At 59.8% G+C, this 68,892-nt stretch overlaps 3 protein-coding genes across 4 annotated transcripts; 1 reads left to right on the top strand and 2 right to left on the bottom strand.

The window, feature by feature from the left end:
* Positions 1-10,224: 10,224 nt before the first annotated feature.
* On the top strand, positions 10,225-29,663 carry LOC120390097 (guanylate-binding protein 1-like). The gene is made up of 12 exons (XM_039512409.1): positions 10,225-10,257; positions 11,822-11,901; positions 12,572-12,784; positions 14,232-14,359; positions 14,570-14,679; positions 20,135-20,340; positions 20,789-21,022; positions 22,603-22,883; positions 24,276-24,488; positions 26,815-26,917; positions 27,941-28,071; positions 29,352-29,663. The coding sequence occupies exons 2-12, from the start codon at positions 11,871-11,873 to the stop codon at positions 29,661-29,663; spliced, it is 1,962 nt and encodes a 653-aa protein (XP_039368343.1). The 5' UTR covers positions 10,225-10,257; positions 11,822-11,870.
* A 10,121-nt stretch (positions 29,664-39,784) lies between these two features.
* On the bottom strand, positions 39,785-45,925 carry LOC120390003 (protein BTG3-like). Its single transcript, XM_039512193.1, has 5 exons — positions 45,870-45,925; positions 41,797-41,977; positions 41,332-41,469; positions 40,722-40,932; positions 39,785-40,267 (listed from the first exon to the last, which is right to left on the bottom strand). The coding sequence occupies exons 2-5, from the start codon at positions 41,967-41,969 to the stop codon at positions 40,079-40,081; spliced, it is 711 nt and encodes a 236-aa protein (XP_039368127.1). The 5' UTR covers positions 41,970-41,977; positions 45,870-45,925; the 3' UTR covers positions 39,785-40,078.
* A 577-nt stretch (positions 45,926-46,502) lies between these two features.
* On the bottom strand, positions 46,503-52,464 carry SPACA6 (sperm acrosome associated 6). Of its 2 annotated transcripts, none has more exons than XM_039512928.1 (9): positions 52,233-52,464; positions 50,688-50,864; positions 50,458-50,526; positions 50,127-50,150; positions 49,218-49,295; positions 48,373-48,476; positions 47,943-48,099; positions 47,069-47,273; positions 46,503-46,630 (listed from the first exon to the last, which is right to left on the bottom strand). In XM_039512928.1, the coding sequence occupies exons 1-9, from the start codon at positions 52,435-52,437 to the stop codon at positions 46,597-46,599; spliced, it is 1,053 nt and encodes a 350-aa protein (XP_039368862.1). In that variant the 5' UTR covers positions 52,438-52,464; the 3' UTR covers positions 46,503-46,596. The 2 variants fall into 2 exon arrangements, with proteins under 2 accessions (XP_039368862.1, XP_039368863.1); XM_039512929.1 differs by having other exon boundaries at positions 50,688-50,765.
* Between the last annotated feature and the right edge of the window lie 16,428 nt (positions 52,465-68,892).

The following is a 68,892-nucleotide window of genomic DNA, read 5'->3' as shown; positions in this document are numbered from 1 at the left end:
CACGAGAATATAGTATTGCCATTTTTTTATGGAAGGGGCCCCCAAAATTGCTTTGCCCCAGGCCCACTGAATCCTCTGGGCGGCCCTGGCAAGCACCTGAGTCCTTGAAGCAGGAGTTGAGGCAGATGGTAAGAGTCCACTGTGCGTGGTGGAGGGGGCAGGAGGGAGACACAGATGGACCAGGGCGCAAGCTCCACACCACACCCCAGTGTCCCCACAAACACAATCAAAGATCCCCACCACAAGAGCACAGCTCGAAAGTTACTCAGTCCTTGAAGGCCCCCTCCACAGTGGTCTGCACAGGCTCTGCGTGCTCCCCCAGCAAGAGATGGTCCCCTTCATCCTCCTCCGCAAGGCTCCAGCAGCTCCCAGGCAGCAGCAGCAGCAGCTCCAGGCGGCAGGCTGGTGGTCAGGCCAGAAGGACCCTTGCAGGTGGTGGTGATGGTGGTGTTCACAGCAGCAGTAGCAACAGCTGGGTCTGGGTCCCTCACTCCTTTTCTCTGGGGAACGGGCCAGAAGGAGCAGCAATAACCAGGGGTGGGGGGGCAGTCTAGCAGCCAGGCAGCAGAGAAGGGGGGGGGCGTTGTCTGGCCCAGCCAGGGGGACTAGCTGAAGCAGGAGCAGCAGCGAGAGCCCAGGGCCAAGCAGCAGCCTCCTGCCTCCATTGGGGCCAGAGGGCTGTGGGAGAGGAGTCAAGGGCCAAGTTACTGCCACTGGAGAAGCAGCAGGTTTCTGTTCCCTGAGTGACCAGAGCAGGGGCTGCTCCAGGCTAGGGTGGACACAGGACTCCAATTAACCTGCTAAGCATCAGGTGAGGCCGTTAAGCTAATGTGACCACCTGACTCTAATTAAGGCCCCTCTGATACTATAAAAGGGCTCACTCCAGTCAGGCAGGGGAGTCAGGGAGCCAGAGGAGGGAAGTGCGGCTGAAGGGCTGAGTAATGAAGACACCCTCAAACCATTGGAAGGGAGCCCTAGGGTACGGGTGAAGAAGGCGTTGAGAGAGAGAAGCAGGAGAGCTGTGGGGAAGTGGCCCAGGGTAATGTAGCAACTCTGTCAGGGAAAGGTCGGCTGCCAACAGCTGCTGCCATTAGGGTCCCTGGGCCAGAACCCGGAGTAGAGGGCGGGCCTGGGTTCCCCCCCCAACCCACCATTACAGGAACAGCTCCTGGGAGGGGAAGACAGACCCCTGTCGAGACAGGAGGCTGAACTGTTCTTGAACAAGCCCCAGGGACAACAGAGACTGTGGGAGTTCTCTCCCCAACCTCCTTGCAGCCTATGATGAAAAGGGCTCAGCAGACTGTGACCCTGGCCCTAGAGAGGGAAGGGCTACGTGGAGGGTCACAGTGAGCCACTGAGGCTAGTGAAACCGCCTAGAAGCGCAGGACCCACTGAGACAGGGTCAGAGCTCTGCCACACAAGGCAGAACAAAACAGCGCAATCTCCAATATGACTAAGTATGGAACTTTCATGTATAAACTTACATTACAACAATTTCATCAAGTAACCTTATCGTAAAAGAGAAATCAATGTTACCATACGAGTGGATGGACCATCAATAACTCCCCTGTTCTGTTCATTCCCTCTGACGCTCCTGGCACCAGCCACTCTCAGACACAGGACGCTGGGCTGGATGGACCATTGCTCTGACCCAGTCGGATGTTCTTATGGCTAGCGGCTGAGTCCTGGGCATGGCGGACCCCAGCTTGCTTCAAAGGGCCAGCCAGCCTCTGACCCCCCCCACCCCAACATTCGCTGCCCCCCTTGAGCTCAGCCCCAGCACCAACCCCCGGGTAATTCTGGGCGCCCGCGTCTGAGAGAGGAATCGTGAGCGGAGAGCAGAGATGAGGCCACGGGGGGAGGGGCGGGGGCAATCGTGTGAGAGGAGACTCAGAAGGGTGTCGCAGGCTCGCGGGAGCGATTGCACCCCAGAAATACATTGGGGGCACTACTAGGGAGGGGAAATCAGACGCTCAGGGACAAGGTTGGTGTGAGAGCAAACTGGCCAAGAATAAGATGAGCCCAGGACTGTGGAGGTTGGGGACCATCCAGAGAGAGAGTGGCAGAGGGAAGGGAGGTGGGGGAAAGAACCTATTTAGGCTGGAGGTGCAGCGGCGGGAGAAAAGAGACCTTAGCAGGAGTCTGAAATATCCAGAGACCTCTTGCTTGGAGCTGAGATGGGGCTGCCTCTGGGTTGGGGCACAGGGGCTAGTTATACGGGGGCCCCTTGCCTGATGCTGGGATGCGCCACCTCTGGAGCATCCACTGTGACCTGTTCCCAGGGCAGGGACACAGCTCGGGAGGATGGGATATGGGGCCTCTCTCTAGGGGGCACCAGCTCTGCTCTGGCCCCAAGGGGTGGCTTGTGGGGGGACAGGCTCCAGGCCCCTCTGGCTCAGCCCTTCAGCCGCCCTGCGCGTGGGTTGAGTTTGCTGGGTCTCAGCCCCGTTCCCAGCAGGGACAAGGACCCCCCCCCCCCCCGCACAAAACACACACACTCTTCATGCACCAGTTGACAGCTTGTGCGCTCTGCTCTTTCCCTGTCCAGCATTTTCTCTTCTTGATCTTTGAGATGTGAAACTGATCAAGATCTCTCTGGTCTGGGAAGCACCTAAAAGCCAGGTCGGCATCACTAGTGCGTTTGGGGATGTGAAAAATTCACATCGCTCAGTGCTGTAGCCAGGCCGACCTAGCCCCTGACTGATGGAAAAATGCTCCCATCACCTTAGCTACCGCCATACGGGGGAGGTGGGTTAGTGACAGCGATGAAAAAAAACTCCGGTAATGTAGCTGTGTGACTGGTCTTACTGGGGGCTGGGGACAGATCCTAAGTATCTAGCAGCAAAAGGCCATGCTGCCAAATACCTGACACTCTGTCTCCTAGCAACTGATGGCCGGGCCCCTCCCTGCAAAGGTGCATCTAAAGCTGTTGGAGACAAAGGGGTCAGGTGACCTTCTGGCCCGGGAAAGAGGCGGAGGAGAGAGGAGGGGCCGGAGGGGGTTAGGCAGACTGGGGGTGGGCTGGAAAAGGAAGGGAAGCAGGGAGAAAGGGCTCTGATCCCGGGGGGGCGGGCTGTGAGGGCCCCAAAATGGACCTAACCGGGGGAATCCGGTTATCTGTGCCTGCAAGACCTGTGTTGGACTGTGTTCCTGTTGTCTAAATAAACCTTCTGCTTTACTGGCTGGCTGAGAGTCCTGGTGAATCGGCAGGGAGCCTGGGGGTGCAGGGCCTGACTCCCCTACACTCCGTGACAACTGGTGGCAGCGGTGGGATCGACTGCACCCCGTGGACGGCGCTTCTTGCAGTAAGTGACTGGGGAGCACTAAAATGACGGGGCAATTAACCCCTGGGAGAGTGTGACCAGCGAGAAGGACTTTGCAGTAACAGGGTCCCCCGGGGGATCGCAGCGAGCGGTCCCAGGGGCGGAGGAGTCTGCAGCTCGACCCTGGCAAAGAGGTGGTGACCTCAAGGACTGGCACACTAGGGGTCCCCCTGGAACCCGTGGGGAGCGGCGAGCGGCCAGCAGGAAGATTTATGCCAAGCAGCGCAAGTGCGACCTGGTGGAGCAGTGCAAGCAGAGGGGGCTGCACTGTGGGAAGCTCACCAAGGCCCAGCTGATTGCCCGGCTGGAGGAGGGAGATCGCAGGAATGAACTGATCCCTGTCTCTGAGGGAAGCAGCCGGGCAGATGCAGCGCAGGCACCAGTGTCTGTCCCCGCTGGGAGTGGTCAGCCGGCCGCTGAGGGCTCCCCGAGACCTCCCACCCCTAGGCATACGGGGAGGGGGAGGAGGAGCCCAGCTACCGAGGGCACCGTGACCCCCCTGGCCAGCAGGGGATCGGCCCAGCGAAGCTCCCCCCACAGCCGGGGATCGTCCCGGCGACGCTCGGCCTCCGTGGAGCGCAGGCGGCTGGACTTGGAGAGAGAGATAAAACTGAGAGAGATGGAGGAGCGTAAGGAACAGAGGGAATTTGAGGAGAGACAAAGCCAGCATGAGCTGGAGGAGAAGCAGAAGCAACGCGAATACGAGGAGAGGGAGAAGTAGCAGCAGCGCAGACATGAGCTGGCCATGGCCCAGCTGAAAAGCAGGGAGGCCCCGGCTGCGGCGAGTGAGGGGGGGCCCAAGCCTACAAAGAGCTTCGATAAGAACTTCCTGGCCCAGCGTAAGGAGGGGGAGGACATAGACACCTTCCTGACGGCCTTTGAGAACGCCTGCGAGCTGCACCGGGTTGACCCTGCAGACAGGATCAAGTTTCTCACCCCCTTACTGGACTCCACCGCCGTGGAGGTGTACAGCCGAATGAAAGGGGCGGAGGCGGGGGACTACAACCTGTTCAAAGAGGCCCTGCTCCGCGAGTTTGGGCTGACCCCGGAGATGTACCGGAAGAGGTTCCGGAGCCAACATAAGACCCGGGAGGTCACATACCTACAACTGGTCAACCGGGCGCAGGGGTACGCCCGCAAGTGGACAGCTGGGGCCCAAACTAGAGAGGACCTGCTTGACCTATTCGTACTGGAGCACCTGTATGAGCAGTGCCCATCGGACCTGAGGCGGTGGTTGATGGACCAGAAGCTGGAGAACCCGCAGCATGCAGGCCGGCTGGCCGACGAGTTTGTGGACCGTCGGGCAGGGGATGGCAGGGAGGAGTCTCGAAGTAGCAGGTCTGCCTCAACGCAGAGAGAGAGTCACCATGGGACCTCCCAGAAGGGGCCGAGGGAGGGCCCCCACCAAAGGGAAACATCTGGCATCAGGTCCAGCCATCCCACTCGAGGGGACCCACGAGACATGGGCTGCTATCACTGTGGCCAACAAGGCCACATACGGGCCCAGTGCCCCAAGCTCCGGGACAAACTGAGCAGACCAACCCCACACCAGGTCAACTTGGTAGAGACCCAGCCGGATGAGGGGCAGCGTTCGCAGGAAAGTGGGGCTGGCCGCGTAACACCTGCGAAGGAGGGAGGGGGGCCCCGGGTCGGCCCCTCCGAGGGGCTGGATGCTCCCCGCCCTGAGTTTTGGGTTTACAGGGTGGGCACGGGGCTGCCCCTCCGGAGCGAGTGCCTTGTTCCCCTGGAGGTAGACGGGAAGGAGGCCACTGGGTACTGGGATACGGGCGCAGAGGTGACGCTGGCCCAGCCGGAGGTGGTGGGCCCAGATCGGATGGTGCCCAACACCTACCTGACCCTAAGGGGTGTGATCGGGACCCCACTCAGGGTGCCTGTGGCGAGGGTGCACCTAAAGTGGGGGGACAAGGAGGGCCCCAAGGATGTGGGGGTGCACCCACACTTGCCCACGGAGGTGTTAATGGGGGGGATCTCGAGGACTGGCCAAGTAACACCCGGGGTGCCCTGGTCGTGAACCATAGTCAGAGTCGACGCAGGGCTCTGCACCCTGACACTGGGGAAGGCACTCTGCCTGGGTCACCGGACCCTGACCCGGTGGGGAGGGAACGCCCAGGGACAGGGCTCAGAGAGGCTGTGGCCTCAGACCCAGCCGGGGAGAGAGAGCAGATCCCCGCCCCTGCCCCAGCGGCTGAGTACCAGGCCGCGGTGCGGGAAGACCCCTCCTTGCGGAGGATAGGGGACCTGGCCAGCCTCGGGGGGGGACAGACCATGGGACGAGGTGGCCGGAAAAGGTTCCTGTGGGAGAAGGGGTTCCTGTACCGAGAATGGGCTCCCCCAGGGAAGATGGAGTCAGGGGGGATCAGGAGGCAGCTGGTGGTACCCCAGGAGTATCGCCACCAGCTGCTGTGCTGGGCCCATGACATTCCCCCCTCAGGGCACCCGGGAGCCTGGCGTACCCAGCAGCGGCTGCTGCAGAACTATTACTGGCCTGGGGTCTTTGCCCATGTCCGGCAGCACTGCCGCTCCTGTGACCCCTGCCAGAGGGGGAGGAAGGCCCGGGACAGGGGGGAGATGGCTGTAAGACCCTTACCCCGGCCCGAGGAGCCTGCCCAGAGGGGGGCCAGGGTCAAAAAGGGGGCTCTGAACCAAGAGAGCCAGAATCACAGCCCCCCAGACTGGAACGTGGGGAGAAGGCCCCAGCCCCGCGTGCACCCCAGGGGTACTGGGGTGGGGAAAGGGCGCGGGTGGCATAAGGCTTCCCCCCTGCAACCTGCAAGTGCCCTCGAGTCCCCCCGACCTACAGGGGGGCAGGAAACTGGAATGACCTGGGGTAACTCTCCCCCCAGAACGGGGGGGACCCTGGGGCAGCCATGGGAATGTAGGTGGGTTCGAACTTCCCAGGTTACTGGCTGGAGTGACCCCGCTCAGTTCGGTCTCGAAGGGGGGAGAGATATGAGGAAGTGGGACTGTTTGCACTGGGGGCTGGGCACAGATCCTAAGTATCTAGCAGCAAAAGGCCACGCAGCCAAATACCTGACACTCTGTCTCCTAGCAACGGATGGCCCGGCCCCTCCCTGCAAAGGTGCATCTAAAGCTGTTGGAGACAAAGGGGTCAGGTGACCTTCTGGCCCGGGAAAGAGGCGGAGGAGAGAGGAGGGGCCGGAGGGGGTGGGGCAGACTGGAGTGGGCTGGAGAACAGAGGGGAGGCAGGGAGAAAGGGCTCTGATCCCCGAGGGGGGCTGTGAGGCCCCCAAAATGGACCTAACCGGGGGGATCCTGTTATCTGTGCCTGCAAGACCTGTGTTGGACTGTGTTCCTGTCGTCTAAATAAACCTTCTGCTTTACTGGCTGGCTGAGAGTCCTGGTGAATTGCAGGGAGCCCGGGGGTGCAGGGCCTGACTCCCCTACACTCTGTGACAAGCTGTCCTGCCAAAGCGCCCAGAGTTGAGCCCTGGGAACCACGGCCAATGGCAGCTGCAGGGACGGCACCTGTGGGCACAGGCGGAACACTCTGTGCAGAGCAGCCTGTGACAGATTTATGTTACCAATCTGCATGGGGCTTCAGGGGAGCATCCTGAGGCCTCAGGATCTTTAGGGGAGGAGATGAAGGAGCACACCAAGTGACTCAGTTTAAAGCTTTATTAACCAAATAACAGCGCTGAGTGCTGGGCATGCCCCACGTCACTCAGAGGAAGGAAGAAAGCATTAGTGCCCGAGCCCTAACCCTCTTTCATACTCACACACGCACAGCCCAAGGCTGGCCAAGCCTGGGTGTAATGGAAGAAGAAGGGGGGAAAGGGTAGGCGAGAGTTCTGCCCTGTACACAGGTCGTTTAGGGTCCGGTGTAAATGTAAACCGACTTGCTTCAGCTCTCGGCAGCATTTTAAGACCTGGGTTCTTCCAGGGGTATTTTTGTCCAGGGACCTTTACCCCCCGTGCTCTCGGTATCAGTCCGAACCGGTCTTCCGCAGCTCCCTTAGTTTCCCCAAAACACACCGGTTTCAGGGTCACGAGACTGTTGTTTTTCAACTCACTGGCCTTCACAATCTTACTGGTTTTGCAACCCCTTCAGTTCTGTCTGGCTCAGTTCTTCTTTTTCACGGCTGGCTGGGGTTGAGATACGGGCTTCTGGCTGCTTGACAGCAGAGAGCTTATATCCCCTGTTAAAGGTTCTCCTGTTCCCAAAGGACCAGCCACACAATGCAGGTCAATATAAAAATTCAATCTTCCCCAAAAATCGCACTTTTGCCAATCTCCTTTAGTAGCTAAAATCGAAAGGTTTATTCATAAAGAGAAAGAAATATAGATGAGAGTTAAAACTGGTTAAAGGGGTGAAATACATACAACAATTGCAAAGTTCTTGGTCCAGGCTTAAGCAGTGATGAAATGAACCTCTGCTCAAAGTAACTCTTTGGTTACTTCCTGTCAGGGTTCCTTCCCCACTCTGAACTCTGGGGTGCAGATGTGGAGACCCGCATAAAAGCCCCCTAAGCTTATTTCTACCAGCTTAGGTTAAAGCCTGGTACTCTGCCACCACCGAGTGATTTAACAAGAAACAGGGAAAGGACCACTTGGAGTTCCTCTTCCCCCAGAATATCCCCCCAAGCCCTTACACCCCCTTTCCTGGGGAGGCTTGAGAATAATATCCTCACCAATTGGTTACAAAGTGATCAAAGACCCAATCCCTGGGTCTTTGGACAATGGAAAAATCAGTCAGGTTGTTAAAAGAAAGATTTTGTTAAAAAGAAAAGGTGAAAATCATCTCTGTAAAATCAGGATGGAAAATAACTTTATAGGATAATCAGATTCACAGAGCCCAGAGGACCCCTCTAGCCTTAGGTTCAAAGTTACAGCAAAACAGAGATAAACCTCCCTATTGCAAAGGGAAAATTCACAAGTTGAGAAAACAAAGATAAACTAACACGCCTGGCCTGGCTGTTACTCACAAGTTTGAAATATGAGAGACTTGTTCAGAAAGATTTGGAGAGCCTGGATGGATGTCTGGTCCCTCTTAGTCTCAAGAGCGAACCACCCCCAAAACAAACAAAAGCCTTCCCCATCCCCCGCCCCAAGATTTGAAAGTATCTTGTCCCCTTATTGGTCCTTTGGGTCAGGTGTCTGCCAGGTGACCTGAGCTTCTTAACCCTTTACAGGTAAAAGGATTTTGGTGCCTCTGGCCAGGAGGGATTTTATAGACTTGCACACAGGAGGGCTGGTCCCTTCCCTTCATAGTTATGACACTTCCAAATCCTTGGAAGGACTCAGGCCCCCTGTTACAATACTCTCAGTAGTATAAGTCCATAGTCCAGAGGTTTGAGCAGTAGAGAAGCAGGAGCAGGAAAGAGGTAAAATGGTGATGTCCCCAGGGCCTTTTATATCTTCTCCCACGGGGAGGGGCTCTCTTTGTTCTTGCTGTAGAAAAGTTCAGTCACAAGAGTTTGGAGCCACATGGGCAAGTCCCGTGTCCATACAGAGTTTTTGCCTAGTCACAGCAGAAACCCTCACCCAATTCCAGCTTGAAAGTCCATTCAGTGCAGAAGGGTGTCTTCCACGCTCCATTGTTAGTCAAGTACCCTTTGATGTGCCACTTCATCTGGATAGTCCCATCTCAATAAACTGGCCAAACTCTTCACTGGTGTAGCTCAGAATTAAATGCATTGAAATACGAGTACACAGCCAATGCTCATAACTTCAAATTAAAAAATGACACATGTATACAAACAGCGTACTCATAACCAGCAAATCATAACCTTTTCACAGATACCTTACTTGAGCAGTTTCTAACACCAGTTCTGCAGGAATTTGCTAGAATCAATCAACTCTTCCAGCTTGACTCTGGTGGAAATGCCTTCAAAATGCTGGACTGCCTCTAGTCTTTCTTTTGTGCTCTTATATCCAGAGTGTTGTTTTCAGAAAGGATCCCGTTATCTGCTCGTAACCTCCTTGAAGTCAATTTGAGTGACCCAGCCAGCTGCTTGTGCTGTTAATTTCCGTGTACTGTTCACTGTTGCTTTAAGAGACACAAATCTTGATAGCACAGTGAAGCTAATCTCAAGAATAGATGCGGAGACTTCCTGCCAGAAGCTGCTAAACAAGTGCAGTGGAGACTGCAGGCAAATATTAAACTGTGGAAATCTCTGTCAGCGTTCAGGCTGCCAGGGATTCTCTCTCAGGGAAAACCTCGACTAGTGACCATGATGAACATTTTCAGAGGTGACTTGGGGGCGCTGGGTGCACAGTAACGAGCCCTCAACGTCCAGGAATGGAAGAGCAGTGATGACAAACACAGAGCAGTTGTGGGTGGAACTGGAAGGATACAGTTTCCAAGAGAATAGCATTGAGTGGGGCTTTAAAGAGCCAGCCCCGTTGGTTCTTTCCCTACGCGCCATGCCTCTGAGCACTGCTGATGTGGAAGGACTGGAGAGTCCTCTCAGATGAACCATGTGAAGTCCAAGCGGCGGAACAGGGCAGGTCACTGGACGCTGAGCAGCACGCTGCATGTGCGCTGTGGGTTACAGAGAGTGTGGATTTGCTGTAAATATTGTGTCCCACAGCGGGATACACTTGAGCAGTTGAGGAGGGGAACGTAGCACATTGAGGCAGGAGCACCCAGGGAGGATGGAGAGAGCGAGACTGAGCTTTTTGACTAATGTAAGTAGCCACAACTTTTTTATGGTAATACTGGGAACGTGTAAGTTCATGTTGCCTGCAGCAAAAATAGACGTATTAAAAAACATAGTGGTATTTGTAGGAAGTCCTGCCCTGGTTTCTCTGTGCAAGGTGTGGGCGTTGCCTGGGTGTGTTCTAAGGGGGGCTGAGCTTGTTTAGAAAGTCGGTGCTTTATTGTCCTGTGAGACGCAGCAAGACTCAGTCAGGAGCCAGCCACCGGCAGGGCAGGACCGGCTGTGGGGAGCTGGTGAGTCCCAGGCCTGCAGGCAGGGCCCCCCTGAGAACCGGCTTCTGGACGCCCGGCAGCAACACCCCTCAGCTTGGGCCTCTCCCGCTGCCAGGCGACTCCCAGTCCGGAGAGCTTTGGGGGGAACACCCCCCAACCCCAGCCTAGCAGCGTTAGGCCCCAGCTCCGGAGGGAAAATGGGGCACCATGTGGTAGGCTCTGCTCTGGCTGCCAGTCAGGCCTGCCGCCTGCTGGGCGTGTGTCTGGGCCAAGGCCACGGGAACTTTTGTAGATGTGTGTGTGTGTGGGGGGGGGGGGGGCTGGCCCCCAAACCACTACCCTGGTTCTGGCGCCAGTGGCCCCGACCCTGTTAGTCAAACTTGTGAGTTCTTTCCTGAGCTCAACCCTGCTGCTTCCCAGGGCGCCCACCAGCCCGGCTCGGCCAGGGGAAGCGGGGGAGAAGCAGCTGGCCCAGCAGGGAGAGCCTGAGCCCTACGGACGGCTAGCGGGGAGGAGAGCAGAGGGGGAGGCTGGGCAGGCTCCTCCGGTGGCCCCACAGACAGTGGACGATTAACACACAGGCCTGGCCAATTTCAGGGGCCCCGGCGGCGGCTCTGGTTCCTGCTGGGGCAGGCATCCGGTAGGCGCGGTACCCGTCGCCGTCGCCATCTTGGCGCCCTGACATTTCCTGTAGCAGCGGCTGAAACTGGAACCGCAGGGCAGGGCGGGGCCAGGCCGGATGGGCGCAGACAAGAGACATTTACGTATATTACGTGTAGCACGATTCTTCCGTCTCCCAGCAAAGTCTGGCTGTAGTTAGTTGCCTAAGGTGCTCTCAGTTCCATGGATGATGGGGAAAAGGATACAAGTCACTCGATGAAAATGCTAATCACACGTGGTCTCTTTCCCAGGAACGAGAAACGTGACGGGCCTGCAGGGAGTCTTTGTCTTGTGCATTTTGATCCATTCGTGTTTTAATGGGGTGGAGGGGCCCAAATGTTCTTTGTGCCCAGGGCCCCAGTAAATCTTAATCCACCCCTGCCCAGTCTGTTGCTGCTGTGAGACTCCGGCCCTGCTCCAGGCACCCAGGACTCCAGGGATCACAGCAGGGCCGGGCCGGGCCAGGCTGCACAGCCCGACCCACTTCCCTTGCCCCCGTTCCCCCTGCGGCTGGAAGCAGCTCCCTTCCTGCCAACGTGCACCCAGCACCAGGAGGCTGCTGCTGGCCACAAACCCTGGCAGACGTCGGGGGGGCGGGAGTGTTTCTTTAGTTTAAAAGTGTTGGGGGCAGGGCCACTAGGGGCCGCCTCCCCAGTTCCGGCGCCCCTGGTCTGAGCACTAGGGCGGGAGGCTGGCATCTGGAGTTTAGGATGTGCCTCTAAACTCTGCACCCAGAGCCCTGCACCCCGTGGTGGGGAGGAGAAGTCCTGGCACCAGCAGCAGCCGACTCCTGCCTGCGCGCTAAGGTGACCGGCTGCGCTGATTTTATGGGGACGGTCCTGATATTTGGGGCTTTGTCTTATATAGGCACCTATTACCCCCCACCCCATCCCGATTTCTCACACTTGCTGTCTGGTCACCCTAGTGCCAACAGCGATCGTCAGCCCTCTGTAGCGAGTGGGGAGTCCAGAGCCATGTCTGACCGGGAGGATCCCTCGTGGAGACGTAAGTCACCATCTTTTAGTTCCGTGCTTCTCAAAGCGTGGGGTGACCCCCTCCAGGGGGTGGGGAGGAACATTAGGGAAGATGCAGCTGGATGGGGTCAGCCCTCCCGGGGTAGGGAGCGCCTCTCCGCTCCCACACCAGCTCCGCCTCCAACCCCGTTCAGCTCCCAGTCCTGCTCCACTTCCAGGCCCAGCTCTGCCCTCACTTCCTCTCTGTAACTTTGCACCCTGTGGCAGGACTGACCATCTTGTCCCAGGTGTGAGTCCTTTGGGCTGCCCCGACCCCAGCCAGCCAAGCTGCTAACCGCTGCACAGCTGGTATCATGGTCACCGGTGATCACGGGCCCCTACAATGTACGCATGCCAATGGGACACTCATTTTCCATCTGCTAGGTCATGTGACTGGGGAAATTCATGGTGATGTTCGACCAAACCCTGCAGCGGGTCTGCCCGTGTTGCTCTTTGGGGGACGGGGTGGGTGGGTCTACCTGGCAGGGAGAGAGGTGTGAATATTTATGGCTTGTGGGGTACTTGTGCCCCTCACCATGGCATCTGGCACTGAAATCGATGGGGGGGCAGTGGCCAGGGGCGGAGGTGTGCATGAAATGATGGCAGAGGTTTGCACCAGGGCTTGATGTGACCCGGTGGTGTGTTCAATGTCCCTTTCCTAGGTCTTCCAGCCAAGCACACGCTGGCCCCTCAGATCTCCATGGAGGCCCCCATCTGTCTGATCGAGACCAGCCCCGAGGGGGCACTGGCGGTGCGGCCGGAGGCGCTGCGGGTGCTGGAGGGCGTCACCCAGCCCATGGTGGTGGTGGCCATTGCCGGGCTGTACCGCACGGGCAAGTCCTACCTCATGAACCGTCTGGCCGGGAAGAACAAAGGTGAGGGGGAGACGGGAGCCCGTTGCCGACTTGCCTGGAAGGCTTAGTGCTGAAATGCAGGATACGGCCCGAAGGGCCGGGTACGAAAGCAGGAGGGCTCCTGCATGTCTCTTTGCCTTGCATTTGTGGAGATTAATGGAAGGAGGAGGCATGCATCAGGGCCCCAAAGGTGCCCTGGGTGATCGCTACTTCCCACCACCCAACACAGATGTAATGAGGTTAAGTGGTGTCCGCATAAAGAAATTAAAACTACTGATTATTCCTCAAGAAAGGGTTTTAATGACTTACGGCTAGAACAGCAACACAGACAGAACAGGAAAAGAAAAGTTAAGACCAGCATTGACTAAGGAAGACAAGCACAAGTGATATTATGCATCAGGTACTTACTACTATTTTTAATACTGCAGCATTGATATAACCTGAGATTAAATTGTTCCGACACCATCGTTTTTAATACTGTAGTGTCAGTACAACTTGAGATCAAATCAGCTTGAGCACAACCAGACTTCATGATTCTGAAACCTTACCCTGTATTTTCCCAAAGATACGTTACCTTCAGCCGACCACTTTTTGCACTGGCCGGGCGCAGATAGTCGGTGAAGCGCAAGTCCCTTCGGTTCAGGGGGTGTATGTGAGCCTGACAAAGAGGAATCTCTTTTAGGTCAACACAAACACAAATCCACTTTTTATCTTATCTGCCCGCCGTGTTTTGAAGCAGGTCAACCAATCAGGTTGTAGCCAATTGTTTTCTTGTAGCCAATTGTTTTAAATATGGTTAATGTGGGTTAGACACAGGGCCGGCTCCAGGCACCAGCCTACCAAGCACGTGCTTGGGGCGGCACCTTGGGATGGGGCGGCACTCGGGGTTTGGTTTTGTTGTTTTTGGTTTGGACAGGCTGCGCTCGGGGGGCGGGAACTTGGGCGGCGCGACGCTCGGGGGGGCGGGGACTTGGAAGGCTTGACAATACTCTTGTTCAAATTATTCCCAGCATGAAGATTTACAAAGAACTGGAGTGGGGTTTAGTGGGGGTGGGAGCCAGGACTCCTGGGTTCTCTCCCCAGCCCCTCAGCCTGGGAAGGGAGTGTAACCGAGTGGTGAGAGCAGGGAACTGCAGGCTGGGCCCGTAACCTGGGCTCTGGTGCTGACTCCCTGTATGGGCCCGAGGTAGTTTTGGTGGCGCTTTCCCGTGCTGTAAGTTGGGGGGTGGGATTTAATTACCTCTCAGAGCTGCCCCCCCATTAGCTCTGCCCTGGTCAGGATCACCCCCGGCACCAGCTTTCCAGCCCCTTTGCATCTGGCTTGGGTGCAGACTTGGGGAGGCTGCTGATCTGCTCCCCCAACCCCGACTGCCCCCTCTTGTCCCCTCAAAACCCCGCAGCCAGACTCCTGGCCTTCCTGCCCTCTCCATTCCTCGACCCGCCACTAACACCCCCCTTCCACCCGCAGGCTTCACCCTGGGCTGCACCATCCAGGCGCACACCAAGGGCATCTGGATGTGGTGCCTGCCCCACCCCCGCCGGGCCGACTGCACCCTGGTGCTGCTGGACACCGAGGGGCTGGGCGACGTGCAGAAGGTGAGTGACACGTGTGTGCGTGTGTGTGTGTGTGTGTGAGAGCCCCTTGCTGGAGCGGCTGAGCCCTGCTCCATGTGCAGAGTGACCGACAACCAAGGTCACAGGAGGCTGACGGGTTCTGCCCCGAGCTCTTCGCTAGGGTCCCTTCCCTGGTGTCTGGGTGGGGCGCTGGGACGGGCAGGGCTGGACTCAGCTGCGTCTGCATTTCAGGGCAATAGGAAGAAAGACACGTGGATCTTCGCCCTGGCCGTTCTCCTCAGCAGCACCCTGGTCTATAACAGCCTGGGCACCATTGACGGCCACGCCCTGGAGAAGCTGCAGTATCCTTCCCGGGCAGCAGAAGTAAAACCCGAGCTCCCCCGTACCACAGCCAGGGGGTTACGTTTCCCTCTGTGCGCGGCCCGGAGGGGGCTGCAGCTGGATCCCCACGCCCGTTTCTGGGGCACTCAGCCTCCAGGGGTGCTGGAGGCCTGGAGAGCTGAGCCCAGGGCGGGGGGGAGTTTGGCCCTTGGGACACTGAGGAACGCAGAGACAGATGAACTAAGAAGGTCTGAAATTGAAGCTTCTCCCAGGAGGATGAAGCTGCGGGTCACGAAGGTCACTTTCCCGCTGGCTGAGAGCAGCCGCCCGCGGCCTGTTGCGCTTCAACTTCACCCCTTTCGTTCATGTGTCTGAACCTGGCTCCGGGTCCCCCAGGAAGACCGGCCCTGGCATTGCTCAGCCTGGGTAGCTCAGGGGAAAGGATGCTGGCTAGAGAGGTTTGCCTGTGGCCTGGAGGTGGGTGAGAGGCACCGCTTCAGTTCTACACGGCGGGGAAACCCGCTGGGCTGGGCTGGGCGGGGTGTGCGTGGGGGGAGTGAGAGGAGCCCGGACTCACTAGCCAGGCTGCTAAGTGCAGACCCCACTTGCCCAGCGGTGGCTCTGCAGGTGGAGCAGAACCCGCCAGAGCTGAGCTTTCGGCGCCGGTTGGCGCTGGACAAACAAACCCCAGGCAAGAATGATCTTACCCCCCTCTCCCTCCGTGTCTTGTCTCTTGGTAAGGGAGGTGACTGGGAATCAGGACTCCTGGGTTCCATCCCCAGCTCTGAGAGGGGAGTGGGGTATGAAGTGTTAGTGCGGGGGGCAGGAGGGGAGATGGCTGGTGTTATATCCTTGGGGCAGCCGGTGTAGGAAGCAATCACTTGAGGCCAGAGAGCAGGCAGCTAACCAAAACCTCCATTTTATTTACAGATATACAGAGAGCTCACTCAGCTGGTTGAAACCGGCTGAGCTAACCCATAATAATCTAACTCAGTTGCCATAGCAACAAAAACCATGACAACCAAATACACAACATATTCCTCCCCCCCTAATAAGAACATCCCCTAAATAAAACACACACTAGACTAGAGAAGGAGGGTAGACTGCCTCCATTCCCGGCTAAACCCTGGGGATTATTTTGCCCCATAACCGTGGGTTCGCCCTAGCTAAAGATCCAGCCGATGAGGAGGCCTTCTGTCTCTAGGTGGATTACGGCGAACTTCTGGTGTTATTGCACCCGAAAGTACTAGGGGCTCAGGGTCCGCAGCACGAATAGGTGAGGAGGTGGTATCAGCTCGTGCTGGGCAAAGGGGTATCTCAGCCGCTGGCAGTAATGGAGGAGAACAGTCAGAAACAGGTGACTCGTGATTCGGTCCCTCACCAGAAGAGGTGAAGTCAGACCCCTCAACTGCAGATGGGTCCTGAGGACTGGCATGACCTGGCAACAGCTGATCTACATGTCGCCGCCAGGTAAGATTCTCTGCAGTCCGGACTGTGTAGGAAACAGGTCCTGTTTGAGTGATGACTGTGGCCGGAACCCATTTAGCTCTGGAAGTATAATTCCGAGCCAAAACTGGCTGTCCCGGGCTAAAGGTTCGGTCTTTTGCTCTGGGTGCCCGTCTGATGACTTGATATTGCTGCTGATGTTGCACAATTTGTCGGGGTTCAGAAGGTTTCAGCAGATCAAAGCAAGTGCGCAGCTGTCGTCCCATCATTAGAAAGGCCGGAGATGCGTGGGTCGTAGCATGAGGTGTGTTTCTGTAGGAAAGTAAAAGGTATCCAGACGCTTTTGAATGGAGTGTTGTCCCCTTGCTGATTTCAAAGCGTTTTCATTGTCTGCACAAATCTTTCAGCTAATCCGTTGGTGGACGGATGATATGGTGCTGACGTGATGTGGTGTATCCCATTTGCCTTCATAAAATTTTGAAACTCCTGAGAAACGAACTGCGGTCCGTTGTCGCTCACAAGTTGTTCTGGCAGACCAAAACGACTAAAGAGTCCTCGTAGTTTTTGGATAGTACTCTCTGCAGAGTGGACTGCATTATAGAGACTTCTGGCCATTTAGAATGGGCATCTATTGCCACCAAGAACATGCTTCCTTCAAGGGGGCCAGCAAAGTCAACGTGAATACGTTGCCACGGGTTTTCAGGCCAGTCCCATGGGTGTAGGGGTGCCCACTGGGGTGCATTCCTCACACCCTGACATGACATACAAGCTTTTGCCTTCTCTTCAATAGCACTGTCCAGTCCAGGCCACCAAAAATAGCTTCATGCAATTTCCTTCATGCGCACTATTCCACAGTGACCGGAATGTAGCTGTTCTAACATCTGTGATCTCAGTGGTGGTGGAATAATGACACGTCTCCCCCACAACAAACAACCAGATTGGACCGATAACTCCGTCCGCTTGGACATGTAGGGAACAAGGTCGGATGAGATCGGAGAGGTTTGTCGAGATTTTCCATGCATCACCAGGTCCATAACGTGGGACAATAGTGGGTCAACGCGAGTTGCCTTCTTTATCTGAGTAGCAGTGATGGGTGTATTCTCTACCTGCTCAAAGTAGAAGATTTCCTTTTGGGCACTATCTTGGTGTTTGACCGGCAAAGGCAACCTTGAGAGGCCATCTGCATTGCCGTGCAGAGTGGATTTCCGATATTTGATTTCATATGTGTGTGCTGAAAGTAACAATGCCCAACATTGCATACGACTAGCAGCTAATGGGGGAATGCCTGTGTAGGGTCCAAAAATTGATGTCAGAGGTCGATGGTCTGTGAGAAGAGTAAATTTTCGCCCAAACAGGTACTGATGAAACTTCTGAATTCCAAAAACAATTCCTAATGCCTCACGTTCGATTTGGGCGTAGTTAGTTTCTGCTTTGCTTAGAGTGCGTGAAGCAAAAGCAATAGGTCTCTCTTCTCCTGAATGCATAATATGTGACACGACTGCTCCCACTCCATAAGGGGAGGCATCGCAGGCCAATTGCAGTGGTAAGGATGGATCAAAGTGCGTTAGAACTTCAGAATTTAGCAATGCATCCTTAGCTTTGTTAAACGCAACATCACAGGCTTCAGTCCACTTCCAGGCCTTGTTCTGCCCAAGGAGCTCATGAAGTGGTTTTAGCAGTGTGGCTAACTGTGAGATGAACTTTCCATAATAGTTCAGGAGTCCTAGAAATGAGCGCAGCTGGCTTACATTTTGAGGTGGGGGAGCCTCCACAATAGCTTTAACTTTTGCAGGGGCCTTATGAAGACCTGCAGAATCAATGATGTGTCCCAAATATTCAACAGAGGGCTTGAAGAATTCACACTTGTCTTTGCGAACTCGTAGGCCATACTCTTCCAGTCTTTGTAGGGTAGCCTCTAAATTCTTTAAGTGATCCTCTTCATTTCTTCCAGTGACCAGGATATCATCCAGATAGCACTGAACTCCTGACAAGCCACACAAGATCTGGTCCATAGCCCTCTGGAACAGGGCGGGAGCAGATGTTATTCCGAAGGGTAGGCGACAGTATCGATAAAGCCCCTTATGAGTCACAATAGTCAACAACTCTTGGGACTTTTCATCGACGTGCATCTGTAAATATGCTTGACTCAGATCAATCTTACTGAACTTTTGTCCCCCAGCCAGGCCTGCGAAGAGGTCATCGATGCGGGGAAGCGGGTATTGCTCTGCACACAACACTGGGTTGACAGTGACTTTAAAATCACCGCAAATCCGGAGAGAGCCATCTTTCTTCACTATTGGAACGATAGGAGTGGCCCATGAGCTATGGGTAACTGGTATTAGTACTCCATTGGTGACCAGGCGCTCCAGGTCTGCTTCAACTTTTGGCCTGATGGCATATGGCACAGTTCGGGCTTTCAGATATTTTGGTGGACTGTCAGGTTTAATGTTCAATGTCACAGTGATTCCCTTCATACTTCCCAAATCATCCCCAAAAACAGCAGCATGTTTCCTTAGTATAGGGGTTAGACTGCTTTCTTCTTTAGTCATCCGGTGCACTTCCGCCCAGTTCAGCTGAATCTTCCCAAGCCAAGACCTACCCATTAAGGCTGGGTAGTCACCTCTCACCACAAACAGTGGCAATTTAGCAGCCTGTCCATTGAGCTCCACCTTAACATCAATAGTGCCCAACATGGGCACAGCTTCTCCCGTATACGTCTTCAGAACAGTTTCTGTTGCCTTAAGCGGAAAATGCTGTAGCTTTTCCTTATACACAGTCTCAGGAACCAGCGAGACAGCTGCACCGGTGTCTAGTTCCATGCGTATAGGTTTGCCCTCCAATAAGGGGGTTACCCAGTATTCATGTGAGCCCGCTGCCAAAGACAAAACATGCAGTGGCACTTCCTCTTGCGATGAGGTGTCACCTTGATCATCCTGGGTCTGCTCTAGGGTATGCAAGGTTCCTCTTTTTGTCGGCCAGACCACAGGCCTCTTTTTCTTTTGTTTACAGGCACACTCAATGTGTCCCTTTTTGCCACAGTGTCGACACACCAGGTCCTTACACCAGCATTCTGATGCCTGGTGACCCAGCTTACCACAGCGGTAACATTCTTGACTCTGCACCGTTTTGTGGGTCAGTTCTTGTGACACTTTTTGCACCCTAGGGGATGCCCCGATGTATTGTGCCTCCCTTGTAGCCAGTTCCATGGAGACAGCAATATCAACAGCCTTCTGTAATGTAAGCTGAGCCTCTGTCAGTAGGCGCTTCCGTATAGCTTCACTGTACAGGCCACACACTAACCTGTCACGCAGGGCATCATTTAACATCTCTTTAAATTCACAGTGTTCTGCTAGCTTTTTTAGAATGGCTACAAATTGTACAACTGTTTCATCTTCCCTTTGGTCTCTTTTGTGGAACCTATATCTTTCAGCAATTACCAGTGGTTTTGGGGAAAAATGAGACCCCAGGATTTCCACAATGTCACTGTAAGATTTAGTCTCAGGCTTAACAGGGTGCAGTAAGCTGTGTAGCAGAGAGTAGGTTTTAGCCCCTACAACAGTTAAGAATATTGGCACCTTCTTCGCTTCTGTTACTGGAGCAGCACCAGGATCCCACCCTCGTCGCCAGTGTTGAATCCTTGGGGCAGCCGGTGTAGGAAGCAATCACTTGAGGCCAGAGAGCAGGCAGCTAACCAAAACCTCCATTTTATTTACAGATATACAGTGAGCTCACTCAGCCAGTTGAAACCGGCTGAGCTAACCCATAATAATCTAACTCAGTTACCATAGCAACAAAAACCATGACAACCAAATACACAACAGCTGGGAGCTCAGGCAAGTCACTGCCTCTCTGTGCCTCAGTTTTCCCATGTATAAAATGGATCAACAGTAGCCTACTTGTGTGTGTGTGTGTCTGGGGGGATGGGGGGCTCTTCAGATGAGCAAGGCTTGGTGCTAGAAAGAGCTGATTCCAAACTAACCTCCCCTCCTGTGGTGTGCCAGCCTCGCTGGTTCCTTAGCCAGCCCCCAGCTACGTGACAGAGCTGACGAAGCACATCAAGGTGAAAGCGGCAGAGGCCGGGGGCAGCTCGGTGGAGGGGGAGGATGCGGCTGAGTTTGTGCAGTTCTTCCCGGACTTTGTCTGGGCCGTGCGGGACTTCACCCTGCAGCTGGAGATGAACGGGCACCCCGTCACCGAGGATGAGTACCTGGACTGGGCCCTGAGGCCGGAGTCAGGTAGGGCCGTCACTAGGGGGCGCTGTGCTGCAGGGTGGGGGGTTGCTCTCCCCTGGCTGTCAGGGCTGGCACCGATGCCCCAGCGTGACAAATGAATTCTCATGGTTGTTAAAATCCCAGGTTCATGGGGGACGTTTCCTCAGGTTTCTGCCCCAGTACCCAGATCTGGTGACTGCTCCCCTCCTTGATAGATCCACGGGCCATGTTCAGCTGGCTCCAGTTCTCTCCTTCCCTTCCCCTCCGGTCGGGTGGTGCTGCCGTCTCACCCCAGAGGTGGCTGCATTGGGGGCTGGGCGAAGCAGGTTCCATCTCTGGGAAGTGCTGCAAAGGAGCTCCAAGGAGTGTGCTAGAGAAGCCCAAAGTCTCATTCGTTCCATGGGTTCCCGGCCCAACTGCAGCTCCCCGGCCCCAGCTGGAACCTCGACTCACCCGTCTCTTCTTTCTCCAGACAGCAACGAGAAAACCACTGAGGCCAAGAAATGCATCCGGAATTTCTTCCCCTCCCGCAAATGCTTCACCTTTGACCGTCCAGCCAGCAGAAGAAACCTGCCCCGGCTGGAGGAGCTCCAGGAGGATCAGCTGGACCCCGAATTCCAGGCCGCCGCGCGCAGGTTCTGCGATCACGTCTGGGACAAAGCCCGGCCCATGATGACCCTGGGGGGCCACCAGGTCACTGGGACGGGTGAGTCTCCAGAACTCAGTCACGGCTTCTGCGAATGCTAGGCCAGCAGGGGATGTACACGGGGAATCCTCCTCGAGTGGGCGTGTTCCCGGGGGGGTCCCGCAGGGTTTGGGTTCTGCTATTTAACTGCTTTGTCAGTGACCGGGAAGAGAACGTGGGATCATCACTGGTGACACTGGCAGGTGACACCAAGCTTGGGGGAGCGGTAAAGCAACATGCCCCCAAGCAATCCAGGTTACTTGGTTAGCTGGGCCCAAGACGGCTGAATGTCAATGTGTGTATCCAGGGACAAGGATCTCGGCCGGACGTACAGGCTGGGGGTTCTGTCCTGGGGAGCAGGAGTGAGAGAAGATTTGGGGGGGGGTGGAGAATCACCTGACCGCGAGCTCTGTGTGATCCCTGGAGGCATCAGCAGAGGAAGCGTGAGTCGCAGCAGGGAGGCGATTTGACCTGGGTTGTTATGTCGTGCCCCCCCCACCCCCCGGGAGCTGCAGTTGGGAGACCCAGAGCCCAGAGCAGAGCTGGGGTCGGGGCCAGGAGAGGGGCCACAGTTAGGGCAAGAGGCCGAGGCCAGGGCCAGCGCTGTGACTGGAGCGGGGGCTGGGTGGCGCTCCCTCCCCACCCCCATGGAGCATGGCCCCCTGCACCCCCAGATCGTTCCTCCAACCCCCCAGGTTGGGGAGCACTGGATGAAAGGGTTAGAAAACCTGCCGTGGAGCGAGAGACACGACGCGCAGTCGGCTTAGCTCAACACACAAGGTTAAGGAGCAACGTGATGCCCGTCTGTCCGTACCCACCTGGGGAGCAAACATTTAATAACGGGCTTTGCCGTCAAGCAGAGGAAGGTCTGACAGGAAGCTGGACAGATTCAGACTGGAAAGAAGGTGAAAAATTTTAACTGGGAGAGTCCTTAACCATTGGGACCAACTTCCCGAGGGCCGTGGTGGATTCTCCGTCACTGACCCTTTTTAATTCCAGACGGGATGTTTTCCTCCCAGCTCTGGTGTAGGGCTGATCTGGGGGCAGGTCTCTGGCCTGTGCTGTTCAGAGGGTCAGATGAGATGGTCACATGCATTTATTCTACAGCTCCAGGGGGCAGAGGAAGCGTCTACACTCGCTGTGGTTGTGCCGGTGTAGTGCTGGACATGCCCTTAGACTGAGCTCCTTGAGTCTCTCGCTCTAAAGCAGGTTTTTTAGCCCTTTAATCCCTTTTGTGGCTCTTCTCTGAGCCCTGCCCAATGGATCAACGTCCCTCTGGAGTTGTGGGCCCCAGAACCGCAGACAGGATCCCAGCGGCGTCGCACCAGGGCCAAACCCAGAGGGAGAATCTCCTCCCTGCTCCGACTTGAGATTCCCCGGTTGACGCACCCAGGACAGCAGGAGACCTTTCGGCCGCAGTGTTGCGCTGCGAGGTCACATTCAGCTGATTCTCCTCCACAATCCCCAAAGCTCTTCCGGAGACGCCGCGTCCCAGGAGCGAGTCCCCCAACTCGCAAGTCCGGCCCACGTCCTTTGTGCCTGTATCACCTCCCCAGCGGGTTATGTGGGCTCCCTCCAAAACCTGCCGCTTCCCTCTGCAGCGCTGGGGAACCTGGCCCAGAGCTACGTGGCCAGCATCAACAGCGGGGCGGTGCCCTGCATCGAGAACGCGGTGCAGGCCCTGGCGCAGATCGAGAACGCGGCTGCGGTGAAGGAGGCCCTGGCCCGCTACATGGAGCTGATGGGGCAGCGCGCCAAGCTGCCCACGGAGACCCTCCAGGAGCTGCTGGACCTGCACGCCCAGTGCGAGGGGGAGGCGCTGGCGGTGTTCACGGGACGCGCCTTCAGGGACGACGAGGCCACGTTCCAGAATCAGCTCATGGTACGGTCCTGCAGTGGGAGACTGCGGGACCAGCAATGACCGCATGTTAATTCCCAAACACCATCAGTGTCTCCTCTGGCCCTGTCTGTACCTTGCAGGTTCAGAATAGGTGCACCCCAGTCCCCTTTACCTAAGCCCCCTTCAAGCCATCCCCCGGGACACCCCAACAGGGGCTACTCCCAGAAATCCCAGAACCCTGGCCCCAAAGAAACCGCGTGCCTCAGTTTACCAATTGGTAAGACTCGGTTTTTTGGTCATCGTCTTCTCAAAACAGCAGAAGTTTTCACAGGGACACTCCCCCCCTTTCAGCCAGCGCTAGTTGTGAGCGGGGGCCCGAGAGGCAGCCGAGAGACCTGATTCCTCCAGCACGGTGCCTGCTGGAGGGGCAGGCATGGGGATTGTGGGGCGCAGGAATTCCTGGCTACTGTTTGCTTCTGGTGCATTCAGAGGAACAGGCGGCCTGTGCGGGTCCGTTTCTTTGCGCATAAAGCAGGGGACTCTGAGAGCAGCCCTGGCTCCTAGCATCAGTGTCTCCTCCCCATGGGAACAGCCCAGCCAGGCCCATGGACAGCAACAAACCACCTGGGCCAAACGCCTCCAGAGAACAGTCCAGGCACTGGATCGCCCGGCTTGGAGCCCTCCCAGCACGTCAGCAGCCTTCAGGTCACGTCCCCACCAAGTGGGGACTGGGATCTTTTGGGGTGGTGGCAGAAGCACCTCCCATTGGTGCCTCTGACTTGCAGGGTTCCTCTTTCACCTGTACAGGGGTTGGGGGGAGACTCCTTTAACGGGGGAGGGGAGGTCGCCCAGCCCTGCTTAGCTTGAGATGCAAAATGAGGTTGATTCAGTGTTATAAACTGTGGTAGTGCCCCAGTCAGGGCCCAGGCCCCGGCCCCATTGTGCCAAGTGCTAGACATTCTGATTGCTATTTATTAGGTGTATTACGGAAGTGACCAGGCACCCCAGAGGACCCCATTGTGCCAGGCACTGTACATTCAGATTGCTATTTATTAGGTGTATTATGGTAGCACCTGGCATCCCAGTGCTGGCTCCGGCCCCCAGTGCGCCAGGTGCTGCAATGACCCAGAATAAAGAGCCTGCCCCAGCCCCAATGACCTTCCAGTCTCCCAGTGCAAAAGGACCCAGCCCTGGTGCGTCTCACCCCAGGGCAGGATTGTTACCCCTTTTGTACAGATGGGAAAACTGAGGCACACGGAGGGGAAGGCACCTGCCCATGTTCACCCAGCAGCATGGCCGGGGACAGAACCCAGCATCCTGACCCCCTTACAACCCATCCACCCCCCTGTCCTTTCTGTGCCCACGCCACCCCCCCGGCTAGAGCAGCCCAGCACTCTGCCTCTGTTTCTGACGTGCCCGTGTCTGTGCTGGCAGGGGGATCTGGCAGGCAGGAGGGAGGAGTTCTGCCGTCAGAACGAGGAGGCGTCTGTGGCTCGCTGCCAGGCCCTGCTAGCAGAGGCTTTGAGGGAGCTGGATGGCAAGATCAGCGATGGCAGCTACTCCGTGCCCGGGGGCCACCAGCGCTTCCTGGCCGACCAGAAGGAAATGGAGGAGAAATACCAGCAGGAGCCTGGGAAAGGGATAAAGGTAGGATGGGGCTGGATCTCTCTGATGCTCCCCCTGCTCTGCATGTCTAATGCCCATCACCGCAGCCTCCCCGTGCCAGCGGTAGCAGCTCATCTGGGGTGATGGATACGGGCTGGGGTCCTGTTACACTCAGGCATCACTCACTTCCCCAGATGGGCCCGTTTGTTCCAGTTTCTTTCAGGTATCCTTGGGAGTGGTCAGGCTCTCTCTTGAGCCGGCTGAAGATGAAATGGAGGGGTTTTCAGGGGCTTAAATAGACTTTCTCTTGTGGGTGGTTCCCCCTCCTTCCCCCTGTGTAGAATCCCAGCTACAAGATGGAGTTTTGAAGTCACCTGGGCAAGTCACATGACTCAGAATTTATGGGTAGCAGCCATGGTTTACATGCTACCTTGAATGTCCTCAAGTAGACTTCTTATGTGGATTGGAGCCTTCTAAGAGCCATCGTCCGTTAAGTGTTTCTTGACTGGGCACTTAACTTGCAAATTCCTTTCTAAAGAAGCCGACCAAATGCTTTACCAAGGCTACTTAAAATCAAACCAGTACACGACCAATATCCATAACTTCAAACACACAAATGCCACGAGCATACAAATAGGAGGAATATATTCAGTAGATCATAACCTTTGCAGAGATATGTTACATGACCTATGTAGCATAAAACATCCCAGTTATGTCATATTTACATTCAGAAGCATATTTCCATAAAGCTTTATGGAGTGTAATGTCACAGTCCTGTTACCCTCAGGCATTGTTCACCTCCCCCCCGCCCCCGATGAGCCTGTTCCCAGCAGCAGCCCCATGACACTGAATTGTGTGTGTCCCCCCACAGCAGAAAACACCTGGACAATGTGTCCCCTCAGCCCCAGTTCACGGGGACCCAGGGGGGAGCTGGAGCCGGTTCGCACCGGTTCGCAGGAACCGGTTGTTAAATTTAGAAACCCTTTTAGAACCGGCTGTTCCAGGATAACCAATTCTAAAAGGGCCGCCCTGTACCCGGCCCCAGCTCACCGCTGCTTCCTGGGCTCCTCCGCTGAAGGCTCTGCCCCTCGCTTCTCCTCCCCCTTCCCTGCTTGCCGCCAATCAGATGTTAGCGCGGGAAGCCTGGGACTGGGGAGGACTCAGAAGCAAGAAGCAGCTTGGCAAGGGAAGCTGGGGCGGGGAAGCCAGGAGGGGACCAGGGAGGGGTGGTGCGGCCTAGCTCAGTCCTGCTCCTGCCGAACGCCCCGGCTCCGGCCGAGTGGCTCCGGCCCCGAGCGGCCCGACCCTGGCCAGGGCCTAGCTCCGGCTCTGGCCGTGAGCGACTCTGGCCCCGGCCCTGAGTGGCTCCGGCCGCGAGCGCCCCGGGCCTGGTTGAGCAGCGCCGGCCCCGGCCCCGAGGATCTGGCCTAGGCTCTGGCTGAGCAACTCCGGTCTTGGGCCGGGGCCAGAGCCACTCAGCCCAGAGCCAGGGCGAGGCCCGGGGCGCTAGGCTGGAGCAGGACTGGGCTGGGCCGCGCCGCACCTCCCAGGAGCCCTCCTCGCTCCCCCGCCCCATCTTACCTTGCCAAGCCTGGCTCCGGGTCAGCCCCAGCCTGGTCCAGCGCCCCCGGCCCGGCCTCCAGCGTGGTAAGGGAGCAGGGAGGGGGTGTTGGAAGAGGGCAGGGGAGTTTGGGAGTGGGGGTGGGTGGATAGGGGCAGTGTGAGGGCAGGGAACAGGGGGATTGAATGAGGGAAGGGTCCCGGGGGGCAGTCAGGAAGGATCAGAGGTTGGATGGGGCTGTGGGGGCCAGTCAGGGGCACTTGGGGACAGAGAGAAGGGGTGGTTGGATAGGGCAGGGGTCCCGGGGGGCCATCAGGAATGAGAGGAGGGGTTGGATGGGGTAGGGATCGGGGGGGCATCAAAGAATGGGGGGGGTTGGATGGGGCAGGAGTCCCCGGGGGAGGCACGACCCCCCCGTGGGGTGAGGAGGAGGGAACCAGTTGTTAATTTTTTGGCAGCTCATCACTGCGGGGACCCCCTATGGGTGGGGGACAGGGGCTGGTACCCATGGCCTGTCCAGCCCGCAGCCTCTGCCCCAGGGCAGCCCAAGGAGGGAGAGGTCCCTGTCCCTGCTGGGAATGAGGCTGGCACCAGGCAAACTTGATTTGCACATGGGGCCACTGAACCGCTTCCTGGAGGAGCCAGATGCCCCCGCCCCGAGCCAGCAAGTCTCCCCACCGTGGGGCTGGATTAGAGCGGGTGTCCCTTAGAGGGGAGAGGCCCCATGTCCCATTCCCCACCGCACTGAGCCAGCCCACCCCTGCCCTGGATAAACCCCCTGACGGCTGCTCTCCCTCCGTTCCCCAGGCAGACGAGGTTCTTGGGGAGTTCCTCACGTCCAAGGAGGCCATGGCGGGATTGATCCTGCAAACAGACAAAGCCCTGACGGAGAAGGAGCAGGAAATGGCAGGTAGGAACTGGGGGCTCTAATGACAATGGCCAGACCTGAGCAGTCTGGGGCCCCATGGCACACAGCCCCCACGCGTTCCCCCCGGCACACAATACCCTGCCCCCCACCCCGTGTTCCCCATGGCACACAGCCCCCACGCATTCCCCGGCACACAATACCCTGCCCCCACCCCGTGTTCCCCATGGCACACGCCCCCGGCATTCCCTGCCCCCACATTCCTGACAGCACACAGCCCCAGGTCCCCCCACATTCCCCATGGCACATAAACCTCCGTCCCCCCGGCTCAGAGCCCACAGCCTCCTGCATTCTCCATGGCACACAGCCCCTGACTTTCCATGTTCCCCACGGCACACAGCCCCCCAGACCTCCACATTCCCCACATCTCACAGGTCCTTGGCTCCCTCCTCTGCCCCTTTCCGTGGGTGGGTGGCAGAGGCTGAGTGCCACAACGCTGTTGAAAGCTGGCCAGCGTTCCCGAGGGGGGAGGGGGGGGTTCCCCTACAGCTTCTTCACCCCGAGTGGGGCAGGGGTCTCTCCTGGCTCTAGGGCTGGAGGTCACAGCTGGCTCTAGGGACCCCGTGCCAGGCTGGTTCTCTGCCCCCCACATTGCTGGTCTCCCTGATCCCCGCCGATTCCTGCCACAGTCTCTCCAGGCCAGGTCACGTGGCTCTCAGCTCCACATGTAACCGGCCCCAAACCGAGGGACCAAGCAGCCCCGCGGCCTCGGGGTTGAGAGAGATGAACGTCCCCATTGGCTTTTGCCGGAGTTTCGACTCAATTCTGCCCCCGCCCCGGCCCCCAGGCAGGCTGGGAAATGGCATTGGGAGGCGCTGGAGCCGTTGTCTCCGCAGCCTCGAGGGTCAGACCCCGGGAGCTCGCCAGCTCCAAAGTGGGTCACACCCACATACGAGTCCCATGGCAGAGTCGTGGGGGCCAGGTGCTTTGATCCCCTTTTGCGACCCCTGTCAGGGGGTCCCCTCTGTGTCCCAGGCTGCCTCCAGCCTCTTCCCCTCTCCCCGGCAGAGCAAGCCCAGGCCCTGGCAGCAGAGATGCAGCAGAAGCTGGAGACCGAGAAGCAGAGCACCGAGGAGAGGCTGGAGGAGCTGAAAGCGCTGATGGAGAAGCAGGAAAGGGAGATTAATGAGAAACCGAAGGTAACAGGGCTGGGTTGGGGGGTTCACCCCAGAGGTTGGAACGGCGCCGTCTGTTCAGAAGGACGGTGCAGGGTTTGGTTGCCAGACGGGAGTTTGAAGACGGTTCTGTTCCCTGCTCTGCCACCGTCTTCCTGGTGCAGGCCCCTTAGCTCCCCAGCCGCACTCCGGAGGGGTGTTGTGCTGTGCTGGGGAGGAGCTCCCATGTCACCGAACCAGGGGCCCCCCAAGTACCATCACTGGCTGTAGCGAGGGCTGAGCCCCGGCCCCTGGAGGTCACGATTGAAGTGATCTGAGGCTTCGCCGTCTCCGAACTCGGTGCCCAATGCCCGGCTCTCGTCCTTGGGAGTGACGCTGCACCAGCGGACGAGTGGCCCCCTCCCCGAGGCGTCCTGCTCCCATCCCACCACCGCTGGTGGCTCTGCCATGGAAACCCCGGCATCACGCCAGCGCCTCCTGGAGCAGTTTGGTCAATCACCCTCCTGCTTAAAAACTCCTGCCTTGTCGAACGTCTCTGACTTAAACTTCCCTGGGCTGGGCCTTGTTCAGCCTCCCCCTGCTCGACCGAAGGGCCCTTTACACACAGCCTTTGGCTAGTCCCCCCGGGACGGTGTTCAGCCACTGGAATCGAGTCGCCTCCTAACCGTCTTTCTGAGACACTGAGCAGCGTCTGCTCTTTGCTCTGCCCCCGTCCAGCATTTCCTCCGCTTGAGCTGCGAAACCGACCGAGGTCTCTCCGGCCTGGGCCGCACCGAACAGCCACGTCAGCATCACTATGGTGCTCGGGGGTGTGAGAACTTCCCACCGCTCGGTGCTGCAGCTAAACCGACCCAGCCCCGGCGTGGCCATGGCCAGGCGGATGGAAACATGCTCCCGTCACCCCCTCCCGCCGCTCGGGGAGGTGGGTTAGCGCCAGTGAGGGGAAACCCTTCCTCCAGCCCCAGCACTGTGCTGCCGGAGTGCCCCGAGCGGAGCCTGGCCTGGTCTCAGAGTCAGACATTCTCCGGAGCCCTTGGGGCTCTGCGCCGCACCGTCCCCAGTTTCTCCACCCTCCCTTGTAAAGCACCTGCCCCGGGACTGGCCATGGGCTGCCAGCGTCGGGGGGAGCGGTGCCGCCCGCAGAGGGACAGGCCTGCTTGTCATTCAATGCCCCTCGACCTGCCCCATGTCCCGGGCTGATCCCCAGGGGAGCTCAGTGCTTGCATGAGAATGAGGCACCCCAAGCCCCCTCCCCGCCCCCAGGTAATGCTGATCGTGACCCATCCCTGTGCCCTCCTCTGCAGGATGCGCTGGGGAGGGAGGAGTGGAAGAAGTTCTTCAACCAGGAGATGCAAGATCTCAAAGCCCACAAGGAGACCAACAAACAAGGATGGCTGGAGAAAGTCATAACAGTCTCCAGGGTCACTAGTAACATCTCCTCCATCGTTGTGAGAGAGGCAGAGTTGTGGAAGCTCCGCAGCACCAAGAAAGATTTACCGTTGTCTTTACAAGGGGCAGTGGGAGCAGAAAGGCTGGAAAAAGTCATAAGGGTCTCAACACTCACTAGTAACATCGCCTCTGTCATCGAGATAGCGGCACTGTTGTGGAAGCAGTAGAGCAGCAAGGAAGTTTCATTATTTTCTTTATGGAGCAGCTTGGGTGCAGGGTTCTCAAGTTATCAAACAGGAGGGAAAACCCCAGTGAGGACACGGCCACAGGCAGGTGACCCTGCAGGGCAGAGTGTGGGCAAATGCTTCATCAGTGTTACGGAGCACGCTCAGTAGAAGCCAAGCAGCGACTCTGGGGGGGTCGGTTTTACGTGAGTTCGCAGGTCTCAGCTTCCCGGCAGGGCTCAGTGGTGCAATGACCCCCGCTGGGGTGACCCCTCCGGCTGCTTCGGCCGCAGTGGCTGGGGTGTGATGTTAGGATGCCCGGGGCCGCCCCCCAGGGCTCTCGGGGGCACTCACTGGCGTCTGTCCCGGTGGCACGCGGGAGGACAGGTCTGGCCTTCCCAGAAGTGGGATTCGCCCGGCGGCTCAGCATTAAAATCAGCCAGGCCACAGGTCGGCATCAGCCCAGCTTGCGCAGACAGAGGCAGCCCTGGGCAGCCATGGAGGAGTCAGGAGGACGAGGGGAGCTCGAGAGGAGCTGGCCTGTGTCCGCGATCCCCCAGCTGGGCCGGTCAGCTGGAGTTAAACGACCGCCCGCGCCCGTGGGAGTGTTTGCCTGGGGGGACAGTGCGGGGAACTGCACCTTTGAGCAGCTTTGGAGACCCTGCCGGGAAGACGAGGCCGTGCAGGCAGCAGCTTAATGGCATCAGATGAAGTTGAAGCTGGGGTGCAAGGGATTTTCAGGGGCTTGGGTGGGATCTCGACTCTTTGACACTGCAATTAAAGCTCATGCATTCGCTTTGCAATTCGGTTTTCACTTCGGCGCCCCCAGGGCACTGAACCGGCTCTGTTACGGGTGCAGGGCGGGTGGGTTGTTCCGGGACAAACCCGCAGGGTTAGACTCTGTTCTCGCCTGTTTTCCTGAGCCACAAAATTTCACATCCTCCCTGCAGGCTGCTAAAGGGGTGAGCTGGATATTAAAACACTGGAATGGGTTCCAGCAGGAGCGGCTGGGAGCCAGGACTCCTGGGTTCTATCTCCAGTTCCGCTCTGTGACTTAGAGCAAGTAATTCCGTCCTGCTCCGTGTTCGTTTCCACATCGGCTGGCTGTGCAGTGCCGACCACGGGGACCCACAGAGGGGTCGGGCTCTGGGCATTTCTGAGCCAGCATCTGCCTCCCACCCACCATGAAAACGTCCCTGAAAAGAAAAACCTTACATAGGAAATGAAATACCGTAGGGGAGACTGGAGCCAGGGCAGCTGCACTTCCCGACGTGGCCACAAGGGGGAGCCATTTGCAGACCTTAGAATAATCTATTGACACCCGGGGCCGGATCGGGGACTGCGCCCCCTAGAGGTGAAAGGCCCCTGCCCCATTCGCTGATGCAATTTAAGCCACTATATCTAAAATTGAAATTAATTCCTGGATGTCGTTATGTCCCTTTAGACTCGGTTCTACTTGACCTTCCCCTTCCCTCGTCCACACCCCCCGACATTCGGGTCTTTCAGGGGCTCTTAACGTGTGAGTTTAAAGAGACAAAGGGGAATTCAGAATCCATATCCTATGCCCCACACTGCCTTCCCCTGGAGGAAGATTCCCCTTTAATTTTTCGTGTGGCGTAAACCAGAAGGAGGCCTCTGTTTAACCCTGGCTGTAGCCAGAAAGCCACAAGAACGAGCCGGGGCTGGAGCCCTTTGGCTCGGGGGAGCGATGAATCCAGCAGCCCGAGGCAGAACAGGAGCCGGCGGCTGGAAGCCGAAATGAGATGAATTCAGCCTGGAAGGAAGGTGCAGCTTGTTAACAGGGGCGGGGGGAAATCGACCCTTGGCACAAGTTACCCAGGGACACGGAGGAGCCTTTACATGAAGGCTGGGGGTGCCCGAGCCATCGACGCCACCTCAGGGACCAGCTACGGGCTGGATGCTGCAATTGCGGGCTGAGGGGATGGGCCTGTGTCGAATATCTGGCTGCAGAGGGGTCTGTGTGTGTGTGTGTGTGTGTGTGTGTGTGTGTGTGTGTGTGTGTGTGTGTGTGTGTGTGTGTGTGTGTGTGTGTGTGTGTGTGTGTGTGTGTGTGTGTGTGTGTGTGTGTGTGTGTGCACTGCCCCCTGCTGGAGGAGATGAGCCCTGCTCTGTGTCTGTCTCCCTGGTTTGTTTCCCACATTCTCTGTTGGGAGGTGAAATCTCCAAGCTCCCTCGCTGTGTAACTAAATGGGCCCGAACCGTCCCTGGGGTCTTCCACTTCCCGTCCCGGCCAAGGAGAAATGAATCATTCTGTGCATTGCAGGGGTGTCAGCAGGTCGCAGCTGAGCTTGGGGTCCCGTCACGCTGGGCACTGCCCTGCCACAGCCGGAGACAGGCCCTGCCCCGAGCGCTCACAATCTAACAGGATCATTGTCCCTATTTTACAAAGAGGGAAACTGAGGCAGAGTGAGTGGCCCCGACTTGCCAGTGGGAGGCTGAGCTGGGGAAGGGAACCAGGCGTCCACAGTTCCTGACCCCCTGTGTGAGCTTCCTGATCCATCCGGGGTGGGGGTTCAGGAACTGAAGGGATGTAGCTGGGGGGGGTGTCACTGTCTGAGAAGGCCCCAAATAAGCAGATTCCAGAAAAACCCCATGTCACGACTCTGTTTCCCACAGGCTTCTGGGAATGGGGCAGGGGCAGCTGTGGGGGGGCAGCTATGGTGGTTCCCCTCAATCCTGACCCACAGCCCCTGCCAGCCCAGCCCTGGGCTCCCCCCACTCCCAGCTCTGCCGGTGCCCCTCACTCCCGACCCGCAGCCCCTGCTAGCCCAGCCCTGGGCTCCCCCCACTCCCAGCTCTGCCGGTGCCCCTCACTCCCGACCCGCAGCCCCCTGCTAGCCCAGCCCTGCCGGTGCCCCTCACTCCCGACCCGCAGTCTGCTGGACACTGGGACAGGCCGTTCTGGCCAGACCCCGGGGGCTAGGGAAGCCGACTGGAAATCCTTCCGCGGTTGGAAATGTGACGCTTCGAACAGGCGTGTGACTCCCAGCGGACGCAGAGTCCAGGGGAGCTGGGCAGCGGGTTGGCAGGAACATAGTGAGGGTCTGAAAGGGGCCGGACGCGTGTCGGGAACAGCCGGGGTTGGTGGCGGAGCGAAGAGAAACTCGACCCGCCGGCCTTGCGCTGTGTGGGAGCCGCACGACAACGTTGTGTCTGGACCTTTCCAGGCGCCCGGGGGCAGAACCCCGCTGGTCTGGGTGCAAATCGCGACACCGGGAAGGGGGGAAATGGGACCCACGTGGCCCCTGGGCATCTCATCGGTGCAGCCACCAGCTTCACCGGGTCTGTGATTGTCTCCAGAACAAAGAACCGGCACGGGGCAGCCAGAGTCCCCCCGGCCCCCTGCTAACGCGGGCCGGAGCCCCCCGCCCACGGAACCTCCTGCCCCAGCCCATAGCTGACGGGGGGAGCTAGCCGGGGTCCCAGGCTGGGTTTAAAGACCCTACGTGGCGGCGGGTCCAATGCCCCCTTTGGAAGCCGTTTCCGATGGTGTTTGTCCCGCGCTCTGGAGTGGCTCAGCCCCGCGAGTGCCACCCTCAGGGCAGCCCCCCAAGCCGGTGCTGGGGGCTAGAATTCGATTTCACCGACCCAGCAACAAACGTGAACGCCTGGATCAACTAGACCATGGAGTCCCAGCCGGCCCCCGAGATCCTCCCGTCTGTCTGGCCACCCAGACACACGGAGCTTTGCGATCACTGGTCACTTTCACCCCAAATCCCCCCACAGTCCTGAGAGCCCCGTCACTCGCCCCAGATCCGCTGGGACTCTGGGTCCGACGACACGGCCGGCGGCTAATTCTATAGCAAACCGCCTATGGCAGGGCGATGACTCACCGGCGTGGCGCCTCCTGCTGCTCGTCCAGGGAATTAGCTCTTTTCCAGCTCCGCAGCGCCCTCTGCTGGCTGATGTCTCGCCTGCCGCTGGCCCCAGACCCAGGTGCCCTCTGCCCAGGGGTTCTGCCCACCCTCTGTCTGGGTCTCCCCTCCCAGGGGAACCCCCAACCTCCTACCCCCACCTTGCCTCAGTGGCTACTGCCAGTCACCATCTCGCCCCTGCTCCCCGGGGCCGGCTGTAAACCACATCGGCAGGGGGGGTTGGACCAGCTGCCTCTGCCTATCTCTGGGCGGCCCCAGTTCCCCTTTGTGGGCCCTTAACTCGGCCTGCAGCCTGGGGCTTTGCTAGGCGGGAGCTCCCCAGCTCCCTCTGCCCTTCCCCAGCCCTGATCCCCGCTAGGTACCCGCCTCGGCTCCCAGCCGGGTCCTTCTCCCTCAGACGCTAGAGAGAGTCTCTATCTCTGGCCCTCAGCCCTCTTCCAGGGCCAGCTGTGGCCTGATTGGGGCCTGGCCCCACCTGCGGCTGCTTCCTGCAATCAGTCCAGCTTTTCCCCGTTAGACGCCAAACGGGCCAGAGATGCAGGATCTTTCCCTGAACCCAATCGACAGCTCCCGCTCCCGGAGAACAAGCCGCCGGGGTCCCCAGCCCCGGGGGCCGGAGACCGAGGAGGCATTTCAAATCTTTGACCTTTGACATGAGCCTTCCCCTGCGTCCCACGCGGCGCCTCGCCCGTCGCAGGGGTGGTTCGTTCCCCGGGCTGGGCACACGCCCTGGCACCGCGGCAGAACGGGGCGCAGAGACGTGAGAACCCGGCGAGTAACCGCCCGGTACATTCCTGCAGTTCAAACCCCAAAGATACTCAGGCCTTAAACAACCGGCCTGCTCTGCACCCGGTCTGCCAGCCTCAGCCGCTCCTCCCGGGTCAATATTGGCATCGGTGGCACTGGAGCCTTTGGAGAAGTGTGTGTGTGTGTGTGTGGGGGGGGGGGTGATGTGTGTGGCGGGGGGGGTCATGTGCCCCCTCAGATTTGCTGCTTAACTTATACTGAACATGCTCAGTGCCATCTGCTGAAGCCACTGCCCTCATTCTGTCCTCCCCCCACTATGGGGCACCACCCTTTTTTTGCTTGCTAAAGGGGGGGGGGACCATGGCTCCTCCCCCCCACTGCCTGCACTGTTGGGGGTACCCAGGAGCAGCCCCCCTCCAGCGGCGCTGTGGCATGAGCTGTCGGGCGACCCGGAGAACTGGGGGTCACCAGAATCTGCTGGGACGAGGGGGGTGGGGGGCTCGGCTGAGCCGCGGGTTTAAACGCTGGAACTCACCTGCAGAGCCGAGCCCCACGCGGCGCCTGCCCACGAGAGGCAGGCAAGAGTCACCCGGCTGAGCAGGTTTCTTGTTAAAAAGCGGGTGGGCCCCAGCCCCCCTGACCCCGGCGCCCCTCATTGGCCTTGGCCCCTTCTTCCCCATGCGGGTTTGGGTCACTGCAGCCCCGGCCGCCCTGCTGCAGCGTTCGATTCGCCCCGGTCGGCTGGCCTGTTCGCCGTGATTAGCGGAGGCAGGGGGATCCTCTCGCTGGGCTGTGGGATCTGCACCCGGCTACATCCAGACAAGCCCTGGAAACAAATTCCTGGCTGCCAAGTCAGGGGCTGGGTGTTAACAGCCGCAGGCCCCGGGCTAGGTACTTATGGGGCGGGGGATGTCACTGAAGGGACGGTCTGTGTCCATGCAGCGTCTCCTGTGACAGGGCCTGATCTCAGCTGGGGCCAGGACTGCACAACGGGGCCCCGCTCTCAGTTGTGACTGGTAGATGCTTCTGCAATGTACAGAACGATTCATTTCTCCTTAGCAGGGCAAGGCGCCGGCACAGACCCTGGGGACGGTATCGTCTCACTTCTTAACACACTCCGTGAGGGATCTCAGAAATCGCTCCTGCTGTACAGAGAGGGAATCTCTCTCTATCTCTCTCCTCTCCCAGGACAGCAAATTCCTGCTCTGAGTCTCCCCCCTGCTCTGATCCGAACACCGAAAACTCCCCCTTCCCGCCTTAAACAATTCTCAAGGCCGCTTGGTTCGGGTGCTATCAATTATTAACACAATGAGTCCCTGGCAGGTCATGGGGCCCTGGAACACTCATACCCCGCTGGCTTCCTCCATCCCGGCCTGACCCCCAAACCCCACCCCACCAATCGTGATGAATTCCCTCCTTTCCACCTGAAACCCAGAGGTGATCCCAGCAATTACAGGCCAGGAAGCCTAACTTCAGTACCGGGCAAACCGGTTGAAACTATAGTAAAGAACAGAATGATCAGACACAGAGATAAACACAGTTTGTTGGGGAAGAGTCAGCATGGTTTCTGTAAAGGGAAATCACGCCTCACCAATCTACTAGAATTCTTTGAGAGGGTCAACAAGCATGTTCTGTTCAATATCTTCATCAAGGATTTAGATCATGGCAAACAGAGAACACATACAATTTGTGGATGATACCAACCTGGGTGGGGTTGCAAGTGCTTTGGAGGACAGGATTTAAAATTCAAAATGATCTGCAGAAACTGGAGAAATGGTCTCAAGTAAATAGGATGAAATTCAATCAGGACAAATGCAAAGTGCTGCACTCAGGAAGGAACGATCAGTTGCACACACACAGAATGGGACATGGCTGCCTAGGAAGGAGAACTGCAGAAAGGGATCTGCGGGTCATAGTGGACCACAAGCTAAAGATGAGTCAACAGTGTGACGCTGTTGCGAAAAAAGCAAATATTCTGGGCTGTATTAGCAGGAGTGTTGTAAGCAAGACACGAGAAGTGATTCTTCAGCTCGGCTCTGCATTGACTAGACCTCAGCTGGAGTGTTGTGTCTGGTTCTGGGCGCCGCATTTCAGGAAAGATGGGGACAAATTGGAGAAAGTCCAGAGAAGAGCGACAAAAATGCTGAAAGGTCTAGAAAACATGAGCTAGGAGGGAAGATTGAAAAAATGGGGTTTGTTTAGTCTGGAGAAGAGAAGACTGGGAGGGGACGTGATAACAGGCTTCAAGTACATAAAAGGTTGTTACAAGGAGGAGGGAGAAAAATTAATCTTCTTAACCTCTGAGGACAGAACAAGAAGCAATGGGCTTAAATTGCAGCAAGGGAGGTTTAGGTTGGACATTAGGAAAAGGTTCCTATCAGGGTGGTGAAGCACTGGAATAAATTGCCCAGGGAGGTTGTGGAATCTCCATCATGGGGGATGTTTAAGAGCAGGTCGGACAAACATCTGTCAGGGATGGTCTAGATGATCCTTAGTCCTGCCTTGAGTGCAGGGGCCTGGACGAGATGACCTCGCGAGGTCCCTTCCAATTCTCTGATTCTATGTGCACAAGGGGGATCCAGTGGCTATATTGTCCTTAGATTTTCAGAAAGACTTTGACAAGGTCCCTCCCCAAAGGCTCTTAAGCAAAGTGAGCTGTCAGGGGCAAGAGGGAAGGTCCCTTTCGTGGGTCAGTAATTGGTAAAAGACAGGAAACAAAGGTCAGGAATTAATGGTCGGTTGTAAGAATGGAGAAAGGTCCATAGCGAGGTCCCTCAGTCCGGGCTCTGTACTGGGCTCAGTCCTATCCAACATATTCATAAATGAACTGGGAAAAGGTGCCAGACAGAGAGATGGCGAAGTTTGCAGATGATACAAAATTAGTCAAACTAGTGAAGTCCAAAGCCGACTGTGAGGATCTCACAAAACTGGGTGACTGGGCAACAACATGGCAGATAAAATTCAATGTCAATAAATACAAAGTAAATGCACATTGGAAAACGTCATCCCAACTACACATGTAAAATGATGGGGTCTAAATTAGCTGTTACCACTCAAGAAAGATCTTGGAGTCACTTTGGAGAGTTCTCTGAAAACATCCACTCCATGTGCAGCGACAGTGAAAAAGGCGAACAGAACGTTGGGAATCATTAAGAAAGGGCTAGAGAAGAAGACAGACACTATCACATTGCCTCGATATAAATCCATGGGACGCCAACATCTCGAACACTGCGTGCAGAGGTGGCCACCCCAGCTCAAAAAATATATTGGAATTGGAAAAGGTTCAGAAAAGGGAAACAAAAATGATGAGGGGGATGGAACGGCTGCTTCCATATGAGGAGAGATTAATAAAACTAGGACTTTTCAGCTTGGAAAAGAGAAGACTAAGGGGGGATATGATAGAGGTCTACAAAATCATGACGGGTGTGGAGAAAGTGCATAAGGAAGTGTTATTTACTCCTTCCCATAACACAAGAACCAGGGCTCACCCAATTAAATTACTAGGCAGCAGGTTGAAAACAAAGAAAAGGACGTATTTCTTCACACAACACACAGTTAACCTGTGGAACTCCTTGCCAGGGGATGTTTGAAGGCCCAAAGTATGGCGGGGCAGAAAAAAGACCCAGGTAAGTTCCTGAGGGACAGGTCCCCCAACGGCTGTGAGCCAGTACGGGCAGGGATGCAGCCCATGCTCTGGGTGTCCCTAACCTCCCGCTGCCGGAAGCTGGGAGTGGCCGACACCGGATGGGCCAGGCAATAACTCCCCTGTTCTGCTCCTGGCACCAGCCACTCTCAGCCACAGGACGCTGGGCTGGATGGACCATTGCTCCGACCCAGTCGGCTGTTCTTATGGCTGGGGCTGAGGTCCGGGCAGGGCGGACCCCAGCTTGCTTCGAAGGGCCAGCCAGCCACTGCCCCCCTGGAGCTCAGCCCCAGCGCCGACCCCCGTTAATTCTGGGCGCCCGCGTCCGAGAGAGGAATGGCGAGCGCAGAGCAGTGACGAGGCCACGGGGGGAGGGCGGGGCAATCGAGTGAGAGGAGACTCAGAAGGGTGTCGCAGGCTGGTGGGGGGGGCAACTGCACCCCAGAAATACATCGGGGGGGACCACCAGGGAGGGGGAATCGGATGCTCAGGGACACGGCTGGCACGAGAACGAACTGGCCAAGGATCAGCGGAGCCCAGGACCGAGGAGGAGGTTGGGGACCATCCAGAGAGAGAGCAGCTGGGGGGGGCAACACAGGACCCTCAATGACCCCGAGGGGTCCAGTCCTGTGCCCCCTCCCCCATGCTTTTGGGAGCCTGAGCTCTTCTAACTCCGGATCTTCTCCTCTGGATGGAGCGTCAATCCGGCTTGGAATCCCCCCCCATCCAGTGGCAGCGAGTTCCACAGGCCAACGGCAGGTGCTGGGAATTGCATCCAGGCTCGCCCCTGGCAGGTCATACGTAGCCCACTGGCTCCCTCCAGTGGCTGGATCTAGAGGTGCCGCCGCTCTGGCCCCAATCTCACCTGTTCACATTTCCGACAATTTTTTTCCCTTTGGGACATTTTAGAGGCAGGTGGTGGTGGTGGGTGTCCTGAGAACAGGGGGAAAATTACCTGCTCAAGAACAGACTCTGCAATAAAACCCAGGAGTCCCAGCCCCCCTGCTCTAACCACTAGACCCCACTCCCTTCCCAGAACTGGGGAGAGAACCCAGGAGTCCTGGCTCCCAGCCCTTGCTCCCCTGCCATAATATACCCAATAGCAGTAACAATTCACCGCGACTAGCGCACTCGGGGGCCATGCCGTGCCCGGGGCCGCTAGCTGGTGCCGTAACAGGAATAATCCCCAGCCCCTCACACCCCAGCCCCGCCCGCTCCGCCGATGAAAGCGGGGCTCCGCCCGGCTGCCGACACGCACAATTTCCTGCGTCACCACAGAGATCTCTTTAATAGGCACTTGTGAATTTTTATAGATAAAGGATTTGGTTTTGATTTTTTTTTGCAAAAAAACCTCTATAAATAGATTTGGCGTTAAACACGCCCCCCGCCCCCCGCCACGCACCTCCCTGCTAAACAGCTCTCTCTGCTTCCATAAATTAAATCAGCGCTCGCTATTTACAGCATATATATTAAAATTATTAGAATAATCCTTTCCCCTGCCTGGCAAAGCAGCATGGAAAAAGCCTTTATAAAGTGCCGCTGTGTTTGTTTGCACCGTGGCACCAATCTGAGGTAGGTGAGTATTATGATCCCAGTTTTACAGATGGGGAAACTGAGGCACATATTTGGTGGTTTTGTGTGTGTGTGCTTGGGTTTTTTGCCAGAAGCTGGTCAGAAGAGCTGACAATGGAACCCAGGAGTCCTGGCCCCCAGCCCCCCCGCTCTAACCACTAGACCCCACTATCCTCCCAGAGCTGGGGATAGAACCCAGGCGTCCTGGCTTCCAGGCCTGTCTTCCCTTCCATAGCAAATTTCCCCGTGCGCTTTGCCCGTGCAAACGGGCCCATCGGATACTGAGTCTCAGCTGGCTCAGCCCCACGGCCACGGGGCCGCACTCCCTGCATGAGAAGAGGGGCTGTTAACCCTTAAGACGCCAGCTGGGTGGGGGGATGGGGGCAGGACATCCCTGATTTCCAGACCTTTCCAGCCTGGCTCACTGCGTGGCCACCAGGTGGCGCTGTTTGTACTGCTGTGGTGAGTTCCAGCCAGTCTCAGCCTGGGAGCGTGGTGGAGATCACTGGGGGGGCAGGAGGGAGAGGGGCTGGGGGCTCTCCCCTCTCCCTGCCCTGCCCCTAAGCCTTGGCAGCCCGGTGGGTGAGGCGCCGCAGCCGGTCGGGGTTGGATCTCTTCGCCGGCGAGGGCTTTGCTCCCACGCTGACGTAGTAGAAGGTGAGGGGCTGGTAGGTCGGGATGTAGCTGACCAGGCGCTGGGTGGTGCAGGGGACCCACATGGGGGCCGGGACGTAGAACAACTCGGCGGCCTGCGGGGAGAGAAAAGAGACCTTAGCAGGAGTCTGAAATAACCAGAGACCCCCTTCCTGGCACTGAGATGCAGCCACCTCTGGGGTGGGACATGGGGGCTGTTTATGCAGGGACCCCTTGCCCGACACCGAGATGCAGCCACCTCTGGGGTGGGGCTGGTTTTGAGGGAACCCCTCGCCTGGCGCTGAGATGTGGCCATCTCTGGAGCATCTGCTGTGACCTGTTCCCAGGGCAGGGACGCAGCTCGGGGGGTGGGATATGGGGCCTTTCTCTAGGGGGCACCAGCTCCGCTCCAGCCCCAAGGGGTGGCTTGTGGGGGGACAGGCTCTCAGCCCTTCAGCCGCCCTGCGCGTGGGTTGAGTTTGCTGGGTCTCAGCCCCGTTCCCAGCAGGGACAAGGACCCCTCCACCCCCTCAGGCCACGGGGACCCAGCCCCCCCAGATCACACATCACCTGTTTGCCGGGCTCCCGCAGGGCGGGTCTGCTCGGGGCCGGGGCCGGGGCCGGGGCCGGGGCTGGGGCCGGCCGGGCCGATCCCTCGTCCTCCGAGGAGCTCTCCGACGGCGACTCCGAGTGATAGTCCGACGTCTCGGGCTCCGGGGTCCCTTTGCCGCTGCCCCCTTCCGAGGGGCTCACCGTGAAGTACTGGCTGTTCTCCCCGAGTCTGGGGGGGGGCAGGGGCACCCCCGGGGTGGGGGGGGGAGAAGATGCTTTAGAAATTGGGCCCAGAGCCCCATTAACCCACAATGAGCCCCCGTGCCCCATCCCCCCCTGAGCCAGCCAGTCCCCCACCCTGGGGCTGGAGCAGAGCCTGCTCCCCCTAGAGGGGTATGGGGCAGGGTTCAGGACCTCGTGGGGCACTGGGAGCCCCACGTACACAAAGGGGGTCCCCGTGGAGGAGAGAACCCAGGAGTCCTGGCGCAGCTGGCCGCGCCATTGGGCGATTCTCCAGGCGCTGCAGCGGTAGTAGGGCTTTTATCCCTGCCGGACGGAGGCTGCAGGGGCGCCGGGAGCTGGGGAGAGGGCTGACCCCAGGTGGGGGGGGGGACAGGGGGGAGCTCACCTGCAGCAGACCTCCCCCGGGTCGATCCAGAGCGAGAGCTCCCGCGGCAGCGCCAGCTCCGCGTACTCCAGCCCGCAGCCAGCGCAGGCCCGGAGCAGCGACTCGTCCACCCGCTGCCGCCGGTTGATGCGGATACACCTGGAGTGGGAGAAGCCGGGGGGGGGGGGTCAGAGCGTATGGGGCCCTACAGGACCCCCCCGCAGGCGACCGCCCCACCAAGCGCCCTGCAAAAGAGCTCCCCCCCCGCCACCCATGCAGCGACCCCCAGCTGCAGCCCCCCCGGGACGGCCTCCCGCCCCGCTCCCGGGGCAAAGAGTTACCGACCCGCCTGGCAAACAGCCCCGTGACGCAGCCCCCGGCTGCCCCCGCCCTGCAACGGGCTCCGCCCACGGGCCAGCTGCGGTGCAGCCGGCGACGCCGAACGGCCACCCCGCTCCCCGCGCTGCCCCCCTCCGCGCCCCGCACCTGTAGGCCTGCCCCTTGGCGGGGTTCTCGGGGTACCAGTGCCGGCTGTACCGCTCCTGCAGGAGGGCGGCCAGGCGCTCCCCGAACTGCTCCACGCGCCCCTCGTCCAGCCGGCCGTGCCGGTTCACCAGGCGCGACAGGAACCGGGCGCCCGTCTCCACCTCCTCTCTCATGGCTTGTCCTGGGGGAGGACGGGACGCCGGTGAGCCGCTGCGGGGGTCGAAGCCAGGCAGAGCGAGGGGGGCTGGGTAATGGGGGGTTGGGGGGCTGGATCCCAGGGGAGCTCTGGGCAGCGAGGGGTTAAAGCTGCTCCGAGGGCCAGGGCCCCCCCTTGGTGCCTGAGCAGGGGGGAGGGGGGTTGTGGGGCTGATGCAAGACAGTGACATGACCGCGAGTCAGGAAACCACGGCAGGATTGCAGCCCCGTTACATCAGCAATCGTCTGCTCAGCTGGGCTCAGACCCACGGCCTGCCTGGCATCCTGCCCCCCATCGGATCCCCCCTCCATGGGCCCATCACCCTGGCATCCTGCCCCCCATCGGATCCCCCCTCCATGGGCCCATCACCCTGGCATCCTGCCCCCCATCGGATCCCCCTCCATGGGCCCATCACCCTGGCATCCTGCCCCCCATCGGATCCCCTCCATGGGCCCATCACCCTGGCATCCTGCCCCCCATCGGATCCCCTCCATGGGCCCATCACCCTGGCATCCTGCCCCCCATCGGATCCCCCCTCCATGGGCCCATCACCCTGGCATCCTGCCCCCCCTTGGATCCCCTCCATGGGCCCATCACCCTGGCATCCTGCCCCCCCTCGGATCCCCTCCATGGGCCCATCACCCTGGCATCCTGCCCCCCATCAGATCCTCCTCATGGGCCCATCACCCTGGCATCCTGCCCCCCATCAGAACCGCCTCCATGGACCCATCACCCTGGCATCCTGCCCCCATCAGATCCTCCCGCATGGGCCCATCACCCTGGCATCCTGCCCCCATTGGATCCCCTCCATGGGCCCATCACCCTGGCATCCTGCCCCCCATTGGATCCCCTCCACGGGCCCATCACCCTGGCATCCTGCCCCCCATCGGATCCCCTCCATGGGCCCATCACCCTGGCATCCTGCCCCCCATCGGATCCCCTCCATGGGCCCATCACCCTGGCATCCTGCCCCCATTGGATCCCCTCCATGGGCCCATCACCCTGGCATCCTGCCCCCCATCAGATCCTCCCCCATGGGCCCATCACCCTGGCATCCTGCCCCCATTGGATCCCCTCCATGGGCCCATCACCCTGGCATCCTGCCCCCCATCAGATCCTCCTCATGGGCCCATCACCCTGGCATCCTGCCCCCCATCGGATCCTCCCCCATGGGCCCATCATCCTGGCATCGTGCCCCCCATCAGATCCCCTCCCTGGGGCCATCACCCTGGCATCCTGGCCCCATCGGATCCCCTCCATGGGCCCATCACCCTGGCATCCTGCCCCCCATCGGATCCCCTCCATGGGCCCATCACCCTGGCATCCTGCCCCCCATCAGATCCTCCCCCATGGGCCCATCACTCCGGTATCGCCTCCCCCCTCCCTGGGTGGACTTGGCCCATTTCCTGGCACAGCCTGTCCCCACTGGTCTCCCCACCCTCAGCCTGCCCAGAGGTGTCGCAAGGGGGTTACAACACAGCCGCCTGCTCCGGAAACCCAGGGGCGACAGGCAGGGGAGAGACACTCGCCTCCCCACACACCCGTCAGACAGAGATACAGGCAGAGAGGGCAGAGTCAGGGTAAGAGACACCACCAGAGAAACAGACAGACAGACAGTCCCCAACATACACACACACACACACAGAAATACACACACACAGGTGCACAAAGACGCACACGAAGTGTCAAGGAAAGTGTCAAGACACCCACCAAGAACCACAGAGACAAACACAGTCGGGCAGTCCCCAACACACACACACAGAAAGACCCCTCCAGAGAAGGACACACACATGACACAGACACACATACACAGTCAGGCGGCCCCCAACACAGAGACAGAAAGAGGGACAGACACCCCTGGAGAAACAGGCGCCCAAAGACACAGGTGTGGAGACAGACAACGAGACTCCAGCCTCTGCTGGCCACAGCTAACCCAGCGGGGCCGACCCATGGCCAGCCCTAGTTCTGCTACACACAACCTGCGCGGCCGCCTGGAGCAGCATCTCGGTTAATGGGATGCTCGGCGGCCGGGCTCCGGCAGGGCCCGATTGTGTAGCGACAAGGCCAGGAGACAGTCGGGGAAGCCAACCCTGTTTGTGAGTGTGGCTCTGACCAGGCCAGAGAGGGGTTCGTTAGGTGGAGTTAACTGGCAATCATCTCTCTCCAGGGGAGAGGGGAAATGTAGTGCGGGTCCCAACAACACATTCGCGCACCATTTCTCTCTCACACCAGTGGCTGTACACAATCACGGATACACACCTCCACCCAGAGACACACCATCACAAAGATATAGGCACTCAGAGATGCAGACGCACAACTGCAGATACACACACACACAACTGCACCCAGACACACACAAATATCATCACAGAACAGCCAGACAGATGCACAATTGCACCCAGACACGTCCCCACACACAACCACAAAGATGCAGTCATGCAGATACAGTCACACTCGGACACACAGTCACAAAGATTCAGCCATACAAATAAACAGTCACATCCAGACACATACTCACACAACCACAAGGATACAGCCATACAGATACAGTCACGCACAGAGACACATAGAGTCACAAGGATACAGCCACAGAGATACACAATCACGCCCAGCCACAAGGTTACAGCCGTACAGATACACAATCACACACAGCCACAAGGATACAGCTACACAGCCGCATGGTCTCACAGAGGTACCCAGAACCACCCCCCACAATCTCCCTCCCCCCCCCAATCCGACACACCCAGCTCCAGCTCTCAGTTGTGGGACTGTCAAGAAAACTTCCCAGGGAGGGGAATCCTGGACCAAGCCCTGGGCAACCCCCCTCCTGTCCCCCCCAATCCCAGACACTCCACCCCCCAGGTCCCAGGGCTCCCCCCGGGGTGGGGGGAATCCCAGGCTGGTCTCCACTGTGGGTGACCATGGTGGAGGAGGGGTTGTTGCTGTCCCCCAAACAGCTGGGGGGGAAGGGGGGGTCACATTCCTCCATCTCCCCCCACAGCTCCCCCCCACACTTTTGATCTCGATCCCCCTCGCCACATGGCCCGGCTCAGTGTCAGGGTCACCGGGGATGGGGAGATCCCGGCCCGGACGCCTGAGTCCTATGGCTCACATGCCCCAAGCCCATCCCCGCCCCCCCAGGCAGGGGTCTCCCTCCCGCTCCCCACGTCACAGCCTCTTGCCTCACCCCAGGATGTTTGGAAACATTTCCTGGCGTCCGGGAAATCCCATTATTCCCGCTCTCCCCTTCTCCCTCCCCCGGCACCCCATAACCCCTCCTCCTCCGGCACCCCATAACCAGCCCCCTGCACCCCTTCCCCCTCCTTCCCTGCACCCCAAAACCCTCCCCCCACCAGCTTATAACCCCACCCCTCCTATGCTCCCTGGCACCACAAGCCCCCCTTCCCCATAGCTTCCCCTCCCCACCCGTGTGTGTGTGTGTGGGGGGGGGGGGACACGCTGGCTTCCGCCACCCGATGAGGAAGTTGCAGACGCCGGAGCGGGGGAGACACAAAGGGAAGGAGAAAGTGAAAGAAAAAGCTGCCAGGGGGACCCCCATATCTCAGCCCCGGGGGGGACCCCATGTCTCAGCCCCCCCACTCCCCGGGGGGGGGGTTGCTGGGCTTTCGGCCCCAGACCCAACAGCGGAGCCCCCGGCCGGAGCGAAGGGGCTGATCAGCCCCCCCCCCCACAGCTGAGCCCGGCCCCCCAAACTCTGCCGGGCCCTCGCGTGGGGCTCCCCCAAACCCAGTGACCCCCCCAGCCCCCCACACAGACAAGGGCTCTGCCCCTCCCCTTCTCCGCACCCCTTTTCCAGCCCCGCGATCCTCCTCCTTCTCCAGCCCCCGGGATCCCCGCGCCCCGGGCCCGCACGCACCGTGCGCTGCGCTCTCGCCGCCCGGCCACGCGGTTCTGTTTGCTCCGGGCCTGGCTCGGCCGGGAGGGGGCGGGGGATTCCCCGCCTCGCCCCGCGTCACTGCCCATATATGGAGATCCTGGGCCCGTGGGAACTTCCCGGCCCTCGCCCCCCCCCTCCCTCCCGCACGCCCCCAGCGGGGGCCCCGGGGGGCGGCAGCGAGTCCAGAGGGGCGGGGGAGCAAAGGGGGAGGGGGATGTGACAGGGGCGCCGAGAGACCCCCACAAACTTCCCTCCCCGACTGACCCCGATCCAGGGGGATCCCCCTTCACCCAGGGTCCTGCCCCAGCACCCGCTATTTACAGAATCACAGAAATGGCCAGCGCTGACCTCCCGGGGAGACCCCCACCCTGCCCCCCAGCAGCCCAGCGCCCCCCAGTGCCGCCCTGGGGCATCGGGGCCAGCGCTGACCACCCAGGGAGACCCCCACCCGCTCCCCAGCAGCCCAGCGCCCCCCCAGGGCATCGGGCCAGCCCTGACCACCAGGGGAGACCCCCCCCGCTCCCCAGCAGCCCAGCGCCCCCCCAGGGCATGGGGCCAGCCCTGACCGCCAGGGGAGACCCCCCTTTTGCAGCCCAGACAGAGACTCCCGGCTCAGGCTGGAAGTTGGGTTTATTCTGATCTGAGAACTGACGGTGCCAGTCCCGGGCGCCGAAGCAGAGGCGAGTCCAGGGCCAGGCCGGGTGCATCAGGGCCGGCCCATGGCCCAGCGACAGACGCCCCTGTGGGGAGAGCGAGATTTAAGATGGGGGGCGGGGAAGGAGCGCACGGAGCGAGCGAGAAAGGAGCCATGGCAGAAGGAGGACAAGCCATGGGAAGCCCCCCCCCACTGCCCGCTCTGCGTGTGGCTCCCGGTGCGTGGATGGAGGGGGGCTGGACTGAGCTGGGACCCAGGGCAGTGGGGGGCTCGGGGGCTGGGCAGGGTTTCCCCCCAGGGTGGGGACTTTGGGGCTACGAAGGGCTTGGTAAGTGGAGGACGGGAAAGTGGAGACCTGCGGAACTGCCTGCAACTGGATACCAGGCTGGCTGGGCGGGTCCATGGGCCAGGTCTGGTGGGGGCAGAGTCCCAGGCCAGATGGGCCCATTGGTCAGGCCGGGCAGTGGGGGTGGGGGGGAGGTTCCCAGGCCGGCGCTGATCCGGGGGGTCCTAGCAAGCTCACCCCAGCAGCAGGGTGCCCAGCAGGGCGCTCAGCGCCAGCCCCACCATCAGCAGCACCACGTTCCTCTTGTGCAGCGAGTCGGGCTCGGCCAGCAGCTCCGAGAGCCCGGGGAGCCGGCCCTCGGCCCCGTGCCCCGCTGGGGACTGCAGGACGGCACGGAATATGTCCTGCAGCTCCGTCTCTGCCCCCTGGCTGCCGGCAGTCACTGCGGGGAGACAGAACCCAGGAGTCCTGGCTCCCAGCCTCTCTGCTCCAACCATTAAACCCCACTTCCCTCTGAGAGCCAGGGAGAGAACCCAGGAGTCCTGGCTCCCAGCCCCCCACTGCTCCAACCACTAAACCCCACTCCCCTCCGAGAGCCAGGGAGAGAACCCAGGAGTCCTGGCTCCCAGCCCTGCTGCTCCAACCACTAAACCCCACTTCCCTCTGAGAGCCAGGGAGAGAACCCAGGAGTCCTGGCTCCCAGCCCCACTGCTCCAACCACTAGACCCCACTCCCCTCCAAGAGCCAGGGAGAGAACCCAGGAGTCCTGGCTCCCAGCCCCACTGCTCCAACCACCAGACCCCACTCCCCTCCGAGAGCCAGGGAGAGAACCCAGGAGTCCTGGCTCCCAGCCTCTCTACTCTAACCACTCAACTTCACTCCCCTCCCAGAGCTGGGGAGAACCCAGGAGTCCTGGCTCCCAGCCCCACTGCTCCAACCACTAAACCCCACTCCCCTCCCAGAGCCAGGGAGAGAACCCAGGAGTCCTGGCTCCCAGCCCCCCGCTGCTCCAACCACTAAACCCCACTCCCCTCGGAGCCAGGGAGAGAACCCAGGAGCCCTGGCTCCCAGCCCTGCTGCTCTAACCACTCAACCCCACTCCCCTCCTTACCATTGAGGTAGAAGTAGTTCCGGGCTAGCACGTCGTCCGCCTGGGCTAGCTGGCAGGCGTAGGTGCCGCGGTGTGAGCCCCGCGTGGGGCGGAGGACGATGGAGGAGCTGGCACCTGGGTGCAGGTCCCGGAAGAGGGAGAGATCTCGGGTCCGGAGCTGGGGGGCAGGGGAGAGCGAATCGGGGGGGGTGACAGGGGGAGGGGGGGCAGGCGTCAGGGCAAACTCAGAGTGAGGGGGCTGGGCTGACTCGAAGGCTGCCACTAGGGGGCGTAGGGGGCAAGGGGCATGGAGTCGGGGCAGCAGACACACCCCCCAGTAAAATTACTTCCTTTCACCACCCCCGTCCACCAAGGTGCCCCCCCATGTCTTCCTGCTACCCCAAGAGGCAACCACAATGCGAGACAGACCCTCCCCCCAACACACACTCACGTCCTTGACAAACTTCCAGCTGTGCCGGACATCAGGGGGGGTCTGGAACGGGACCCTGCATGTCAGAGTCGTCCTCTCCCCCTCGTTCTTCCAGACGTCCTCCACTGGCAGGGCAAAGAGCGGGGGTGATTGTGGGTGGGGATGGCGACACGGCCACCTCTGGGGCGGGGCACAGGGGCTGGTTATATAGGGACCCCACCCCGGAGGGAATCCCTTGCCCAGCACTGAGATGCGGCCACCTCTGGGGTGGGGCACAGGGCTGGTTATATAGGGACCCCACCCCGGAGGGAATCCCTTGCCCAGCACTGAGATGCGGCCACCTCTGGGGTGGGGCACAGGGGCTGGTTATATAGGGACCCCACCCCGGAGGGAATCCCTTGCCCAGCACTGAGATGCGGCCACCTCTGGGGTGGGGCACAGGGGCTGGTTATATAGGGACCCCACCCCGGAGGGAATCCCTTGCCCAGCACTGAGATGCGGCCACCTCTGGGGCGGGGCACGGGGCTGGTTATACAGGGACCCCACCCAGCAGGGAATCCCTTGCCCAGCACTGAGATGAGGCCACCTCTGGGGCGGGGCACAGGGGCTGTTATATAGGGACCCCACCCCAGAGGAAATCCCTTGCCCAGCACTGAGATGCGGCCACCTCTGGGGTGGGGCACGGGGCTGGTTATCCAGGGATTCCTGTGTTCAGCTGAAAGCACAAGGGGGATTTCTGGAGGCTGAATAGAAGCCCCTGGGTTGGGTTTGGCCAGGATTCCTGGGTTCATCATCTGGAACGGCCAGGGAACCCCACAGCACAGCGCCCCCTAGTGCCGTGTGGGGATTTGGGGTGTCGCACGTACCTGGACAGTCCAGGGGGAGCTGACACTCCACTCGGCTGCACGAGGCGCATTTGTAGACCTGGGCGTCTTTCTGGTACCCTGCAGGGAACAGCAAAGTGGCAGGGGAGCCCAGGGCTGGGCTGGCAGGGGGCTGCGGGTTGGGAGTGAGGGGCACCGGAGGAGCTGGGGGGATGGGGGAGCCCAGGGCAGGGCTAGCAGGGGGCTGCGGGTCAGGAGTGAGGGGCACCAGCAGAGCTGGGGGGAGGAGGGAGCCCAGGGCTGGGCTAGCAGGGGGCTGCGAGTCGGGAGTGAGGGGCACCGGCGGAGGTGGGGGGAGGGGGGAGCCCAGGGCTGGGCTGGCAGGGGGCTGCGGGTCGGGAGTGAGGGGCACCGGCGGAGCTGGGGGGAGGAGGGGCCCCGGGGGGGGCGAGCCGGGGGCAGCGGGTCGGGAGTGAGGGGCACCGGCGGAGCTGGGGGGAGGAGGGGGCCCAGGGCTGGGCTGGCAGGGGGCTGCGGGTCGGGAGTGAGGGGCACCGGCGGAGCTGGGGGGAGGAGGAGCCCAGGGCTGGGCTGGCAGGGGCTGCAGGTCAGGCCTGAGGGGCACCGGCGGAGCTGGGGGGAGCCCAGGGCTGGGCTGGCAGGGGGCTGCGGGTCGGGAGTGAGGGGCACCGGCTGAGCTGGCGGGAGGAGGGAGCCCAGGGCTGGGCTGGCAGGGGGCTGCGGGTCGGGAGTGAGGGGCACCGGCGGAGCTGGGGGGAGGAGGGAGCCCAGGGCTGGGCTGGCAGGGGGCTGCGGGTCGGGAGTGAGGGGCACCGGCAGGGCTGGGGGGACGGGGGAGCCCAGGGCTGGGCTGGCAGGGGGCTGCGGGTCGGGAGTGAGGGGCACCGGCAGGGGTGCGTGGGGGGCGCCCAGCCAGATGTCAGGACTCACCGCATGGCGGGACGCAGGCAGGAGCTGCGAAGGGAGAGAAAGAGGAGCGAGGATGAGGCCGTATCAGGGCATCACGCCCAGCAGCAGCAGCAGCCCCACTCCCACCTGCCCGCTAGGGGGCGCCGGGTCTGACCCAGCCTCCCTGCAGGGACTGGATGGCTGCCGGGGGGGGGTTGCTGGGTCTCAGCCCCTGCCTCCCGATAGGCCGAGGGCTGGGTGGGCCATGGGGACCCAGCCCCCTTCCCCCACCTGTTCCAGTACACGGGGTGCATGGGGAGCTGTGTGCATGGGGGGGTCACACCCGGTGGTCGGCTCCCAGCCCCCCTCTCACCTGGTTTCAGCTGAGCCAGCTCCGGCTGGATCCGCGCCACGGCCTCCGGCACGGCCACCTGGTAGGGAACTGGGAGGGAGAGGGGGTCAGAACTGGGCCCCCTGCCCACCTCCCCGGCCTTTCCAGCCCCCACCAGCCTATCCCTCCCCTCCCCTTTTCCCAGCCACCTCCCCTTGATCCCCCCAGCATCCTTCCCCTCCCCCATGGCCCCCACCCAGGCTCTGACCCACCCTTGGCCATGCCCTTCTGCTCCAGGGAGAAGATGACGTTGGAGAAGACGTCCTTCAGCTTCTCCATCTCCGCCACACCTGGGAAGGGCGAGGGGGGCTGGTGAGGGGACAGGTTCTGCTCCAGGGTCCATCCCCGGGGGGGCATGGATGGAGGGATGGATGGAGGAGATGACGGAGCTAGGGATGGTTGGAGAGATGGGCAGAGGTGAGGATGGAAGGATGGCTGGCTGGAGGTGGAGACAGAGGGATGATGGAGCTACAGATGGATGGAGGTGGAGACGGAGGGATGATGGAGGTAGGGATGGAGGGCAAGGACGTGGTTAAGCTGGAGGAAGGGAAGGATGGAGCTAGGGATGGATGGGGGGTGAAGACGGAGCAAGGATGGAGCTGAAGATGGAGGGATGATAGAGCTAGGGATGGATGGAGGTAGGGATGGAGGGATGATGGAGCTAGGGATGGATGGAGTGAAGATGGAGGGATGACCGAGGTAGCGATGCAGGGCCAGGGGGCGGTTAAGCTGGAGAAGGGAGGGATGGAGCTGAGGGATGGGTGGGGTGAAGACGGAGGGATGGATGGAGGTGAAGATGGAGGGATGGATGGCGCTAGGGATGGATGGAGGTGAAGACGGAGGGATGACCGAGGTAGCGATGCAGGGCCAGGGGGCGGTTAAGCTGGAGGAAGGGAGGGATGGAGCTGAGGGATGGGTGGAGGTGAAGATGGAGGGATGATGGAGCTAGGGATGGATGGAGGTGAAGACGGAGGGATGGATGGGGGGTGAAGATGGAGGGATGATGGAGCTAGGGATGGATGGAGGTCAAGATGAAGGGATGACCGAGGTAGCGATGCAGGGCCTGGGGGCGGTGAAGCTGGAGAAGGGAGGGATGGAGCTAGGGATGGATGGAGGTGAAGACAGAGGGATGATGGAGCTAGGGATGGATGGAGGTGAAGACGGAGGGATGGATGGCGCTAGGGATGGATGGAGGTGAAGACGGAGGGATGACCGAGGTAGCGATGCAGGGCCAGGGGGCGGTGAAGCTGGAGAAGGGAGGGATGGAGCTGAGGGATGGATGGAGGTGAAGATGGAGGGATGATGGAGCTAGGGATGGATGGAGGTGAAGACGGAGGGATGACCGAGGTAGCGGTGCAGGGCCAGGGGGCGGTGAAGCTGGAGAAGGGAGGGATGGAGCTGAGGGATGGATGGAGGTGAAGATGGAGGGATGATGGAGCTAGGGATGGATGGAGGTGAAGACGGAGGGATGACCGAGGTAGCGATGCAGGGCCAGGGGGCGGTGAAGCTGGAGAAGGGAGGGATGGAGCTGAGGGACGGGTGGGTGCTGGAGCTGGAAACGGAGCGAAGGCTCAGGGGAGGCTAAAGCAGAGGCCGAGGGACAGGCTGGAGCCCGGCGGAGCTGTGGGAGGGCTGGACAGACAGACAGGAGGGACAGAGGGAACACAAGACAGACAGACAGACGGACAGACAGAGCTGCAAGAGGAGGCCGGGGTGAGGCCGGAGGGCCAGGCCGCCTGGCTCCGGGCCCCACTCACCCACCACCAGCTGGGCGTGGGGCTGGAAGGCGGCCCGCAGGGCACCCAGGCAGGCCACGTGCCGGGAGCTGGCGTGACCCAGGAAGAACTGGCAGACGCGCAGGCGCTGCTGCGGGGTGGAGAAGCAGTCGAGGCAGCCGGGCGCCCGGGGCGGCAGAAGGAGGCCAAGGCAAAGGGGGAGCAGCAGCTGGGAGGCCGCGGGCATCGCCCAGCACAGGGGGCACGGAACCCGCCGGGACATCACAATGCAGGGGGCAGGGCTACGACCCGCCCACGCCCACCCCAGAGGTGGCTGCATCCCAGCGCCGGGCGAGGGGTCCCATGTAAACAGCCCCCAGCCTCACCCCACCCCAGAGGTGGCTGCGTCCCAGCGCCGGGCGAGGGGTCCCTGTATAACCAGCCCCCCCTCCCCCATCCCACCCCAGAGGTGGCTGCATCCCAGCGCCGGGAGAGGGGTGCCCAGGTACCCAACCCCCCCCACCCCTACCCCACCCCAGAGGTGGCTGCGTCCCAGCGCCGGGCGAGGGTCCCCACATACCCAGGACTGGAGGAAGGCAGCTCCGGCAGACAGGAGAAGAGGGGCGGGGGGGAGCTGTCGGCCTCAGCGATCCGTCTCCATGGAAACCAGACAGCCGGGCATGAAGCTGAGAATTAATATGTCCCTTAAACAGAGGGGGGCCTGTGGGGCGGGGGGACGAGTGCATCAAAGGGAGGAGAAACGCCCCCCCCCCAAGCTCTGCCGGTGCCCCTCACTCCCGACCCGCAGCCCCCTGCTAGCCCAGCCCTGGGCTCCCTCCTCCCACCCTCTGCCCTAGCCGGGGGGCTGCGGGTCGGGAGTGGGGGGCGCTGCTACAGCTGGGCACAGAGTTATGTCTCCACGGTAGTAACCTTGGAAAAGGAGGCAGGAGTCGAGTGTTTAGAGCCGGGGGGGGGGCAGGGGAGCCGGACTCCTGGGTTCTCTCCTCAGCTCCGTCGAGTGGTTGGAGCGCAGGGGCGGGGGGTGATGGGAGTGACGAGGGGCCTCCCTGTCCTCCTCGGGGGGGGGGGGTCCTGTGCCGCTTGGCTTGGGGGGTTCAGCTGTTTGATGGTGTCTCTGGGAGCAGGAGCCTTGAAGGCACAGAGACACCCGTCAAACCTGCTCCCTCGGGTGGGGGGGCGGGGGGGAGGGAGCTCCCCGAGGGGCTCGGCTCCGTGTCCTCCCAGGCCTGTTATTTCAGCTCAGCTCAGCCAAGACTCCGAGCGCGATCAGGGCCCCGGCGTGCCCTGGGGAAACCGAGGCACGGAGCAGGAACGCCATTTCTCCAGGGTAGCTCAAGGAGTCTGTGGTGGAATCCCGGGGGGAACCGGGACGCCTGGGTTCTAGCCTGGCTCTGGGAGGGAAGGGAGGCTAGTGGTTAAGGTCGTGGGGGGGGGGTTCGGTTGCCTTCGCGGTGACGCTGCCCCTGCCCCCGGCACGACGAGCTGAGCCCTGCCCCGCTGGCTGCGCTGTGTCGGGGCCAGTCGCTCGGTTCCCAAGAACCTCACCTGTGAATTCTGCGCTGCCCTCACAGGTTAAGGGTCTCAGGGACAGAGACGGCTGCCGGGAGCGGGACGAGGAGGGCGCAGGCCCGGGGGGCCCATTCGTCCAGCTGGAGCAGAGGAAGAGGGCAGGTGCTGAGAGGTTAGAGGGGGGAGAGCACCCAGGGTGTGGGCTGAGTGGGCTGGAAGGAGGAGCCTGGGCTGCTGCTAACTTTGGTGGGGTGGGGGATTTGGGGGGGATTTTGTCAATGCCCCTCAATCCTGACCCCCCCATGCCATTTATTTCTCCTCTGGGCTGCCCTCGGCTCTGCTGGTGCCCCTCAATCCCAATCCGCAGCCCCCTGCCAGCCCAGCCCAGGCTCCCTTCCCCCAGCTCTGCCAGTGACCCTCACTCCTGACCCACAGCCCCTGCCAGCCCAGGCTCCCTTCCCCCAGCTCTGCCAGTGCCCCTCACTCCTGACCCACAGCCCCTGCCAGCCCAGGCTCCCTTCCCCCAGCTCTGCCAGTGACCCTCACTCCTGACCCACAGCCCCTGCCAGCCCAGGCTCCCTTCCCCCAGCTCTGCCAGTGCCCCTCACTCCTGACCCACAGCCCCCTGCCAGCCCAGCCCCACACACACTCTGGGATGTTTCCCTGGTTCTCTTTGCTGTCAGGAGGGGGAGCCAGGGAGCGCTGCTCCGGGAGGGAGGTGCTGGGGGCGGAGGCCTGTCCTTCCATCCTGCTGGGAAGCCCACCCCGAACTAGTCGACCTTTCCCCAATGGGTGTGGGGGGGGGGCAATGACAGATTTTGTTGCCCAAACAACCCCCAGTCGGGGGGTTGCAATGAGGCGCTTTGGGGGCGCCAGTTAAATGCAGGTTTTATCAGCCCAGGGAGGGGCTGGGGGGGCTCGGCCGTGGGCTGGGTGACCCGGAAGGGGTACTGATCGGCCATGGGAAAGAGCCGCCAGCCAGGTACCAGACGGGCTCCCCGTCAGCACCTGGCCACCAGACTGGGCTACTGGGGCCAGCGAGCAGTGGATGGCGGGAGGGCGGCTAGCAATCCCCAGCCCCGGCTGGTCACCGACAGGTCGCGCTGCTGAGCCGGTCGCTAAGCTGCACCTGGGGTGCCCGGTAGGGGAGAGGGATCCACCAAGCCACGGTGACGGCCACAGCCGCGGGGACCTTCCCCATGGCCCCGTTGCTGGCCCCAAATTCAGAGAAACGGAGCCACCCCAAATTCCCCTGGAAAACAGGGCTTTGAACCCTGAATGACCCCGCCCGACACCCAGGGACAGAGACGCTGACTGTCACCACCACCCCCTCATATCCCCCAGGTCCCCCCACTCTTCCTCAGTCCCCCCAATACCCTCCAGGCCTCCCTCTTCCCCAGCCCCCGCAATATCCTTGCCAGAATCCCCGAGTGTCCCTGGGCCACCCCCACATTTTTATCCAAATTCAAAGGTTTCTAGACTATTAGAGAACCAGCCAGACCCAATTTCTGTCAGCTCCCAGCAGGCCCCAGATAGGGACCCGGGGCCCTTCCCCTCTAGGGGCACCGGTCCCGATGGGTCCCCAGGGACGGGAGGTGGCTGGCTTGGGGGTGTGGGCACCAGCAGCTCCGTGTGTTTGCCAGGGCTCAGCCTCCCTCGCCGGCAGGAGGCCGAGGGCTGAATGGGCCACACGGCCCCAGCCCCTCCCCGGCTCTGGGATACAGGGGGCCAGGAGCTGGGGGGACCCTGTTACACTCACCTGGTGCCCCTCGTGACAGAGGGACTGGGGGGCTTGGAGACCTGCAGCACCCCTCCCCCACATCCCACAGCCTGTAACACCCCCCAACACCCCCCACCTCCCAACTCCTCCCCGCAGCCTGTAACACCCCCCAACACCCCCCACCTCCCAACTCCTCCCCGCAGCCTGTCACACCCCCAACACCCCCATGCTCCTAACTCCTCCCCGCAGCCTGTCACACCCCCAACATCTCCCAACTCCTCCCCGCAGCCTGTCACACCCCCCAACACCCCCACCTCCCAACTCCTCCTCACAGCCTGTAACACCCCCAACACCCCATGCTCCTAACTCCTCCCCACAGCCTGTAACACCCCCAACACCCCCATACTCCTAACTCCTCCCGCAGCCTGTCACACCCCCAACACCCCCACCTCCTCCCGCAGCCTGTAACACCCCCCAACACCGCCCATCTCCCAACTCCTCCCCGCAGCCTGTCACACCCCCAACACCCCCATGCTCCTAACTCCTCCCCACAGCCTGTAACACCCCCCATCTCCCAACTCCTCCCCGCAGCCTGTCACACCCCCCAACACCTCCCAACTCCTCCCAACTCCTCCCGCAGCCTGTAACACCCCCAACACCCCCACCTCCCAACTCCTCCTCGCAGCCTGTAACACCCCCAACACCCGCATCTCCCAACTCCTCCTCAGCCTGTAACACCCCCAACACCCCGCATCTCCCAACTCCTCGCAGCCTGTAACACCCCCAACACCCCACCTCCTCCTCGCAGCCTGTAACACCCCCAACACCCCCACCTCCCAACCTCCTCGCAGCCTGTAACACCCCCAACATCCCCACCTCCCAACTCCTCCCCGCAGCCTGTCACACCCCCCAACACCCCGCATCTCCCAACTCCTCCCCGCAGCCTGTAACACCCCCCAACCCCCCGCATCTCCCAACTCCTCCCCGCAGCCTGTCACACCCCCAACACCCCCACCTCCTCCTCGCAGCCTGTAACACCCCCCCACACCCCCCACCTCCCAACTCCTCCTCGCAGCCTGTAACACCCCCAACATCCCCACCTCCCAACTCCTCCCCGCAGCCTGTCACACCCCCAACACCCCGCATCTCCCAACTCCTCCCGCAGCCTGTAACACCCCCAACACCCCATGCTCCCAACTCCTCCTCGCAGCCTGTAACACCCCCAACACCCCACCTCCCAACTCCTCCCGCAGCCTGTAACACCCCCAACACCCCCATGCTCCCAACTCCTCCCCGCAGGCTGTCACACACCCCAACACCCCATGTAACACCCACACAGCACCGAACACACCCAACATCCCCTGCAAGAACCCCCACCACCCGCCCCACAGACTGCAATATGTCCCAAAACCCCCCACAACACCCCCCATGCTCCCAACCCCCCCCCAACCTCCAACTACCCCTAACAACTCCACAGCCTGTAATGCCCCCAACACCCCGTGTAACGCCCCACAACTCTTGCAACAACTCCCATGTCTCCCAACACCCCCTGTAAAACACACACACACACCCCTCTGTAACTGTGCAGGGTCTGCCTTTCCCATCCCGCTTCAATATCCTTCCTCTTCCCTCCATCCCACCCTTCCTGTATCCCTCCATCCCTGCCTTCCCATTCCCCACACCCTCCATCCCCTTCCTCCATCCCTCCCTTTCCCACCCCTGCACCTCCATCCCCTTCCTCCATCCCTCCCTTTCCCATCCCCGCACCTCCATCCTCCCATCCCCACCCCGCACCCTCCATCCCCTATCCCTCCCTTTCCCACCCCCGCACCCCTCCATCCCCTATCCCTCCCTTTCCCACCCCGCACCCCTCCATCCCCTATCCCTCCGTTTCCCATCCCCGCACCCCTCCATCCCCTATCCTCCCTTTCCCACCCCGCACCCTCCATCCCCTATCCTCCGTTCCCATCCCCGCACCCTCCATCCCCTTCCTCCATCCCTCCCTTCCCATCCCCGCACCCTCCATCCCCTATCCCTCCGTTTCCCATCCCCGCACCCTCCATCCCCTTCCTCCATCCCTCCCTTCCCATCCCCGCACCCTCTATCCCCTATCCTCCGTTTCCCATCCCCGCACCCCTCCATCCCCTATCCCTCCCTTTCCCACCCCGCACTCTCCATCCCCTATCCTCCCTTTCCCACCCCGCACCCTCCATCCCCTATCCTCCGTTTCCCATCCCCGCACCCCTCCATCCCCTTCCTCCATCCCTCCCTTCCCATCCCCGCACCCTCCATCCCCTATCCCTCCGTTTCCCATCCCCGCACCCCTCCATCCCCTTCCTCCATCCCTCCCTTCCCATCCCCGCACCCCTCTATCCCCTATCCCTCCGTTTCCCATCCCCGCACCCTCCATCCCCTATCCCTCCCTTTCCCATCCCCGCACCCTCCATCCCCTATCCTCCCTTTCCCACCCCCGCACCTCCATCCCCTATCCCTCCGTTTCCCATCCCCGCACCCCTCCATCCCCTTCCTCCATCCTCCCTTCCCATCCCCTTCCTCCATCCCCTATCCTCCGTTTCCCATCCCCGCACCCTCCATCCCCTTCCTCCATCCCTCCCTTCCCATCCCCGCACCCCTCCATCCCCTTCCTCCATCCCTCCCTTTCCCACCCCCGCACCCTCCATCCCCTTCCTCCATCCCTCCCTTCCCATCCCCGCACCCTCCATCCCCTATCCCTGCCTTCCCATCCCCCGCACCCTCCACCCCTGAGCCTTTCTCGCTCCCTGTTTCTCCCTCCTGCGCGGCTGCCCCGCGCCCGCCCCGCGGCGGGACTCAGCCTGTCGCTCTCCTCCGCCCTCGGCTGCCTCCTTCCCTCGCTCGGCGCTGCCCGCGTCTGTCTCGCTCCCCCGCTCCGGCGGCGGGGCCGGGATCGCAATGCGGCGCTTGTCTGGCTGGAGCCGCGCCGGCTGCCGGGCCCGGCGGGGGGGTGGGGCGGGGCGGGAGGGGGCGGCGAGCGGCAGGTGGGACCCGCACCCCCCCCCAACGCGGCACCTCCAGGGTAACTACCCCCACGCCCCCAATATCACCTCCCCACACAACACCACAATGACACCCCCACCCACAACACGGCACCTCCACCGTAACCCCCCCCCCCCCGCACCCCCACCACAATGACACCCCCACCCACAACACGGCACCTCCACCGTAACACACACACACACACACACACACACACACACACCACCCCACCCCAATGATACACCCCCCCACAACACACCACCGCCACCGTAACACCCACCCCACAACACCACAATCACACAACCCCCCACAACCCGCCACCTCCACCGTAACACACACACACACAACACCACAATGAACCCCACCCACAACACCCCCACCACAATGACACCCCCACCCACAACACGGCACCTCCACCGTAACACCCCCCACGCCCCCAATAACACCTCCCCACACAACACAGTACCTCCACCGTAACACACACACACATACACCCCACCCCACCACAATGATACACCCACCCACAACACAGCACCGCCACCGTAACACCCCACAACACCACAATGAAACACCCCAACACAACACCCCACCACAATGACACCCCCACCCACAACACGGCACCTCCACCGTAACACCCCCACACCCCACAATAACACCCCCAACACAACACAGTACCTCCACCGTAACACACCTCCACACAACACCACAATAACACACCCACCCACAACACGGCACCTCCACCGTAACACCCCCCCCCCAACACCCTTACCACAATAACACCCCCACAACACAGGACCTCCACCATAACACACACACAACACCCCAACCACAATGATACACCCACCCACAACACAGCATCCCACCATAACACACCCACCACAATAGCATACACCCCATAATAACAACCCCCACAATATCCCCATCACAATAACACACAAACACAATATCACCACCACCATAATTACACACACATCACACACACAACACAACACCCCACCACACAACACCACAACCACCACAGTAACACATAAAACACAACACCCCACTAGCACAGTACACACACAACACCCCACAACCAAAAAGACACACCCAACAAAATATCCCAACACCATCACACACCCACCACAATAACACACACTCACTCCCCCACAATATCTCCCACATCACAATAACATACACATACTCCATAATATCCCCCACCACCATAACACACACATCACAATAACACAGACACAATATCACTCACAACATAATACCACATAACACACTCACACCCACTATAATAGATGCACAAAACACACAGCATGCACACCCACAAACACCCCCATATCCATCACAACACCCACACCCATCATGCATACTCATCACAACAATGTCACTCACAACACCCACACAAACCATAACATATAGACACAGGATACAATACCTCCACACTCACCACAACACACGCACAACACACATTCATCATGCACACACAACAGGACAGTACCACACACAGCACACTACACAACATCCACTCCCACTGTGGCACACTCACAACACAACACCCACTATGTACACACATGAGAATTCTACATATACAATCACACAGCTTGAACCCACCATACACAGTCACAATACTGCACACACAACACATCCCACTGTAAAATACAACCACACGCACAGCATGACAGTGATGCTAACCACACATCCCCTGCACAGCTACACAACACCAATTACACATACCTGAACACACCCACAACAATGCTGCATAACTACATACACCACAATGTCACACAATTATACACAAGTGGATACAAGAATCACATACATGTAAAACAAGATACCAGCGAAACACATCTATATCCCCTGTTCCCACCACACACAACACTGTTCAACCACACACACAAGACATGACAACATCTCACAACCCAGCAGCGCCTCACAATCACATCCACAGTTCCTTGACTGCACAACACAACCATGCACCACCACACCACCACACAATCCTAAACATCCCAACAACCACTCCGCCCATACCAGTGCACAACTACACACAATTTCCTGACCACACAGCACACACAACCCCAGCCATTCTCTACAGGCAACCCAGGAATTAACCCGGCCAATCCCTAGCCACAGGGAGTCCCGCAGGTTAACCCAGTCAATCCCCAGTGGCAGGGAGTCCTGTGGGTCAGCCCTGCCAGTTCCCAGTGGCGGGGAGTCCCACGGGTTAACCCTGCCAATCCCCAGTGGCGGGGAATCCCATGAGTTAACCCAGCCAATCCCCAGTGGCGGGGAGTCCCATGGGTTAACCCTGCCAATCCCCAGTGGCGGGGAGTCCCACGGGTTAACCCTGCCACTCTCCAGTGGCGGGGAGTCCCACGGGTTAACCCTGCCAATCCCCGGTAGCAGGGAGTTTCGCAGGTCATCATCGATAATCATATCCCACCATGGCAAATTACTGCATTACTCACCTCCCCTCGTTGCTGCCCCCTGCTGGCTGGTCTCCGGGGCTGAGCAGCGCCCCAGGGAAAGCTAGGAGGCTGTACAGTTATCTCCTGCGGGTGTTATTCTAAACCATACAACCTACTACCTCAGCCTGGGGCACGCAGAAGAGCCGGGCCGGGGAGAGGGGGTTCGAGTCAGGCGCGGCTGGGGGGGTCTCGGGATCGGCTGGGGGAGTGGGAAGGAGGCAGCCGAGAACGGCTGGGGAGGTTTCTCCAGAGGCGTCGGCTGTCTCTGGGTGGAATGATTTGGTGGGTTCTCGACTGACTGGCCTTTCACCTCTAGGGGGAGCCGGTCCTGAGGGGCGGGGGGCTGGCAGGCCCAGGGGGGCAGGGAATGGGACATGGGGCCTTTGCCCTCTAGGGCTGGTTCTGATCTGGTCTCAAGGTGGGGGACTGCTGGGCCCAGGGGGGGTGGGGAATAGGACATGGGGCCTTTCCCCTCTAGGGGGCGCTGGTTCTGATCTGGCCCCATTCCGGTGGGTGGAACCTATGGCGGAGTGGGCGGGCCCGGAATGCCAGTGGGCGGAGTCAGCCCGGGGTCGGTCTCCAGATGTCCTGGCCAGGATCGACACATACCCACAGACTCGAGCTTGTGTGAGGCAGTCGTACCGCAAGTTCGGATCTACGGGTTTATGGCAACCGGCAACGCCGCGGCGGGACCCAGTGACTGCCAGATAGCAGGGGTGAACCTGAAAGGGGGGGTGGGAGAGATGGCTGGACGGACAGAGAGGTGTGTATGAGGGTGGATAGATAGATAGAGGGGGTGTCTGGGGATAGATAGATAGATAGATAGATAGATAGATAGATAGATAGATAGATAGAGGGGGTGTCTGGGGATAGATAGATAGATAGATAGATAGAGGGGGTGTCTGGGGATAGATAGATAGATAGATAGATAGATAGATAGATAGATAGAGGGGGGGTCTGGGGATAGATAGATAGATAGATAGATAGATAGAGGGGGGGTCTGGGGATAGATAGATAGATAGATAGATAGATAGATAGATAGATAGATAGATAGATAGAGGTTGGGTCGTGGGATAGATAGATAGAGAGATAGATAGATAGATAGAGGGGGGGTCTGGGGATAGATAGATAGATAGATAGATAGATAGATAGATAGAGGGGGGGTCTGGGGATAGATAGATAGATAGATAGATAGATAGATAGATAGAGGGGGGGTCTGGGGATAGATAGGTAGATAGATAGATAGATAGGGGGTCTGGGGATAGATAGATAGATAGAGAGTCAGTCAGTCAGTCTTGCAAGGAACAAATTTCTCAACTTGAAAAAACAAAAATGTTTTTCATTCCTATATTTAAAACAACAGAACACACCCAGAGCAGGGAACAGAAGCCAGGTGTCCTGGCTCCCAGCCTCCCTCTTCCCGCTCTGTTCTAACCTAGTAGGCCCCACTCCCCTCTCAGAGCTGGGGAGAGAACCCAGGAGTCCGGGATCCCAGCTTTTTTCATTTAATTCTTTGACACGTTCTCAGATTCTCACAAATACCAGAGACCATTTCTATGGTTAACAAAGCCCATTCCTTGCGCCTTCGTTTCACCCTTTTTCTCATAGGAACTTGCCTTCTTCCTTCTGCCGATTGCACGCCCCCTGCTGGGCATGAGGGTAAAGGGAGCCCCCGCCTCACTAGAAGCCCCCTGGAGACTCCAGGTTGGGTGATGGAGGAAGGTAAGGTCGGGGGGTGGGGACAAGGGGGGGAACAGTCTGAGAACAGACCGGGGGGGGGGGCTCTGCTGCTGCAGCTTTCTCCGCCAGCGGTGGTGGAACGGAGCAAAACTGAGCTGTGTGGGAGGGGGATCCTAGACGGGAGCCAGGGTGGGTTTGCCAGGAGGTGTGGTAGGGTGCAACGCGATGGATGGTTGTGTGTGGCTGATAAGCATCACAGAATAGCCTAGGTGCGCAGTGTGGTGCTAGACACCGAGACTCACGGGCCGGCTGCACCAAGACGCTGGTTTCTGGCTTATTCCAACCACCCGGAACCCACTAACCCCATGTCCTAGGACTGCAGGGGGGTTCCCGGGTCGCTCCGCCTCAAACGGGCCCTCACGCCACGGGCTACCTGCTTATGCTGCACAATCGGCTCTGCCCGGCCTGTGGCTGGGCCACTCGGCGCCCCTGTCCCGGCCCCGCAGCACCGCTCGGCCTGGCTCCAGAGAAAAGAGATCCCCTTCCCTGCCGGGTCGCTCACATCACATAATATAGACTAGTGATACACGATATTTCAGTTTAGGTCGTGTATTACATATCCTGGCAGCTAAACAGGCTGTATAGTAATGTCGACTAGGTTTAAGCATTAACCCATATTGTATATTAACGTAGCGTATGTTTAAGCATTGTTAAACCTAATATAATATAAAAACTCTTACTCAGTATTAACATAAGTATGTGTAAATATTGTTAAATTAAATGTAAAATATAATATAAAAACGTATACAGTATCTATACACAATATTTAATTTTATATTATAAATTTGTACAGATAAACAAGTCCTATATTACTGTAATTTATGTTTAAGGATAGTTAATAAATATAATATAATATAATCCTATATTTCATTTTTGGTTTTATATTACAAACGTATTCTAACGGATAAACATGCTCTATATTAATATAAACTATGTTTAAGCATTGTTAATTAAATGTAAAAAAATAATTAAAAACTCACTCAATATTAAATTATGTTCCAGCGCTGTTCAATTAACTGTAAAATATAAAAACGCATGCTATCTATATACTGTATTTCATTTTATATTATATATTCTTATAGATAAAGTTCTGCATTACTGTAAAGTGAGTTTAGGCATTGTTTAATAATAAATATAATATAATATAATATGTATCTTAAACATCATAATCTCTGCGTACTGAATCTATCTCCGTGTTAGAATAGAAAACATAAAATATAATAGAGACACCGTGTGATGTAAGGTACATTTGGTGGGATGGTATTTCTATTTCATAGGCTAAGCCATCCTCAATGCATTTACACCCAGTTATCTGATCATAACGTAATGATGCTTAATTATACTGGCCCTTAATGAAGATCATGTTTACGGGTTAGAGAGTCTATAATCTACGAATACCACCTAGTGCTTCTATAGTGTTTCTCACCAGCAGCTCTCAGACCACTTCACAGTCAAGGTATTTATGCTCCCAGCATTACAGTGGGGCAGGGCTGTGCTATCACCGCACTGTACAGATGGGGAAACTGAGGCATGGAGGGGTTAAATGACTTGGCCAGAGTGTGACAAAGTCGGAAGTTTTAGTCATATTTTGATGAAGCCCGTGTGTGCCTCAGTTCCCCCCCGCCCCCACCCCCCAGTGACCCGGTGTGGGGGAGAAGATTACATTCACTCTCCGGGCAGGCCAAGAGACACAGGCGTGTACGTACCACCCAGCTGTCTGAGAGGGGAGGGAACTGAATGGGTCCCTGAATAGACAGTCCAAGATCGGTCCATGTCAATGGGGAATCGGAAGAGACTCTGGCAAACTCACTTGCCAGGACAGGGCCACCCAGTGGGGGACGGATCTCCCTGCCGCTGCGCAGGGAGCGGAGCAGAGAGGGCTGGGTGGGGGAGAAGGGTAGGCTTAGGAGGGAGTCTGGGAGCTGACTAAAGCAGGAAGTCATAATTCCCCATATAAATAACTCTCATAACGTACAGCGCCTGGCGCGATGGAGGCCAGGGCCAACACTGGGGCTGCTGGGTTCTACCGTACTACCCCTAATAAAGAGCACACATAATGTACAGCGCCTGGCGCGATGGGGTCCGGGACCAACACTGGCACTGTTGGGGGCTACCGTAATACACCTAATAAATAGCACTCAGCGGGCACGGGAGCTAACCCTGACTGCCAGCTGCCCAGCTCTGACCCATGTCCCTCCTATGCTGTCACACCGGACGGCCTGACGCAAGCTGGGAGCAGCGACCAGGCTGCACCCCCAGCAGGGACAACATGACAGAGGGGAACTGGGGGAGATTAATGCCCCCCCCCAGTCACTGCGCCTGACAGCCCCGCTCTGCCGCTCACGCCCAATCTGCAGCCCCCTGCTAGCCCAGCCCTGGGCTCCCCACGGCCCCTAGTTCCCTGCCCAGCGAATCCCGCCCAGTGCTGGGATTCTCAGCCTCACCCACCTGGGATCATTTTCCCCAAATCTAGGTCTGAGATCCCCGGCTCTGGGAGGGGAGGGGAGTCTAGTGGTTAGAGCAGAGGGGGCTGGGAGCCAGGACTCCTGGTTCTCTGATGATACTGATGCCTGAGGTCCCATGGTTTCCCCCGAGTCCCATGAGGCCTCTCCCTTATCCCTGCCTCCACCAGAATCATCACCCCAAATCCCGAAATGCCCCCATGAGGGGACCCATCTCTCGCCACCCCCTGCCTCCCAGAGGAAGAAACAAGGGAAGAAAGCAGCAAAGGAGAGGACACAAGCGGAAAGGGGGAGCGAGAGGACCCCCCCCCACGGCTTACCTCGTCTTTTCAGTCACTGGCCATTCTGGGGGGGCAGACAGGACAGACGGATGGAAGGAAGGACGGGCTGGGCCCCTTCCCCCACGCCTCAGACCTCACCCCCGACGTTTGGGGGGCAGATTTTGGGGGGGAGAAAGAGAGCGTGACCACCTCTCTGGAAGGTCCCGCGGGGGGCACAGCATGGACGGACGGACGGACGTGGAAGGAGGTGGGGGGGGAGGAAGGAGAAAGGAAGAACCGGGTGGGGGGGGGGGCGGCTGCCAGGGCGTGAGGGAACGAAGCAGACAATGGAAAGGAGCGACGCAGACGGAGGAAAATGCCCAGAGCTGGGCACGGTGCCAGGTCCCTCACGCCCCCCCCAGGCTGTGGGCATCGCTGCCAACGCCCCCCCATCCCGCCCGGTGCCTCAGCTATAATGGGGGAGCATGAGGCTGCGGGGTCTGGGGGGGCTCCCTGGGTACAGACTGCCCCATAATGAGTGACGCCCCCCCACACCCAGCCTGGGGGAGGGGCCATTCCGGGTGCGGGGAAGCTGTGTCTGTCTGTTATGCCTCCCCCAGACAGCATGGGGGGGGGGGGCGCTGGCATGGCTGGGCGCGTTGCCATGGTGACCGCTGCCATTGTCTGGCCGGCAGGTCGGTGCCCGCCTCCCCTCCCCCAGGCTGTAATGAATTCACATCCCCGCATGCAGCAGACACCCCCCCTCGGCGAGCGCCCCACCAGAGACACCCCCCACCAGAGACACTCCCCAGGCCTGGCAGCCAAACACAACCAGCCTGAGAGCATCTGCCCCCTTCTAAACCAGCGAGAGCCCCCCCACCTGGCAGCCCCCCTGGACACCCCCCCTCCATTTCCCAGCGCCCCCAGCTACCTTGCCAAGTGCCCTAGCAGCCCCCCGCATAGAGCAAGGTGGGGTGGAGGCCATGGGGGGATGGGGAGACCAGTCTAAACCACCCCCCCCCACAGGGAAATGCCTCTCCTGGGGGGGCCCTTCCCTTCCCCCATCAGGACTCCAGCTGGCACCCTCCACCCCTGGAGGTCAGTGGGGTAGGGGGGTTGGGGGATGGGTTAGGAAAGGACAGTCAATGAAGGAGGCAGGGTCAATGGTGGGGGGGGTCCCCCAAGGGGGTGGGGCCAATGGAGGGAGAGGCTAAGAGGGCTCAGTTTCATAAAGGGGAGGAGTCAATAAGAACATTCCATTAGGGGGTGGGGCCTTTGGGGGGGGGGGCTGATGAGACTGGGTGGGGTGAATGGGGCGGAGTCATTGGAGGGAGGGGCCACTGGGAGTCAATTCCATAAAGGGAGGAGTCAATAAGAGCATTCCATAAGGGGGTGGGGCCTATTGGGGGTGGGGCCAATGGGAGGAGGGTCCTTAAGGATGGAGTCCAGAAAGGGGCGAGGCCAATGGAGGGGGTGGGGGGCTATGAGGACCGTTGATGATGGCTTTCCATGAGGAGTGGGGGTTCCTAAGGGTCCTAGTCAATGAGGGGGAGGGGCCTATGGGACTAGGATTCCTAAGGGGGTGGAGTCAATGAGGGGAGGGGTCTATGGGGGCGGGGTCTACGACTGTGTTCTATGAAGGGGAGGGGCCTATGGGAGTGGGGGTCCCTCAGGGGTGGAGTCAATGAGGGGAGGGGTCTATGTCTGTGTTCCATGATGGGGAGGGGGTAAGAGGGGGTGTCAGTGGGGGACCTTCCCCTCCCCCTCAGCCTGTCCTGGGGGGGGAGCGAACCCCTCAACGGGCTCAGCCCCTCCCCCCTCCGTGCCACTCAGCAAAAGTGAAAGAGCCGGTCGGCTGCCAAGGGAACCTGGTTCCCTAGCAACGGCCTCCGGGCGCTTGGCAACGGGCCAGGCCCCTCCCCGCGTGCCCAGCAACCCTCTCCTTCCCCCCCCACCAGTGCCCCTCACTCCCAACCTGCAGCCCCCTGCTAGCCCAGCCCTAGGCTCCCCCCAGCCCTGCCAGTGCCCCTCACTCCCGACCCACAGCCCCCCAGCTCTCCCAGCCCTCATTCTGCCAGGGCCGAGCCAAAGTACAGGCCTGGAGAAGGGGCGGCAGGGCTCAGGCGTTCTTGGCTTCTCTCCTGATGCTAGAAGCTGGGATTGGGGGGGTGGGGGTGAGGTGGGATGGGGGGGGCAGGGACCCCTCAATCTTCAGACCCTTTCCACCCCCCGCAGCCAACGCCATCCTGTCTAGAGCGGCGTCTGGATCCGACCCTCGGGGGGAATTCCTGACAAGCTGATCCGTCACGGACTAGCCCTGCAATGCAGCCCAACGCGGGTACAGCAGAGGGGTGCCAGGGCTGGGCTAGCAAGGGCTGCGGGTCGGGAGTGAGGGGCACCGGCAGAGCTGGCGGGGAGGCAGAGCTGGGCTAGCAGGGGGCTGCGAGTCGGGAGTGAGGGGCACTGGCAGAGCTGGGGGGTGGACCAAGGGCTGGGATGGCAGGGCGGCTGTAGGGGGCCCAGCAAGGTGTAAGGGGCCCAGGGAGTAAGGGGCCCAGCGAGCAGGTGCAGGGGTGGGCCAGGGAACCTAAAATCCTCCTGGCATCGGAAGGGTTAACCCCAAATTGTCCCGCTCCCCAACTCTCCAGGCTGGGGGTGGGGTGCGACCAACCAGCCGCCATTTTGTATCCGGCGCCCAGAGCGAGCTGCCTCCCCCACCCCCCGCATCCGTCTGTCCAGCCAAGGCTCCTGTCCGCCCGTCACACGCTCTCCCTGCTGTGATCCAGGGATCTGAACAAATGGGGGTCCCCCCTTACAGCTCTGCCAGTGCCCCTCACTCCCGACCCACAGCCCCCTTGGCTCTCCACCTCCACAGCCCTGCCAGTGCCCCTCACTCCCGACCCGCAGCCCCCTTGGCTCCCCACCCCCACAGCTCTGCCAGTGCCTCTCAATCCCGACCTGCACCCCACTGCTCCGCCGGTGCCCCTCAATCCCGACCCACAGCCCCCTTGGCTCTCCACCTCCACAGCTCTGCCAGTGCCCCTCACTCCCGACCCGCAGCCCCCTTGGCTCCCCACCCCCACAGCCCTGCCGGTGCCCCTCAATCCCGACCCGCACCCCACTGCTCCGCCGGTGCCCCTCAATCCCGAACCACAGCCCCCTACTAGCCCAGCCCTCGGCTCCCATCCACCGCTGTGCCGGTGCCCCTCACTCCCGACCCGCAGCCCCAGCTGAGCCAAAAAGGGGCGACGGAGGACGGGGGAGACGCTCACCCTGAAATCTCCCCAGGATGGGCCCGAGGGCTCCGGCTGGGTCCCGGGCGCGGCCGAGCTGCGGGGAAGAAAGGAAGGAGAAAAGGGGGTGAGAGGAGGAGTGGAAGGATGGCACGCGGGGGCCGTGGGGCTGGGCAGGGCTGCCAGGCGGTGCCCGGGGGGTGGGCAGGGAGGGAGGGTGGCGGGAAGGGGGGGTCCAGCGGGGGGGGACTGTCGGACCAACCTCGGTGCCAGGGATCCGGTCGGT

This window comes from Mauremys reevesii, linkage group 24 (assembly GCF_016161935.1).
Source record: "Mauremys reevesii isolate NIE-2019 linkage group 24, ASM1616193v1, whole genome shotgun sequence".
NCBI lineage: Eukaryota > Metazoa > Chordata > Testudines > Geoemydidae > Mauremys > Mauremys reevesii.
The sequence above is the reverse complement of the archived record's forward strand: the minus strand, read 5'-3'. Positions and strand labels throughout refer to the sequence as shown.

Coding starts and splice junctions, on each gene's coding strand:
- LOC120390097 (XM_039512409.1), top strand. CDS start 11,871: ATGTCTGACCGGGAGGATCCCTCGTGGAGAC. Junction 20,341..20,788: donor GGCCCTGAGGCCGGAGTCAG/GTAGGGCCGTCA, acceptor TTCTTTCTCCAG/ACAGCAACGAGAAAACCACT. Junction 22,884..24,275: donor CGTTCCAGAATCAGCTCATG/GTACGGTCCTGC, acceptor CTGTGCTGGCAG/GGGGATCTGGCAGGCAGGAG.
- LOC120390003 (XM_039512193.1), bottom strand. CDS start 41,969: ATGAGAGAGGAGGTGGAGACGGGCGCCCGGTTCCTGTCGCGCCTGGTG. Junction 41,470..41,796: donor GCCAAGGGGCAGGCCTACAG/GTGCGGGGCGCG, acceptor CTCCCACTCCAG/GTGTATCCGCATCAACCGGC. Junction 40,933..41,331: donor CCGGGGGAGGTCTGCTGCAG/GTGAGCTCCCCC, acceptor GCCCCCCCCCAG/ACTCGGGGAGAACAGCCAGT.
- SPACA6 (XM_039512928.1), bottom strand. CDS start 52,437: ATGCCCGCGGCCTCCCAGCTGCTGCTCCCCCTTTGCCTTGGCCTCCTT. Junction 50,527..50,687: donor GCAGAAGGGCATGGCCAAGG/GTGGGTCAGAGC, acceptor TCTCCCTCCCAG/TTCCCTACCAGGTGGCCGTG. Junction 49,296..50,126: donor TGCCTGCGTCCCGCCATGCG/GTGAGTCCTGAC, acceptor TGTTCCCTGCAG/GGTACCAGAAAGACGCCCAG.